This window comes from Manduca sexta, chromosome 8 (assembly GCF_014839805.1).
Source record: "Manduca sexta isolate Smith_Timp_Sample1 chromosome 8, JHU_Msex_v1.0, whole genome shotgun sequence".
Lineage (NCBI taxonomy): Eukaryota > Metazoa > Arthropoda > Insecta > Lepidoptera > Sphingidae > Manduca > Manduca sexta.
Window position 1 is genome coordinate 12,353,961 of NC_051122.1, and position 60,948 is coordinate 12,414,908.

Here is a 60,948-nt window from a genome sequence, read left to right on the forward strand (position 1 = left end):
CATCTTGACATATCCATTATTGATCTATTGAACCTCTCTGCTGTGCCATTTAATTCATGCACATATGGCGGACAAGATTTAATCATAATTCCCTTTGATCTTGCAAAGTCAAACACTCTTTTATTAATGTATTCCTTTCCATTATCACATCTCAATTCTTTAATATTTTTCCCAGTTAAATTTTGTATCTCATTAACATACTGCATTAAACAATTATATACTTTATCTTTTGACGGAATACAATAAACTTTTGCCAACTTACTATAGTCATCTATAAAACTTAAGAAATATTTTTCACCATTAAAACCTGTAGTTCTGTGTGGCCCATTTAAATCTGTGTGTACAATTTCTAATATATCCTGTGCTCGTTTTCTATTATTTTTAAATGGCAAGTTATGCATTTTATTTTCAATACATATAGCACATTTCATGTACTTACATTCAATCTCCTTTGGTAATCCTTTCAATAATTCACTTGTACACATAGTATTCAAATTGTTAAAGTTTATATGACCAAGCATCCTATGTAATTTCTCCTTCACTGTCATACTTGATTTCTTCACTAAATTAGCATGTAATGTACTTGCATTTATATAACCTTTTAATTTATACAGTCTATCTTCTTTCACTGCTATAGCTATAATAGTTCCATAGACGTTATATATTTTTGATTGTCGTCCCCTGGAAACAATTTTATGATTGTCTGTAATCTTTGAATAGCTCAATAAATTTGCTTTCATCTCTTTGACATAGAAAACATTGTTCAAAACAACTTCAGACTTTTTCCATAGACCATAAAATAAGTTTGTATTTTTCCGACCTTTGTAGCTTCTAATATTCTTCCATCACCAACTTTTACTTTAATAGGTTGTTGTAATATTTCACATGAATGATAGTACTCATCAGTATTAATTATATGATCTGTACAACCACTATCTAATAACCAAGTTAAGTGGCCAGACTGCTCAATATTATATATTTTACTTGAAGTTGAAACATTATTATTCTCAATAGTTGCAAGGAAATTATTACCACCACTCTCATTACTGGATTTATTATTATAAGTTCTTCCTCTAATATTTCTTGAATTATAATATGATCCACGTTGATGTCCACAATTATTATTAAATCTAATAAATCCATTTCCTCTACCACTGTTAACATTTCTGTGTCGACAATCTCTTTGCATGTGGCCAGGTTTTCCACAGGTAAAACATTTAAAGTTTTTATTAGGTGATGCAGAACTACTAGTGTGAGCTTTAAAAACATTTGAGTTGTCGCGTGATGGTTCATTACATTTTTCAGGTTCTTTATCCAATGATTTTAACATAATTTTACTTTTCAAATAATCTACAGTTCTGTCTTTTTCTGGTAAAACGTCTATTAGATCTCCAATATGACTGTAATTACGAGGTAAGGCCTTTAACATATAATTTAATTTTTCTTGTTCACTTACCGTCGCGCCGGCTTGTTTTAACTGATTTATTGATTTCTCAAAGTCGTCAAAAAATACACTTACTTGCGAATAGTTCGATAATTTTATTGCTTCTACATTGTTGCGACATATAATCTGTAGTGCCGATGATTTCTGCAGGTACATTTCATCAAATTTTGCCAATATTTTGCATGCGGAATCTAAGTCGCATATATATTCGAGTTGCTTGTTGCTTATTGCACTATAAATGTAGTTCGTTGCCTGGATATCCATCTCTTCCCACTTTGCAACATCATCCGAATCATTTTTGATTCGTATGGCAGCTTCTTTACATTTCTTAAACTCCAAAAACTTAAGTATACGTATTTTCCAGCTACTATAATCCGATCCGTCGAATATTGGAATAACTGCGTCATTGCATTTAGTAAACGCCATTTTTGCTTATTGCATATATAGCACGTTTCCACTTTATTTGCGAAAATATCTTCTTTTCTTCTTTGTATTTGCAGGCAACCACGCTCTGCTACCATGTTAATAAAACCACTATGACGGATCACTGTTATTTAATTTGATATCTTAAACATAAACTTAAAGAACTACATTATTGTGGCTGCTCGCCGGCAGCCCGTGACAGGAAGAAGGAAGTGGAGGCGTGTTGCCACAAAAACAAATTAAATTACATATAAACAAATGTTACCCTAAACAAATATAAATGTACCCATTCAACAGTGCCCATCCGTCTGTATTCGGCCTATATCTAAATCAGAGGTTACACGTGCCAAGTTACACAATTTCGTCCAATTTATACAAGCGATCTCGTCCCCACCACTGATTATCTGTATTCTGTACTCGTGACTTGTGCCGGTTGCTAAAATTAGGCAAGGAAACGAGCAAATGGGTCACCTGAGATAAGAATAAAATAAAGGATGTCGAGCGCGATGAAGTGTCATTGCAATTTGGTTCTGAATATTATTGCTCCTCTTTATTGCTGCTCGGAGTGTTTACCATCAGGCGAGCGGCTGACTCATTCGATTGCATAAAAATCACATACTTACTAACTATTTGCTTTAATAATAATAAAAATTATTTATTGAGTCATTACTGTGCCGAACGTCCGGGGATGTTTATCTTTTGCAGATCAACATTTTATGAGCTTCACTTTTTTCATATGTGCATATAAAGTGACTCCACTGCACATGATGGTAAGTAGAGTGGAGTCCAATACAAGGTCAACTCACGACAGATGATTGCCCCTTTGCAGTCGACACAATTATATCGACCTGTTGGAATTAGACATACACAGGCTGATCCCGGAACGCAACACTTACTTGGGCCACCATGTACTTCACTTATCACAGTGCAGTGAGATCACTTTGCTCTGGGGCCTTATTCTCTATCCCACACGTTATTTTAACAGTGCGTAACAAGCACGTAACACAACGCGTCATGTTTGGGACTATAGAAATTTGGCTTATAGAATACCATTCCACGCACATTCCTCGAAGATAACATGACAAGGCCGCGTTACACGTTTACACTATCATACAGAATAAGGGCCCAGGCAACGATAAAAATAATTCGTTCATCATAATCCAGACCATTAAGTAAATATTGTTTCATGTCCCGGGCCCGTCAAGGAGTGTAAGCAGCTGTCCAGATATAAAGACGCTATTAATCCATATAACTCACGGGTCGGCTTACAGGCTTAGGAAAGGCAGACGCTATGACAAATAGTACGATGTTTACATAAAAGTTTTCAAGCTTGTAGGTGCCTGTACTTACCGGCAGCGTATTTAAGCTTTGATATTTTAGATCTTGAGTGATATCCTGAGATTAAGATGTGTGCGTGTTGTTGGATTTAGTGTTTATTTTATCATAATGATTTCTTATGTTTACGCGAATGTTAGACGTTTAAAATTAAACTACTTTTCGGATTCTATCGTGGTTTTTTATATCTTATTTTTCTCCCGACGTTTCGAAGACTTTGCAGCCTTCATGGTCACGGGGGGGACTGAGGTATTGTTCATCCGCAAAGTCAAAGTTACAATATCTACCTACATTTTACAATTATACAACTTTTTAAAATTTTTAGCTGTTGGTGGTCCGATCTACGCAGAATGAGTTCATAGTGTCTTGAATATAATATTTTATCAATAGAAAACCTAGATCGACACTTACCATATGCCTTGTCGAGATTGTGACTAATTGTGACTGCCTCGGTGGCGTAGCTGTAATGCGTGCGCGGTACGAGTACGACTATGGCGCTGAGGTCCTCAGTTCGAATAATTGTAACTGGGTTTTTCCATCTTAATAATTATTCAGTCGCAGCTCGGAGTTATATATGATAAGCACGTGCCTCGGAAAGCACTTAAAGCTGTTGGTCCTGCGCCTGATCTCACTCTGATCATATCGCAAGATCGTCTGACCGGACTATGAAAGTGGAAGAACAGAGTGCACCTGTGTATTGTGCACACACGTGTGCACTATAATATCTCGTGCGTACCTGGCTGACCTCGGTGGAGACTGGCCGCCGTGATCGAAATTCGGCTAGTGGTGATTTACAACTAGGAGATGGGCCATACGTTTGCTTTATAGTGAGTACTAAATCTGTAGCCTGTGTTTGAAAGCCTAATGAAATTTGGTACACGCATAAACAACGACCTGAATTACCATATAGATTAGTTTTATTTCCATTATTTGGTCTCGTAGCAATTTTTTTTTTTACTTTTTTAAATAGACGACTATGGTCTATATCAGATGTCGCTTCAAATCAGTGCAGTTAAACACCTAGTTCAGTACTAGACGTATCTCATGGCATTATAATACTGAACGAATCACAACTCAACAATCTACTTTTTGCACCATATTCTTTGAAAACAAGAATACAATACCTGCACAAAGTATGTACTTGTATAAACAATAATATTTTGATGACGGGATTATAATATAATTGATGACGGTTCGGAGTGGAACGGATTGACGAGACGAATGTTCCTAGGGTCAAAACGCAAAAGCAAACACTTCCACATTTTCTGAAATTGTGTATGTATTATTTGTGGATTATCGCTTGCTTTTCCAGTGAAGGAAAACATTCTGAAGAAACCTGCATACTTAGTTTTCTATAAGAATTATGGGTACTTACATGTGAAGTTTGCCAATCCGCATTAGGCCAGCGTGGACTAAGGCCTAATTCCCTTTAGGAGAAGAGGCCCGTGCCCAGCAGGAACAGTATATACTTAATACAGAGCTGGTTGCTCCAACACCCCCTCCAATTATAGGCCTATTTCTATTTTACCAGCTTTAAGTAAAATATTCGAAAAGTTAATGCTTAATCAAATGCTGGTGTTCTTTAATAAAAATGAGATTCTACATGACAGGCAATTCGGTTTTACAAAGGGTAGGTCCACGCAAGATGCAGGACGTGCATTAGTTAAAGCTGTGTTGGATGCCTGGGAGGGATCGCAGGATGCTTTAGGGGTATTTTGTGATCTTTCCAAGGCGTTCGATTGCGTTGATCATGGAACCCTCATTTTAAAAGCTCCACTATTACGGCATCAGGGGGAGTGGGGCTTAAACTAATATCTTCATATTTATCGGGTCGGAAACAAAAAGTTTTTATCAACAACGTTTCCTCTGCAGGGTCCACAGTTGGGATTGGGGTCCCCCAGGGTTCAATTTTGGGACCATTTCTGTTTTTAGTTTATATTAATGATCTACCGTACATTATTAACAAAATGGCTGAAGTTGTATTATTCGCTGACGACACTTCACTAATATTTAAACTAAATAGAAGGGAAGGAAATTTTGTAGAGCCAAATAAAGTATTTAAATTGATTTCTGACTGGTTTTCTGCCAATAATCTTCTATTAAATGCAGCAAAAACTAAATGTGTTCGATTCTCGTTACTGAACAAGATTAATGGAACTGATATTGATTTAGACGGGAATAAACTAGAATTAGTACCCTCTACAGTCTTCCTTGGGGTTTCTATCGATAGGAAATTACAATGGGGACCCCACATTCAAAGAATTTCGAGTAAATTGAGTTCTGCAGTCTTTGCTATTAGGAAGATCAGATATTTAACTGATGTGGCTACGGCAAGGTTAGTATATTTCGCTTACTTCCACAGCATTATGTCTTATTGCATTCTTCTGTGGGGTACTGCAGTAGATCTGCAGACCATTTTTATTTTACAGAAAAGAGCGATTCGTGCAATTTATAACCTTCGGTCTCGCGATTCCCTTAGAGAACTGTTTAAGGAGGTGAATATACTGACTTTGCCAGCTGAATACATTTTTCAAAAATATTATGTATGTCCGTAAGAACCTAGGTACTTTTATGAAAAACAGTGACTTGCACTGTTTGAACACTAGAAATAAGAATAAACTAGTTGTTCCAAATTTCCGGCTCTGTAAAACAAATAAATCTTATCTAGCGAATTGTATCAAATTCTATAATAAAATCCCTCTTGAAATAACCAATCTGCCCGGCTACAAATTTAAGTGTCATGTTAAGCGCGAATTAATGTCAAAGGGGTATTATAATGTAAAGGATTACCTCGATGATCAGACGGTTTGGAAAAACAGTCCTGCACACCCTGTCCAACCCTATGTTAACGCCAATATTATAAATTAACTACATAAACGTCTCATGTGTACCTTTCTACAATTTTGACATTATACTGGGTAACAGTTTTAAATTTATGTGACATATTTTATTTTATATTGACTCATTGAATTATCAATGTATAATAGACGACCGACCGATCATTTTGTTGCACCAGCCTTAAAATTTATAATCTTAATTATATTGACCAAGATCTGCGACAAAATATGAAATGAAAATATTATGTTTGTAAATGTAGGCGTATGCACGCTGTACACTGACTGTTTCATAGTGTTTATAATTTTTTTAGTCTTATTGTTTTTTCGTTAGTTTTTAGTTATTGCTAAATACTTTTATGTGGATTTTCTCCGCAATTTTACGGTGATGTGCGTGTATTAGCTTATATAATTAATCAGACTTTGAATAGAAAAGACTTATTAAAAAATATATATATATTTAATAACAATATTATAAATGAATAGACAATTGATGACAAAAAATAAAGCCCGGAGTTTCTTTCTGCCTTTCTTCTTCGGGTAGTCATCGCTTAGGTAGTTAGTGAAAGGCTGGTAGGTTAGCTAGGTTAGGGCTTTTATTGTCCTCACCGGTGAGGATCGCGACGCGTTTCTCCCTTATTGCTTATTTAAAAATACATACATACATAATTTTATTTCTTCTTCCCTGCCAGCCCGAGCTGGCTTCTTTGTTTACTAAGTATATTTTTCATTTATTTTATTGTCTTTGTTTATATAAGCTGATCTAATTAAGTAATAATTGAATATTCTCATGTACCTTGACTTATCATAAGTGCAACTATGTTCGCCTACGTGATGAATAAAGCATTTTTATTTTATTTTATTTATTTATTTTAGAGCTGATATAATTATTATATTACATTATTAGGCATCTAACAAGAACGACTACCACTGCTGCGATTAATAAAGAAACTCACCTATCTACCCCCTTCTAATATTATATTCATCCTGATTTGTACAGTAAGCAAATTACAAAGTAAGTATATATAAAAAAGTCATGACCTCTGTTTATTATTAGGGTAAAAATAGGACACCATATTTGGTTTTGCATAGAATTCAAATAAAAATCCCACATTCATAAGACATTAACTTACCATTGGTACATGTGGGCAGGAGATAGACTCCTTTGAATCGTCGACTCGGGGTCGTGAATTATTTATTTTGTAGATAGATGTGTGAGGAATGTGTGAAACCTGATTTTTTATTGCTATATCTCCAATAAAATTTAATTCATATCATCAATTATTTATTGTTGGAATACACACGTTGTTTATCCAATAATCTTTTATTTAATTTTGTGTCAATAACCTAGTAGATATCGTTCCCCAGAAAAGACGTAGGTTTATGTATCTGTAAGGTAATTTTTTTGTAATATGGGATTTTTATTTGTGTGACCTTTATAAATAATGAGGTTCGCTGACATCTGTTGAAACTATTAAATCTCATGATTGATGAATGGCTGAAATTATGTAAAACTCAATTTTATGTTCACGCATCAATAATAAAATAACATGCCTAAAAATGCCTATTTTTCGTAAATATTTTGCAGAATATAAGTACTTACCTACTTTGTCCTGTGGTCTTGTGCACGGCGGAGTTACTTTCTGTTACCTACGATACTGTGTATAAAATCAAAATTAATATCAGTCAATAATCCTTCAAAACCAAGTATTTTATATCGTTTACATTTTGACCTCTGTGTTCGTAATTTGATTTTACGATATTATGAATAAAAAAAACATGTCGATTCTTTATCGAATATCGTTATAATATTATGTTACAATAAAACTCTTTTTCAGTTATAACGCGTTTTTCCTAGTTATAATAGTTTTTACTGTTTTATATATTTAAATATTAGATAAAATTAATTCTAACTTTTCTCAAAATTAAAAAAAATAAGCATTACATAATATTATACAAATTATTATAATACAGTGTAATTACACCTACGACACCTAGTGCACATTTTGTACAACTTTTAAAGTCTTAAAGTTCAAACTATATTTTGGTCACCTAAATTTTTTATATAAGAATCACTATATTTATTAAGCAGATATAAGTTAAAAGTTGATAAAGAAATATTTTTTTTCTTTTTATCATAATTTCACAGTAAACGGAAACAAAACGTAAATTTGACGTTTGCTGTTTTGTTGTCCAACGTCAACACATAGAGTGTTTAAGAAATGAGAATGCGATAATTTAAATAAATTTCTAAATAAAAAGGTGGTTTATTGTATTGTGAAGTGAGAATTCGTGCAAAATGTCTAACACAACTTCATATAATAATGATAAAGTGGTAACCGGCGAGGTGGAGTATGCAGCCAGCGATCCCGCATCGGGGGCGTTCTTCCAACCTGATTATAAAAAGTAAGAAGAAATTTACATTTAGCCTAATTTAATATGTATCTATACTTGCTTAAATTAGAATTAGATTTGATTCTGCGCGTAATAGTATCTTAAAACTATCCAAAATATGATGTACTACTGAATGAAGTGAAAGTGTAATCATCGTAAAACATTTATATTTGTTTAACGCCTACATCTGAATGTTATGAAGAACACAATTAGAGATCTGTAATTATTAATTTACTTTTATTTTACGTATGTGTACATAAAACTTTGTCATAAAAATAATTACTTAGACGATATATACCCTTGCATAGACGTCAGATTAAGCACAAGGAGTCAAACTACTTCATTACAGTCCTTCTTTGTGGATAAATTCTATTTATAATGATATATATTTTTTTAATTATATTTTCATTTTGTACCTTTTTCAATTTATCTCTGCACCACCCAAAGTTTGATTAGAAAAGAATGTCTTTGGAAATAAGTCTCTGTTTATCATGTGTTTACAAAGTGTAAAATAAATAAATCATTAGTGTTACAATTTTCTACCAATGTCAAATTTTTCAACTGACACCTACTACTTGTTCTCAGGAATGATGACCTAAAGCTGATGCTGGATGGTTCGAAAGACACCCTCAAGTTGGAGGCTATGAAAAGGATCATTGGCATGATAGCGAAAGGAAGAGATGCTTCAGATTTGTGAGTAGATATTTACTATGGAATGGAAAAGTAATTATAAAATTTTTATAGCAAAAACATGGCAATTTGCAGAAGTTATATTTTGATGGTACAAGATTGTTGGACATAATGTTATAATTAAGATATTTTCCTTGTATTATTTGCGTAACTGAAAATAGTTGGATAGTGTATATATGTGATGTGTCTGAGAGGACCACTAGTTAGTTTTATAAGTTGGTAGGTACTATGAGGTACAGTAGAAAGATCCCTGATTAAGGAAGGAATTATGTTAATTCTTAATCAAAATATTGTCGGGCTGGTAAAAAAATAATTAACTAAAATAGACTTATTTTATGCCCATTAAAGATGCTCTTAAAGGGCTGCTTTTAGCTTTTTATCAGCTAACAGTCAAAGGGTGAGGTAAAACATAAGGTCCCTCTCTTATCAACATTGTTTAACTTCACTAAACTTATCTTTATCAGGTGAACTTGTATGAGTTCATGAAAAAATTTACTTTACTACTTAAAATGTATTATAAAATTGTATTTTTTAATATTTAATAATTTTATCATTGTTTATCTCTGTACCATCTTAAGGATGATGAACAGAATGACTACAGCATTCAGTCAGTCTGTATATACAGTGCATAAAATAAGATAATTGTATAATACTTGTTGTGTAAAAATTATACACATAACTTTAGGTTTCCAGCTGTAGTAAAGAATGTGGTGTCAAAGAACATAGAAGTCAAGAAGCTTGTGTATGTATACCTTGTGAGATATGCAGAGGAGCAGCAGGACCTTGCGTTGCTCTCCATCAGTACTTTCCAGAGGGCTCTAAAGGTACCATCATATTGCATATAATGTTTTTGTACACATTTTTATTTCATGACAACTTAAAAGAAATCATTTTCAATATGAAGTGTAGGCTACAACAATGGAAATTTCATTCAGTAAAAAAATAACTTTCCATACCATAATGGCTACAGAAATATCTATTACACATTGTCAGTTTTGTTGACTACCATTCATCCAGATTACCCTAGAATTGTAGTTTTTAATAAATTTTTACAGTATATTCAAAATATTATAGTACATTTTCGTTTAGAGTTTTATAATTTTGAGGATTTTCAAATATATAGATTTTTTTACTCATCCCTTAAACTTTTGTTCCCAGGACCCTAATCAGCTCATCAGAGCGAGCGCTCTCCGCGTTCTCTCGTCAATTCGCGTGCCCATGATAGTGCCCATCGTGATGCTCGCCATCAGGGACTCCGCCAGTGACATGAGTCCGTACGTCAGGAAGACTGCTGCACATGCTATACCTAAACTGTACAGGTCAGTTAATCCTTATGTTTTTTTTGTATTTTTACTACTGTAGATACTTGTCTATTGAGGTTATATTTTTCCTTTCTCATCCCTTTTAGTAAATATGGTGGAATTTAATTTACCATTTTACTGTACACTTCTTATATATAATTTACTGAACATACACCATCAGTTAATTATATATAACAAGTCCTAAGCGTTTAGAAAACAGCAATTACTTTTTTCTATATTGTGAAATTTACGTTATTATGACAGTTATTAGTTTTATGTGTTTTCATATTTTGCACTTTTTAATTTATTGTCATTGATTGATATACATTTAGAGAAAACATTGAATTAAATTTTAACTTGTATAGCAATGTAATAATATTTTTTTTTCATTCATAAAACGTTTAATATGTTTACGCGAATGAGAGCCATTGAAATAAAACTATTTTACAGATTTTACCATGAAGGTTGCAAAGTCTTCAAAATGTTGAGAGAAAATTATAATACACTAGCTTTTGCTCGCGGCTCCGCCCGCGTTATAAAGTTTTTCAGGCTAAAGTTTTCCGTTATAAAAATAGTAGTTTCCCGGGAGCCTATGTTCTTCCCAGGGTCTCAAACTGTCTCCATACCAAATTTCATCTTAATTTTTAAGTGAAACAATCCCGTCATACATCATTGTTGCATAACTTTAACCGTTTACGCAGCGCAGGCAACGGAAGCTCTCAAAACTCATAATTTTCCCCGTTTTTGCAACATGTTTCATTACTGCTCCGCTCCTATTGGTCATAGCATGATGATATATAGCCTATATATAGCACTCCAGGAACAAAGGGCTATCCAACACAAAAAGATTTTTTCAGTTCAAACCGGTAGTTCCTGAGATTAGCCATTACTGCTCCGCTCCTATTGGTCATAGCGTGATGATATATAGCTTATAGCGGTCCACAAATAAAGGGCTATCCAACACAAAACGAATTTTTCAGTTGAAACCGGTAGTTCCTGAGATTAGCCATTACTGCTCCGCTCCTATTGGTCATAGCGTGATGATATATAACTTTGAGCACTCCACAAACAAAGGACTATTCAACACAAAAATATTTTTTCAGTTCGAATCGGTAGTTCCTGAAATTAGCCATTACTGCTCCGCTCCTATTGAATATAGCGTGATGATATATAGCCTATAGCTCTACACGAACAAAGGGCTATCCAACGCAAAAATAATTTTTCAGTTTGGACCGGTAGTTCCTGAGATTAGCCATTACTGCTCCGCTCCTATTGGTCATAGCGTGATGATATATAGCTTATAGCGGTCCACAAATAAAGGGCTATCCAACACAAAACGAAATTTTCAGTTGAAACCGGTAGTTCCTGAGATTAGCCATTACTGCTCCGCTCCTATTCGGTATAGCGTGATGATATATAGCCTATAGCACTCCACGAATAAAGGGCTATCCAACGCAAAAAGAATTTTTCAGTTTGGACCGGTAGTTCCTGAGATTAGCCATTACTGCCCCGCTCCTATTGGGTATAGCGTGATGATATATAGCCTATAGCACTCCACGAACAAAGGGCTATCCAACGCAAAAATAATTTTTCAGTTTGGACCGGTAGTTCCTGAGATTAGCCATTACTGCCCCGCTCCTATTGGTCATAGCGTGATGATATATAGCCTATAGCACTCCACGAACAAAGGGCTATCCAACGCAAAAAGAATTTTTCAGTTTGGACCGGTAGTTCCTGAGATTAGCGCGTTCAAACAAACAAACAAACAAACAAACAAACAAACTCTTCAGCTTTATATAATAGTATAGATAGATATAATAAACTTATTCAATTTATTTCAATAGGTACAGATATTTTTAATATCAAAAATAATTTTTTTTCTTATTTTCACCAACATAACACCATAAAATTGTACATGTTAAAAAAATACATACTGTATGTATGTTTCTTTCTCCTAATAGCCTAGACCCTGACCAGAAGGAGGAGTTGGTGTCAATACTGGACAAGCTTCTATCGGACAAGGCGCCGCTGGTTGTGGGCTCTGCCGCGATGGCCTTCACCGAAGTGTGCGGAGACCGTATGAGCCTCATTCACAGGAGTTACAGGTATTTACATGGAAATATACAAATAAATTGCAAGTTGTATTTTGACTACAACTATCTATTTTGCAATTTAACTTAAGAAGAATATATTCTTATTGTATTTATGTAACAATTATAGTGTATTCATGTAGTAACCTTCAGGCAAGAAATATGATTATTTTTTTATAGTGGTATATTCTATAACGCCTGCCTATGTAGCAGTGGCGAAGGGTGAAATTTTTCAAAAGGTAACCCGGTGTAAAAAAAATTGGCGTCAGTTAAGATATCGGGGCAATTTATCGGCAAACAAAAACTAAGACAACGGATTAGTCTTGATTCGAAATCAACAAACGTTGACATACATACTAAATTACCTATTATGCGTAAATAATTGAAACATTCATAAAATCGAACAATAAACGAAGATAATTCTCGATCCATTAATCAAAATATAAGAACTTACCTATTAATTAGTTATAACAGCAACAAAAGTAAGTATTAAAATTATAACCACACTACACTAAAAGTATCTGTTTATTTTCAAATTAAAACTATAAATGTAATAGAAATAGGTATCACGATCGCCAAACAGACCAACAGTTTAAGTCTACCTACATGATAAACTTATATAATTATCAATTTCAATTATAATCAAGAAAGGTTATTCGTTAACTTTTGATTGTATCGTGGTGCTACTTTTAATTCAGTATAATATCATATTTATTTTCTTCTAACAAACATTTTGTGTCTAAAATCAAAAACTTTCAGATCTTCTTCAAATATTTTACCATCTAAATACTAATATGTGAAATCACCGACTAATAATATACTTACGTAAAGGTAGACATTAAACTGATCACAGGTAGTTATTTCCATTATAATACACTTTTATTTGTAGTTTCTAAATAAACAAAGCGCTGGTAACTAAATATCACATAACTATCAAAAATAAAATGAATATGACAATTTACAAACACCGCAACTTGGTAGCATAATAAATTATGACGTTTGAAGGACGTAAAAAAAAGCGACAACTATACAAAGTCGGTTAACGTGAAGCCGAACTAGCTCGGGTTACCTTTGCCCATATCTTCCGCGCGATTTCGACAAACACTGGCATAGAAAGTCATAGAAAGTGCTGCCATCTATATTAAAAACATACTACGACATTAAGCCGCTTGACAGCGGGTTACCTTTGCCTGTGGCGTCACAATTTCACTTAGGTAACGGAATTTCTGGGGAACTAAATACAAGGTGCGCCATCTAACGTCATTTAAAATAAGTAATTGATATCGATTAAATTAACAAACAAGGGGCTAATGGCCGATAGATGTCATTATTAAGTTATCAATTATAATTATTAAGTTAAGCTATTATAATTATTGTCCATTGTCTGATATGTTGTAAATTTATATTTGCCTATTAAATATATTGTTTAGTATCACCGAAAACCTAAAAGGGAAGCCGGTGGGAATCGGCTTGTATGGACGCTTCGCCACTGCTATGTAGTAAGGCTTTCTTGGAGGTTCTTAAATCATTTCATAAAAGGAAGTGATGTATTCCGCGTCGTATTTTTAGACCATTGTAGGGTATCTTTCAAAACAATAAAAATTAGCTTAGAAAACTCCTCATGTTCAATATTATGATAATAAAATTTCCCCAGGAAGCTATGTTCGCTGCTGGCCGATGTCGACGAGTGGGGTCAGTTGGCGTTACTGAATGTGCTCACTGTGTACGCAAAGACCTGCTTCCCGGACCCTAATAGTGAGGTTAGTCAGTTTGTTATATTATTATATAACCAGCGTTGGCTCGAGGCATCGCCCGCGTGAAGGAGTTTTCCGGGGTGAAAGTTCTGCTATATATTTTCCCATGGTTTTAAACTATCTCCATATCAAATTTCATAAAAATCAGCTCAGTAGATTTTGAGAAAATCTATAGCATACAAATTGACTGTAAAGGGGATTTTGTTTTATAATATGTATAGATTTAGCTTATGCTTGTGATATAATATAGTAGAAAATTTTACTAGAAACTTGATTGATTTTTTTTTATATTTTTTTATGAGTGATCTTCTATCATAGGACCATTATATTGCATTCAATCTTTCTTATAAAGCATATCCACCGTCTTCAGAGTGAACGACAGATTCAATATTTAGTCTCATATTGTTGTCATCTAAGATACCTTTCAGTACACGAGAGCATCACAGCCCCTTATCTCTCGGAGATGTGCAACATACAAGTATCTTGGCCAATAAAAAAGGACTTTTCAAAAATTAACTGAACTGCTCTATAGACCTACTCGAGTGACAGCGACACGGACAAGCCGTTCTACGAGTCGGAGGATTCGTCAGGCGGTCGCGGCGGTGGTGGGCGCGGCGGGGGGTCGACCCCAAGCCTGGACCCCGACCACCGGCTGCTGCTGCGCGCCGCCAAGCCGCTGCTCCAGAGCCGCAACTCCGGCGTCGTGATGGCTGTTGCGCAACTCTTCTATCATTGCGGACCTGGTGAGTGATCATGTTTTTACAATGAGAAGGAGTTGACTAGATTGAAATATGGACTACTAGATGTTGCTCGCGGCTTAGCTCGCGTTAAAAGCTTTTCTCGCTACAAAAGTTCCTAAAACATTGTAGCGGTCCAAAGCGTCATCAGTACCACGTCAGCGCCATCCATTTAAAGAATTTGATTAAAAAGTCCCTTAATTTCTCATGAAAGGAAATTATCTGCGAGTTAAAGGACTTTAAAGTTTTGACTGGCCGGCTGGTATACGCCAATTCGAATCCCATTATTAAGTTTTTAAATGTTACAATAAAATAAATCGGCAATGGTTGATGAATTTAAAATAATAAAACCATTTTGCCAGTTTACTTATTTTATGGTAAATGAATGTTCGTAAAATGGATTGTTTCCAGTTCAAGAACTTCCTCCAGTGGCGAAGGCGATGGTGCGACTCCTCCGGGCGCCCATCGAGGTGCAGAGCGTCGTGCTCAACTCTATAGCTTCGCTCACAGTCACTAAACGAGTAAGATTGCAGATTTTTTTTACTCCACAGTAAATTTTGAGGCATATGCGTACGTAAATATGCGTGTGAGCGTCTGTGAGTACATACGTGTGCATGTATACATAATGGATGCGTACGCGCACCCATTCATATAAAATAAGTGCGTGCATAAAATCATAGAATTCCATCGTCGGCAGTCTCTCTTCGAGCCGTTCCTGAAGTCGTTCTTCGTGCGAAACTCAGACCCGACCCACATCAAGTTGCTGAAACTGGAAATCCTGACGAACCTCGCGACGGAGGCGAGCGCCGGCGTGGTGCTGCGCGAGTTCCAGACGTACGTGGGCAGCTCGGACCGGGCCTTCGCCGCCGCCACCATACACGCCATAGGGCGCCTGGCCGTCAACACGCCGCACGAGACCGAGACCTGCCTCAACGGACTGCTGCATCTGCTCTCCAGCAAGGATGGTGAGATGGAATGTCATTAAATCAAATATTTCGAATATTAGGGCTAGAGTAATGGATCTCCTTACAGTAAGCCAATATTCATGAATCCTTTAATAAGATAGTACCTGTGTACTAGTCGTTGCTGGAGGTTAGTAAGAAAAAGGAATTAGGGGAAGTTATTTAGTAAACTATAGCTGATTTTATGAGTAATTTGCAATTGTCGTGAAAATGGTTGTACTATGGTAGATGTATGTCATCTTGTTTTTTTTTAAATTCATTTGTTTAGGTATTTATAATTTTTGTATGAAGCTAGAAACATATCAGTGTTCCCTGGGACTCGGCGAGCTTCATCGCTCGGTGTCTTGTGTGCCACTGTTGATTCTGATTTACAGGAGTTGTAGTGGTGGATGTGAGGACGGGAAAGTCTCTAACTCGTATACGAAGTAATGAACATGATCATATTGTTTTGTGACAGAGTGGGTGGTGTGCGAGGCGGTGGTGGTGGTGAAGCGTGTGGTGGGGGGCGGCGCCGCCTCCGCCAGGGCTGCTGTCGCCAGGGCCGCCAAGCTGCTCCGAGCTGACAGGTGACATGCGCTGTTTATGCATGTGCTAGTGTAGTTCAGATATAATGCAGACCAATGAAGTATGGGATTTCACTTTTTAATTCTTAAGTAATTTGTATTATAATTTAATCTAAATTTAAAAATCAGTTTTTTTTTATTTCTTTAAGTGACGAGACGAGCTTATCGTTCGCCTAATAGTAAGCGATACAATCGCTCATAAGCAGTACGAACATCATTCGACACCTTGAATTACAAAGTATTGTTTGGTATTCCACTGCGCTCGCCGTCTTAAGACTAGATTTTCAGTCTTAGTATGTCCAGTAGTTACACTGGCTACACCCTGCTGCTTGTCGGCCTTAATAGACATTGCGGTGGTAATTACCCAGGCGGACTCTCACATATGAGAGACCTGGTGTGATTATCCGAGACGTGAGTGAGTGTAGAGTGTGGTGAGTCTCGTTGTGTTGTGCAGACTGGCGACGCAGGCGCGCGCGGCGGCGGTGTGGCTGGTGGCGGAGCACGGCGCGGCGCACCCGCGCGCCGCCGCCATCCTCGCGCACATGGCCATGCACTTCGCCGACCAGGTAGCACGGGCACCATGCAACCTTTCAGGAGCTAGAGATACTCTTGGTGATAGCGGAATACTATAAATGCATAGAAAAGTGTTTTCGTCAAACATACTTTTTACTTTAAAAAAAAAAAACATTGATGATTTATTTTTTCTCGACAGTTTAGTTGCACTTAATTTTATCCCCTCACCCTAATTTTATACTCATCTTGTCATACTTTCCCTGGACTAATTGTTATTTTCAATAAAGGATCTCCATCGCTATTTTGGATCTAAATACAAAAATGGATTAATCAGTACAAATATTTTTGTCATGTTTACATATGGCTTATTTTAATTGGTCTATTGCGAAATTGGATTGAAGATCGAGATCAGGATTGTTTATTGAAGCCCCAGTGTTGTCGCAGGAGGAGCTGGTGAAGTTGCAAGTGGTGTCGCTGGCGGTGAAGCTGTCGGTGACGCAGCCCGCCACGCTGCCGGTGTGCCGCTACGTGCTTTCGCTGGCGCGCTACGACGTGAGTTACGACGTACGCGACCGCGCGCGGCTGCTACGCCGGTTCGTAGAGCCCGCGCCGGGCAAGCAGCTGCCCGCCTACGCCGCGCAGATATTCTGTCCCGACAAGCCGAAGCCGACCGTCGAGAGTAGCTTTAAGGGTGAGTTTCGCATTATTAAAATATGGCTCGTTTACAATAATTATTATGAGTAGGAATACAATATTAGTCAACAGTATTTCTAAAATCGAGGTTTTATGAAAATGGTTTGTAATTCTTAAATTGCGAAATAATAAAAAAATACATATCAGTTATTTTAAAAAAAATATTTATAAAAAAATATTATGTGATTTACCGCCGTGTTCAATAAACGATCCCAATCGGTTTTTTTGATCCATCTCAGAATCGAACCAATCAGAATAAAGTGTTTTTGACGTGCTTACAAATGAGTTTTAATTGGAATCAGATTGAAGATTGAGATTGTATTCGTTTAGTGAAAATGGCTGTTTCTAATCAATATGTTTATCTTCGATTTTATTCCGATTATCTAACGTGGTTTACCATGTTTTCATAATAAGTTTAAATAAGTTGAAGTGTTAAAGATATTAGTTACAAGTGAGTGAGGTACCTATGTGTCGGTGCAGAGCGCGGCCAGTACACAGTGGGCACGCTGTCGCAGTACCTGGGGCTGACGGCGGCGGGATACCGCGCGCTGCCGCCCGCGCCGCGCACGCCCGCCGCCGCGCACCTGCGCACCCCGCCCGACGAGCACGCGCCCGACGCGCACGCAGAGCGAGGGCGCGCCGACCAGACGGTATGTGATGTGTCGGTACCGCGCACGCCGCCCGACGAGCACGCGCCCGACGCGCACGCAGAGCGAGGGCGCGCCGACCAGACGGTATGTGATGTGTCGGTACCGCGCACGCCGCCCGACGAGCACGCGCCCGACGCGCACGCAGAGCGAGGGCGCGCCGACCAGACGGTATGTGATGTGTCGGTACCGCGCACGCCGCCCGACGAGCACGCGCCCGACGCGCACGCAGAGCGAGGGCGCGCCGACCAGACGGTATGTGATGTGTCGGTACCGCGCACGCCGCCCGACGAGCACGCGCCCGACGCGCACGCAGAGCGAGGGCGCGCCGACCAGACGGTATGTGATGTGTCGGTACCGCGCACGCCGCCCGACGAGCACGCGCCCGACGCGCACGCAGAGCGAGGGCGCGCCGACCAGACGGTATGTGATGTGTCGGTACCGCGCACGCCGCCCGACGAGCACGCGCCCGACGCGCACGCAGAGCGAGGGCGCGCCGACCAGACGGTATGTGATGTGTCGGTACCGCGCACGCCGCCCGACGAGCACGCGCCCGACGCGCACGCAGAGCGAGGGCGCGCCGACCAGACGGTATGTGATGTGTCGGTACCGCGCACGCCGCCCGACGAGCACGCGCCCGACGCGCACGCAGAGCGAGGGCGCGCCGACCAGACGGTATGTGATGTGTCGGTACCGCGCACGCCGCCCGACGAGCACGCGCCCGACGCGCACGCAGAGCGAGGGCGCGCCGACCAGACGGTATGTGATGTGTCGGTACCGCGCACGCCGCCCGACGAGCACGCGCCCGACGCGCACGCAGAGCGAGGGCGCGCCGACCAGACGGTATGTGATGTGTCGGTACCGCGCACGCCGCCCGACGAGCACGCGCCCGACGCGCACGCAGAGCGAGGGCGCGCCGACCAGACGGTATGTGATGTGTCGGTACCGCGCACGCCGCCCGACGAGCACGCGCCCGACGCGCACGCAGAGCGAGGGCGCGCCGACCAGACGGTATGTGATGTGTCGGTACCGCGCACGCCGCCCGACGAGCACGCGCCCGACGCGCACGCAGAGCGAGGGCGCGCCGACCAGACGGTATGTGATGTGTCGGTACCGCGCACGCCGCCCGACGAGCACGCGCCCGACGCGCACGCAGAGCGAGGGCGCGCCGACCAGACGGTATGTGATGTGTCGGTACCGCGCACGCCGCCCGACGAGCACGCGCCCGACGCGCACGCAGAGCGAGGGCGCGCCGACCAGACGGTATGTGATGTGTCGGTACCGCGCACGCCGCCCGACGAGCACGCGCCCGACGCGCACGCAGAGCGAGGGCGCGCCGACCAGACGGTATGTGATGTGTCGGTACCGCGCACGCCGCCCGACGAGCACGCGCCCGACGCGCACGCAGAGCGAGGGCGCGCCGACCAGACGGTATGTGATGTGTCGGTACCGCGCACGCCGCCCGACGAGCACGCGCCCGACGCGCACGCAGAGCGAGGGCGCGCCGACCAGACGGTATGTGATGTGTCGGTACAGTTCTGCCAGACCTCAAGACACCGTGAGCCTTTTCTGCGTGAATTGGGACATCAACATTTTTTTTTATTATTATAAAATGGCTACATTTTAACATGCTAAAAAATATATTATGAAAAGTTTGATGACTCTTGCATATAAAACGCTACCTACAAATTTAAACATATATTTACAGAAAGACAAGAGTTTCTACTCTGAACCGGAGAGCAGCGGCTCAGGATCTAGTTCATCTTCCTCGTCAGGATCTAGCAGCTCCGGAGAATCCTCTGAAGGGTGAGATGTTTTTACTTTTTTAAACACCTAGCAAATTAATCTAAGGGCTAAAGAACTAATATAAGAATTATACACTCTATATTTTTTATAGGTAATATGAAAGTGAAATAGAAATGGGATAGAGTACATCCTGTTATTTTTTTGTTATAGAGAAGAAAGTCCAGACGAGAAGAAGAAAGAAGAGAAACCAGTTGCGGAAACTAATAATTACAGGTAAGAACAACCGCCAGAATACTACATGTAATGTCTATACTAACACCAAATACCAGTGCGCATACGCAGGTGTGATAAGGTCTTAAGGACATTATAACCGGCGTAATTACTGTCTGAGAAAACCGAGGCCCAAAAACCTGCCCTTGCTGGTGGTACAATATTTGTGTCCGCCCGGATAGCGACTTACAAAAGGTGTAAAAGCCATATAGTGGCCCACGTAGGTGTGGCGTTTCAGAATCAGCCAGTGTGTATCAAATTTGAAACTGGCCGCCATAACTGTATCGACTAGCGATGGGTTATCATCTCTAGTCAGCCGATACTGGAACTCTGATTATCATCAGGTACTGAAGGATCGTTTTGCCATGCTAATGTATAAAACAAAAAACAGTAAAATGATTTTTATGTCTACAACATATAATATATTTTTGTTATGCCAGCAGGTCGTCCCACTCCGGAACATCGGACAGTGAGTCGGACAGCGCTTCGTCGTCGAGTTCCGCCACCGAGTCAGACGAAGGATCCGACGAGAGTGCTGAGGAAACGCCGCCCAAGAACAGTGCTGATAAGAAGGTATATAGATTAATTAGTCTAAATGTAATATCGATTAAATGTGCAGTATCGATTTGAAATCAGAAAAATATACATGTCAATTTCGTATACAAATATTATTTATTAAGTGTACATAATCGATTTAAGAATCATAAAATGTCCAGCACCCTCAGAGTGTTCCATAAAACGCGATTCATAAGTCTATGTAGTTTATTATTGATGTTTGTAATTAATTGAGAGACCAATGTGCCAGTCACGTTTTAGTATCAACCAATCACAATAAAACGACAGTCGTTTAGTGTTAGGTTTGGCAACTTTAGCCGGCATAATTATGGCGACGGTCGAGAGATGCAACGACGCTCTTTGGTGGGTTTTATTTGGAAGGGTACTGAATATTTTATCATAATGTCTCCGATACGATACAGTATTTTTGGACCTTTTATATTTGAAAGTTACGTCTTTATTTTAGGTAATTAACGAAAAATCCAAACCTAAGCAAGAAGTACAACAGAAGAAAAACGAGAAATCTAATCTAGAGTTGCTTCTGGAGTTGGACGAAGTTGCGAGCACGCTGCCCACGATGACGCCCACCTGTGGGGGCTTCCTGTCGCCGCCAGCCGCGCCGCCCAGCGTTGGGATTGGGGATGGTAAGTGGCGTAGCTACACATAGATAGACTGAAGTCGTTTGATGTGATATACCACTAGACTATCGTCATGTGTGCCATAATTTCCAATCCAGATGTATTTTCATTTTCTTAATTGATTTTATTATTGCCTGTTACCTGATAGTCTTTCGATTCTAATATTTTATATCTGGGATATAATGCCGAGACAAAAAAACACCGTCTTCATACAAATCACAGTCTTTAATTAAATGAAAATTGATTAAAACTACGTCTATATAAAATTACGTCTTACTCCCCTGACTATGCACACGCCATCTTATTTCCCTACCCCTTTCTCCCTCTTTCCCATACATCCCTCTCACTTCCACAAATCACGTTCCGTTTCCCACATATATATTTTTATTTTTTAATACCCAATCTCAAGCACAACCCAAGGATACTATACCTGTTTGTAACATTTCCAGTGGACAGCATCACCCCAGTGGGTCCGTCGCTGTGCCCCGGTGTGTCGGCGGAGCTGTTCCCGCGGGTGGTGAGCGGCGGGCTGGCGGCCACGCGGCGCTGGAGCCGCGCGCCACACCTCTACTCGCACCGCATGTGCGCCATAGAGATCACCTTCACCAACCACAGCGCTCAGGATGTGCAGCACATCAGGGTTAATAAGAAGGTATATTGGTGATATCTTGTGAGTAATATAGATTATGGCGCGTAGGTCATTCACATGGTGGTAGCCATCGATATATATGTACTACGTACTAGATCTGGCGTTCCGCACACTCATTGTGTTCGACTCAACTGTACTGCAATCCGTACACCTGACGTTAGTATGATTTCACCATTTACTGCGTGTGGTTATGTACGGAACGGCGCTCATAATATAAAAATTCGAGTCTCAGTGTAAACTTTGATGTGAATAAAATATTAGTCAAATAAGTCAAATTATTTGTTGTTCAAGTGAATAAATAGGTTATGGCAGTGACATTTTAGTTCAGATTTGAACAAATAGTTTATATGGACGTTTGTGTCTATAGAATATACGGCAATGGTGGTAGCCAAAATTATATTATAGTATAGAATCAAGACTATAAGTAAAAAAATGTTAAGTATTGTAAAATCCTGATTATATTTCGAGAAATTTTAGGTGTTCTTTGCCTTCATTGTCACACGCAATTTTGTTTTTTTAGACGCTGACGGGCTCCCGCGCTATTCATGACTTCAGTCCGGTGCCGGGGTTGGCCCCGGGGGCCAGCGCAAGCGCCACGCTGGGCGTTGACTTCGCGGACTCTATACAGCCTATAGAATTTACCATTATCAGCTCACTGGGTGAGTTTTTGTGTCCTTTGATTTTTTTATTACAATTTTGTGTAGTGACAGAGAATTTTCCAAGTACCAGGGAATGGCATTGTGAGCTTTTTAAATAGCTATGTTGGTGTTTACCAGGCGAAGTGGCGGTGTCGGTGACTCCACCGGTGGGCGAGCTGATGCGCGCCGTCACCATGTCGGAGACGCGCTGGGACCTCGAGCACAAGAAGCTGAGGGGAATGACTGAGGTACAGATAAACATTATTATTATTTTATTATAAGTATAATGCGGGGTAGGCCGGGTTGCAACTGGTCCACCCACTTTCCGCAGTGTATTGCGTTCCATGACGTGATATGAGGCGAAATTATCGACATATCGTGCACAAATTCCAGACTCCAGGCTGATGCTTTGTAGAAAAACCCAATATTACTTTGCCCTGCCTGGAATAAACTAGAAAAGTATAAAAATCTAAATAAAATTTTGTTAACGTATTTTTTTATAGGCGGTTATTTTATTGTAGAATATACAAGTAAAGACAAAAAACTTTATAATGTTCTTTACAAGTAAGAGAAAAATATTTAATATATGTTTTTATCAACAGTGCGATAAGAAAGCCACCAAACTGGATGACGAGCAGACTATATGCAAGCGAGTGTTCGAAACTGCTAATGTCGCCGCGATCACCGCCACTGGAGACTTCCTCAGGTAAATAATGGATCCATATAGTTGTATTTCTATTAAACTTCTGTAAGCAAGGCTTGGCAATGCCTCTAACTTAGCAAAGGCGATGGGCGGCGGATGCTGCTTACGATCAGGCGGACCGCTTCCACGTTTGCTTACTAAGGCAATAAAAAAAAATACGGATTCGTTCTCCGGATAAATAACATACAGCACAAAATAACGCTAATAATAAAATCTTATAGAACAGCATGCAGAACAAAGTTTTGACTGAAAACTTATTACAGATTCGCCGGACGCATGATGTCGTCCCAAGACCTGGTCCTCATATCAGTGAAGATAGAGTCGGAGTGCAGTCGCGTGGTGGCCAACTGTTCCAACATGGCGATCGCCTCCCTCCTAGCCAACGAAGTGGCCCAAGCGTTCGCCAGGTCTTAGATGTAGTCTAAATTACAAATGTGTTTTATTTACTTACCTACTTTGTTTTACTTTGTTTTGTACTTGGTTAAAATATGAATTGATACGACACTCCGCATTCTTTTGTCCCAATAACTTGCCTTAAAACACATATGATAAAAAAATGTAACACGCCCAATATTTTAGCACGCCCTCTATTTATATATTTTACAATATTCTTAAATGTATTTTTAAAATACGTTCGCGGTTATGAGTCACCGGTGATACACCATAAAGGCCTATAGGCTTGTTATATACGTTTTTATAAGAGTCTTACAAATAATATCAGCGTATGTAATTCCATTAACCATCATAAATAAATTCCATAATGTAAGTATCACCGGTGATACATGGAGTAACACAGCAAGTACTTACTTACTAAGTTAAGTTATGTATTCAATTTAGAGGGGACAATTCATTCAATATTTAGGTACCTTTATCTATTTGTAAGCATTGTTTGTATGTGATCTAAAAGAATATGTAAGAATCTGCAAATGTAATGAATATTAGATGTTAGTTTTTCCATAAATTTAAAATATTTTATTTTTAAGTATATTAAAATATCTCTTTTTATATTGTCTATAAACAAGTAGCCTATATTAAGTAGAAAAAGACGTATATTAAATTTTATGTAAAAAATTGAACCAGTAAAAAAAACGCTGCAAGTCAGAACTTGTGTGGTATGTATACAAAATTATCGAAAGTAGCCAAATTATACTATAAATTTCATTCGAAATAAAACATATTCTCATATTTTCCTACTTCTAGTCAAAACTGCCCTTAATTTATATCATCTAGAAGTAAAACCAAGTTAATTCATCAATAATTTTATTATCATTCTGTACATAACATAAACTACGTGTCAATGTAAAATCTTATATCTACAACTGTATCGATAAATCAACGGATTTAAAAATGAATAAAAAATGTTATATGTACAATATAGAAAACCTTTCATTTCCCTATTCTGGCGGCCAATTATTTCATTTTTATCAGATAGGATAATTACATTCAAATACTTATAGCTTTAGGCGTCCCGCGCCCATAGAATACCCTTTTATTTCTAAAAATCATATTATTTATTAATGTATGGGTCACCGGTGACTCATTCAATTAAATATTAAATTTAAATGTTTCAGTGATTGCATAGAATTTGTAGTTGGTTCTAACATATTTTCTAAAGTATATTTTTCTAAAAGAATACGTTGCAAGTACTTAAAATACCTACTCTTACCAACAGTACTATACTCTTGCCTAGATGTAACATTTATGGAAGTAACAGCAACACTATTTTGTTTATTTTCATCACTTAATACTTTATACATATTTCTGCACATGTTGGAACCATCATGTTGGTGAATCCTGTTTTTTGCTGTGGTCAGCATTTCGTTATATCATATTTTATCTAAATTATCAGTTGCTTTTATGTGCAGGCATTATGTCGTGTATTGTTATTCCGTCACGGATTTTAAACGTGACTACGTCAATAAAAGGCTCAGTCAATAGTATTTTATATATACAGTCAGCGCCATTAAACTTCAAAGAATTTACTTTATTTTAGATAAAGAAAAAATATTTTAACTGAAGTGAGTGTATGCACTTTGAAGTTTTTAATTTGTTCAGATACTTTAGTGGCCGACTGTACATAATGCAATTGCATTATTATTAGGGCATAAACAAAACTTAACCTGCCTTTATTCCTGAAGCCGTAGTCAAAATCAGCTAGTATGACCACTTTTCACCTAGCTAATATTTACCATTTTATGTGATAAGATGTCCCATAACAAATATCATTTCCAAGCAACTCACGTTAACACAAAATTTAGTTGCCTAGTATAACATTTTGCCGGAACTTCTCGTTCATAACAAGTAAGCTGCCGCTGGACCAATAGACCACAATTTTACAAGGTGAAAAAAAACTGGAGTACTTGTTTGAGAATCGACTTAATCATCTAACATAATCCTAGCATATATCGTAACTAAGCCAGTTTAATGTGCGAACAAAATTATATATTTTAAGGTAAGTCTGCTATTCCACACATAATTAATTATTCTGTAGAAAGAGATCGAGCTAATATGCCAATACATGTATCTGTTTACCTCTGTAGTGTAAAAGAACAAAGCTCACCTCATCTTCTAGTGGTTGATGATAAAATGCCATGCTAAACCACTTATAGAACAATAAGGGCAGGTTTTATCTTTCCTTAAAATTATAGCAAAGCAATAAACAGCATACTTAAAAGTAAATAGATTCCACAATTCAAGTACCCTTTTTGGGTCAAAGATAGGGTTATAAAATCATACCACAATGTTACTAATAAAAATATAAGTTGCAAATAATTGCTCACAATACGAGATTCATAACACAATAACGCCCTTAACGCTGGAACACTTAAACATAACTTCTATGAAAACATCTAGATACGATCGTTGTGTCAAGCGTCATACATCCAACTGCCAACGCCGTATTGGAAGCGTCAGTGTTAGTCATACTCGAATAGACTAACAAACAAAAAGCCGCCACAAAATTACTTTGTAGAAAGAGACAAAGCGACTGTGCGGTCTACACTCGTATGGTTTGCGTGCGCTCTTTACGTACGCACTTTTTATGTCTGGGCGAATGATCACTTATCTTTTTCACATTTATGTGTCCGATGGCTTGACAGTTGTGTAGGAACGTGTATTAATTCTCTATGTTCAAGGTGACGTCACAATATGTCCAGCGGTGATTGGTTGTGACGCTAACATTGACCGGAAGACTGCCATAAACCTGTCGTATTATTGACATCTCTATCCATGAGATTTCTTTCACGAGGTTTAATACTTAGGAGACTGGTTGTTTATGATCTGAGACAAACAAATATATACCAAGTATTGTATACTTTTTTTTATCCCTAATTTAGATACTTGTGGAGTACAGACGAATAGCCATGAACACAAGTATGTAAATAGCTTAATCGTATGTATTCGTTACTATAATTTCATAGTCATATCTATTAGCCAAGTTATTCGTCGAATCGCCAATAGTTTATGAGGCATTCAATTTGAATTCACATCCAACAGTTAGTACAACTAAAGTAATAGAATAGCGCACGAAACGCGTGAAAGAAATCTCATTTTATCTCAGTCTTATTTTAATGCTGAGGATAGTGTCCCCACACTGGTGGTACATTGAGCCCATAAGTGGGGGTAGTCATGGTTAAAATCCTGGGCCTTTTACTCGCGTCGTCATGCATCGAAGGGTGCTCCAACACGTGTGGATGAGCTACCAACGGGATCTGCACATGGCTGGGCTGGGCTTGGGTCATCACCGGCTGCTGTTGGGGTTGATGGTTCTCCACTATCCTGTCCTTCTTCGCCATGCGTTTCTTAGGTCCAGTTGTATCTGGAAGCACTCGCCTCTCGTTCCACAGTCTTTCTACTAGTCTAGCTCGGAACTGGATTCCATTCTGGTCTTCCACTTGCTTCCTAGGAATGGGACCATTAGCCACTTTTTGCTTCATGGCTTCGAGGCGTTCTTCTGTCTGTGTCATAGGAATTACTGGCAAACCATGCCTGTTGCAGATGTTGTGGAGCACACAACAGGCCACAATCATCATGGTGACTGTTGGGGGGTCGAACTGTTTGTTGCAAGTCGCTTGGAGACATTTCCACCTGCTTTTCAACTGTTTTATAGTCTCTGTCGCCGCGGTTAGTGTTTGCGCGTGAACATTCGTGTAATACTTTTCTGGTGAGACCGGGGATTTCTTTGTTATTTTCGGGATTGGTGTCATTATGTAGGTTTTCTGTGTGTAGTGGGGTCCCCCTAGAAAAGATGCAATATAATTTTTAAGTAGTCTATTGCCAAAACGTTAAAAAGCAGGCATCGCGGGGTGTCGTTTCAAGTCGAACAATCCGACATAATATGTTGAAGTGTTTTCAGATGTTATTGACAGCATCAACTTTGCACACACATAAATACACTACCACCATTTCGAATCTCACTTACACCATTATAGTATTAATCCCTTGTATTCATTGACTAAACTCCTTCAACCCTTCAACATACACAAAAAATCTAATCGAATCCCTCCTCACCAATAAGCCAGCACTGTTCCCCGGAGTTGTTGAGGCTGTCGAGGTCCACTTTGACCGCATGCCGCTTTAGGATCGCGTCGTGTGACATCGACCCGCCCGGCGTCGCGTCCACACTCGTTATTATTAGGTCGCTGTTGCTGATCTGTTAATACAGAACAGTTGTAAATCAGAAGATTCGACGAAACGAGAATAAATAAAGAAATGTCACTTTTATTTGTACTTGCTTTTGCTCGCGGTTTGGCAGACATGTAAGTTTTCCGGAATAAAAGTCCTGCTATATATTTCATCAGGATAGAAAGATTTTGTCCTTCCCAAGATCTCAAACTATCTTCATACCAAATTTCTTAACAACTTTTCAGGATCTAGGACAGCCTACATGTAAATCCATTATTTAGTCTAGCAATGTGTCTAATTTCATTGATTATTGATTGATTTACATGTATGCCTCTACAAATTTCACATATAGTGATATGAAAGGATAGACAACTCACAATCTGCACTTTCTTGGAGTGGTAGGACTTATTGAAGTGGCTCTTCTGGTCGTCGTCCGGCCGCGCTATAGGCACGTGTGTGCACTCCACACACCCCACCACATTGGGGATACCGTATTTCATGTAGAACCTGTAATAAAACAAGACTCACTTGAAGGAATGAGCATTATACTTTTTAACCTTTTTGTTTTAAAGTTACAGAGAATTCAAAAGTTATTACACACACAATTGCCCTTACATTTAGTATTAGATAAATTTAAATTTCTTTCTTTATCATAAATATACACATTAACTCACTGTGGAGTTACATTTTGGGATAAGCCTTGGTTTTGTACACATTGTACTCTTTTTCTTTCTTAAACACTTTGTGTTTTTTTATAAAAAAAATAGAATAATGTTTGACTCATACTAAAAATATTAATAATATACATAACAAATTACCTAGCCTTTATATTGTCCCTCTCATTCCTCAAATGTGGGAAATGTATATATTTCTTGACAATGGTGGGGTGGTTCATGGCCTCCGTGACCTGCATCACTGCAGTGGACACAAAGTACTGGGTGATATTAGGGTCGGTCTTACCACCTATTGACTTCTGGTACTTTCCTGTGGCGTAGAAGGATAAGGCGGCCATTACCTGAAATTATTGGTAATTAGTTTAGTGATTACTATGTTTCTTATGGTGTTAAGCATTTGTGGGGTAGTGAATAGAATTGTTTGAATTTACAATTTATTCTATCTATATGTAATATACATTGTAGCTAGTGCAACTACTGGACATAATGAGACTTATGTCTCAGGATGGCGAGCGCAGTAAAATACCAAACAATACTTTGTAAGTTAAGGTGTTGGATGGTGTTTCTATTGTTAATGGGCGGTCGTATCTCGTACCATCAGACGAACGGCAAGCTCGTCGCGTCATTCAAAGCAATAAAAAATATAACAAAGACTGTGTAAGTAGATTTCATTTTGTTATAAATGCTTGTAATAATACAGTTTCACAAATGCTTCATAATCAATCACTTATGGAATTTGAAATAAAAAATATATGTTAATTCTTAAATAATCGCGCTTTAACAATCACCTTACTCTCCACTGAGAACTCTATGGACTTGGTAGAGTCCGGCATCACAGGCTTGAGTTCCTCGCAGAGACACCGCGCCAGCTCCTTTGACAACCTATACGACTCTATAAACGCACTGTCGCTTAACTCGAAAGGATCCGACTCTTGACTCTTCATTACTTTTTTTTCGGGGCTTTTAGGTTTCTCTACGGGTCTCGGCTCTTGCGGCTTTTGAGTGTGCGAAGAGTCCCATTTTAACAACTCAAATATTTCTGGCTCTTCGTCTACGACCGATATGTAGCCCTCTTCTGGCGGCTTCTCAGCCATTTTCACATAAAATTTATGTTAGTTTATTTTGAAAATAAAATACACACAGCTTGCGTTGTTGCGTTGACATTTGACAAGCAATGACATTTAGAAATAATGTTGCCAAAATAAAAACTGAGATTATTACTATTTACTAGGATATATAAGTATTTTTTTTTTATAGGATAGATTTTAAAAACAATTCTTATCCCACATAACTCTATCTTAGTCAAAAGCAAATTAATTCAATAGCAAGCAGTCATTTTACATTGGTCCTCTGTGTTTGACTTGGTTTGACCACGTCTTTTGTTGTTGATGGTGCAGTTGTGACACTTGGCTGCAGTCGTGTTGTTTTGGTTGGGGTAGTCGTTAGCTTTGTGGCTTTCAAAGGCGCAGTAGCGGTACGGTGTATTTGTAAATGTGCATTTGTTTTGAGGGTATCCAAATTGTAGGCACGCAAAGCATTGCGTGAATGGCCTGAAGTTCTGAGCGTGTACTCGTTGGTAGTCTATGTTAATCCGCTATAGTGCGATAAATGCTTGCCATGCGCTGGGTGTTGTTGCAAGGGTGGCGTTATAGAGTTTCTGATTGCGGTTGTCTCGTATGAATCTGATGGTCATATCGTCTTTATTTTTGTAAGCGTTCGCTATTGTTGGGTTTTGGCTGAGGATGATTTCGATCAGTTCGGTTTCTTTGGTGTCTTTGGTGATGTCCTTTAGGAGCACCATCGGCTTGAGCTTTTTCGCGGGTTCTTGCTGGCTTTTATATTCTTTAGGGTTTAATCGCGTTGTTCCTGGGTGTCCAATTCGATCCTGACTTTGTTTCCAGCGATAGGTTTGACTTTGGTTGGGGCGTAGCCGGTGCCGCGGAACGTCACTTCCTTTCTCACATTTGTGAGGACGTCTTTGGAGGTAATCTCGGAGTTGGTGGGGGCAATAATGAGCGCCGGTTTGTTGGCAAGGGTGTCCTTCGTTGCGGAGGTGTTTTTGCTGCCCTTGGTGTTGGAGTTGGTTACGGCGGGTGCATATGTTTGTGTGGGTGCGCTGGTAGTAGGAGTATACCTGGCCATTTCTTCTTGTATTGCTTGTTTTACCGTTGTTGTTATGATATCCTTGGTGTCTTGCCTCAGGGCTTGGTTGATGCTGGTTGTCTTTCATCTTGGTTTGGTTTGTTAGTTCCTATATTATGGTGGAGATGTTTTTGGCGCGTGCTATGATACCTTTTTTTCTTTCCGCAGTGACGCTTTTTCCCCCATTTGCGAGGATGTCGATTATTTGAGCTGTTCCATCCTCGATGCTTTTGAGGTTATCTGCCAGATTTTTGTAGTCGTCGTCGGTCTTTTCTTCGCTGTTATTAGGTTTAACCGGGGCATTGTCTTGTTTTTCGCTAGTGGGTTTGTTGTTTCTGCTTTTAGCTGTTATTTGTGCTTGTGCTGCAGCCATGAATGGGAAAATATTGTCTGGTATTTCTTCGTCGCCGGTTGTGTAGTAATCTGCTTCGTCGTAGTCGCTGCTCATGGGTTCGGTTTGGTATGGTTAGTGAGTTGTCAATTAGGCAACCCAGTCCAGCCATGGTGTTTGCAAGATTTCCCTATTTCCATTCACTGCAAATCGAGTGTGTTTGTTGCACTGTCACATTCACTGTCACGTGATCACTTCACTCACGACGCATCTGCACGGGGTCGGTGCAGATAAATCTGCATGCAGAAAAGTCTGCATGCAGAATAGTCTGCATGCAGGTTAGCGTGCAGATTAGCTCCTATGCAGTTTGATGCAGTTTCGTGCCATTTTGTGCAGGTTGGCTAATGTGCAGTTTCGTGCAATTTGCCTTCAAGCAGTTTGGTGCAGTTTCATGCGGTTTGATGCAGTTTGATGCAGTTTCATGCAGTTTCGTGCAATTTCGTGCAGTTTGATGCAGTTTCGTGTAAGTGCAGTTTGGTGCAGTTTCATGCAGTTTGATGTAGTTTCGTGCAGATTTGTCTTCATGCAGTTTGGTGCAGATACGGTTAATCTGCATGCAATTTGGTGCAGATAAGGTTAATCTGCATGCAGTTTGGTGCCGTTTGGTGCAGATTAGGTCAAACTGCCTGCCGTTTCATACAGTTTAGGTGGTTCTACATGCAGCTTCATGATGTTCCGTGCAGATTGGTGCAGATTTGGTTATTCTGCATGCAGTTTCGTGCAGACGGCACATTTTCTATTGTTCACTGCGGAGCGACAGTAAAACGCTGTCGCTTCCTCGGTATTCGCGGCGCGACCCTCCACCGTCGGTTAGACTGGCCTATCATGTCAATTGTCAACTCTACAAAGTAGCTCTACAAAGTAACTCTACCACTTAAAACAACTTCTTTTAAAGTGATGGTTAACCTATAGATATATCTGCATTGGGTATTTTATCTCCGTATACCTATTTATTATATTATGTTTTTTTGCGTTTTTGATAAAATGCATTATTATTATTTCATTGATCTTTCAATACTCATTCACAAGTTTTTATGTACAATATACTTTAGTGTTTATTGATTCGCTAATGATAAACTTTAGATTTTTATTGGAGACTACTGTAGGTGACTAGGTAAATACTTATGGTAAAGTTTTCTTTGAGAATTTGATAGCTAAGATACAATAATTACCAACTTTAGAAACCGGCATAATACTGAATTCCTACTTTAGGGGTAATTTATGGGTTAGACGGCACACGAAATTACTTTGCAGTATTCATTTGTATGAGACCGATTCCTTCATACGACTGCAACTGCTGTCACGGCATACGCCGTCGCCCTGTGTTGCTGCCGTCTGCCGTCTACCGCGTCCCGCAAAACTGCACCTTTACGTGTAAATTGTTTACTGAGAGTGTGCTTGGAGTATTCATGATGGGATATGGTACTCTCATAAATCATTAAAGAATCACATTCAGATTTTTATCTTAGTACTCAGTAAGCGTTGTTTCGTTCAAAACTATTTCATATAAAACGTATTAGTAGCCTAAGCACCAAATAACATTCCTCTGTTAGTCACCTCAGCGGCAAAAATAGTGGTTCTCGGGCTATGTACCACAGTTTGAAGCCTAGATTAACCAAATATGTAGATGTCTTTTTCACGTCGCCTAATCTAAGCGTAGCTTTTCATAGAGGGGTCCTTTATCTATATTTTTGGCGGCTCTTCGAGCAGTGCGAACTTTTGGGCACGCGCTTAGTTTAATGTCGGTATGGGCCAAGAGGGACCCCAGAGCTCAGGGGCCCCGTATCACTGATATGGCCGATACAGCGGTAGCTACGCCCCTGCTCCTAATCCTACTTTAGCGTGGATTCAACTCGACTTATTTTTTAAATCTGTCGCGGAAAAGTCTTGGTGTAGTTTAAATGGAAGATGGCTTAAATCTCCTCTGGAAGAAATTTTCTTCCTCGTGTGTCAATTATCTTAAAATCTATGTGAGTGGAACTCTACACCAGTGCCCACGTTTTATTTGCATTGACTAAGAAACATTATTACTTTTCGGAGCTGTGAAAATAACAAAGTGCTTAGTAAATATGTAAGTAGTTAACCTTTCCTAACCAGCACAAACTTATTTAGTATGACGTCACTCGGCGCCGGATAGGCCAGACAACGCGCAGTAAAGTGTTTTCAGTAGATATATACGTACCAATAAGTTCCCGATTAAAATTGATTATTATCGGACAAAAAAAATATTCAGCGTTTTAATACAATCGAACACGCGTTATAATAGGTACCATTCATTCATCTCCTATGTCCTATGCAACTCTACAAGTATAATGTAATGATATTCATAGTGGGTACCTACAAACTAGATAGTAATCTTTTTCAACTTCTTTTAATAATCATTTAATTTATCTAAAGAGATAGATTACGTTATCACATTTATGTAGTTGAATCTCTTTGATAAAGTTCACACTGAAGGAGTTTTGAGTTCTATGAACAGGATAGAAATAAACTAAAAAGCATTCACTTATTCTGTTAATTTGGTAACTTACTCTACGTTATCGTAAACCCCGTCATTCAATTGTATGTAAATAATTCCTCCTTTTACATATAAACTAACAAAGGGGAGTGGAAACCAATTCATTACTGTCTAGTGACGAGAAGTCCACTCATCGCTCAGCCATGTCGCGGACATTTTACCAATTTAATGGCGTGTCTTTATTTGGAGTATTACGGAATTATCATTTATATAATTAACTAGTTTATTCCCCAGTTCCGCCTTAAAAAGTGATCAATTCTTCATTTTAATAAGTAGGTACTAATTTTGTAAATGTGATGATTCATGAACATAATTGGATAATTGTTAGAAGTGAGTTCAAAAACTAACTGGATTAGGATAAAAATTGGTACGCGGAGGGATAAAAATGTTGGACTCACAATTATAATGATATCCTATTTCGTATTCCCTTAAAGTCCAGTAGAATTCTTATTACGAAAAAGGACTTTAAGCCAGGGAAGCTGCAAGAAAAAGCTAGATCAAACGAAATATAGACCTGTAAAGCATAAAGGTAATGTAATTAGGGCTAGAGATACTACAATGGATGCAGTAGATCTAGAAATAATCACGTACGTACAAATGCATAATTACTGCTGCGATGATTAACCCGTATGCACAAACTAAGCTCGTTCATTACAGAAAGTACTCTTATTTAGTGTTAATCAATGTTATTATAGAATTAGGTACGTCTTTGTACTTAATAAAGTCAAAAACACACGATATAATTATCACAAAAATCTACAACTATTATAATTAATTATAAACTATTATTATAAATATAATTATAATCATTTTAACTCTAAATTCTTGATCTACAAGAACATTTATCGATGGAACGGGTAAATGGGGAAATTATCTTTCTAATATCTTTTTATTTGGCAAATGATTTTACATAATATGGATAGTGTATTCACTCCTTTGAATTCGGTATTACGCAGACGCTAATAACTTAATAATTAATACTACAATATTAAGAAGGTAAGGTCTGTTTGAATTAAGATATTTAGACTGTGAAAAATGAAAACATGTTTGCCTTTTTGTAAATTTTTTTCTTGTAGATTATAGTTATTTTTGATAAAGGGAGGCATATTTTATAGATTTAGAGACATAATAACCAAAAACAAAAAATACGTAATCTACATGCACCGTTCACTGCTTACTACAGTCTACAACCGACTACGACGTGAAGAGTGAGCTCTCTTCCCAATGATGACACAATTCCGTGCGACTGAAGTTGGGCGGGCACATGTAATGATTAAAATCCATGGTATATTAGGAATAGATATATTCTGTGATTAGTTTAACTAATACAGTAACAATTTTTGTTGACAGAACTCAATTCGGTCATACGAGCTCTACATAAAATTCTTTATTAGTTGCTGGTGAGTTTGAATGTGTGTGTTCACGGCTGAGTGATTAAGGGTGGAGTGAAGTCACTAGTGTGACCGTGATCGTGACGTCATCATTCAGACAGTAAATTAAGATATACGGTTGATTTTTTACAATTATCGGCTAACGTTGGTATTTATAAATTAGCTGATCAATAAGTTCGGATGGAAAATAATACACCCGTAGACAATCAAGGATTATTATATAGCCAAGTGCTAGTTTGATTATGGACAAACGTTTATTTATAGGTACAGTGTACACAATGGTAGAAGGCTGATGTTAGACTCTGAGAAGGTTATAGGTTATTTTCTATCCCGGAAAACTCCTTCGCGCGGGCGAAGCCGCGAGCAAATGCTAGTATTATAGTAGTAAAACAAAGAGGACTTTGTAGTTTTTGAGTTTCACGCGCTCAGACAGGCAGACAGATGTGGGGAGGACCCCACATCTGTCTGCCTGTCTGAGCGCGTGAAACTCAAAAACTACCGAAAGGATTTAGATGAAATTTGGTAAGGCTTAGTTTGAGACCTTGGGAAGGCAACGGCTACTTTCTATACCGGGAAAATATAAAGCGCGACTGTAATAACGGAAAACTTTATCCCGTAAAAAATATATAACGCGGGCGGAGCCGCGGGCAAAACCTAGCCTTTTATAGAATGAAAGCTCTATATATCGATATATTGTATAAGTATATCGATATCTACTTCGTGAAATTATCAATCGCGACCCACGTGTCAGCGTGTTGCAATCGGCCATTTTTAATCTAGGAATAATAATACTATTTCGTGCGAAGGCGACAGACGCGATTCACTACTCGTTTAGTATTTAGAAGGCGCGTGCGGGGCACGCCGGGCGTCTGTGTTCGCTTTTATATTATTAACTAACTTAGTGAGAGAAAACTGTTACAAAGTTATGTGTTTTTGTGTTTATAAGTTTGTTCTAACGGATTTAACTCAATCATTTTATTATAGGTAAGATATTAAAGTTTTTACAACAGTTTTAATTAATATTGCAAACATAAGTTAAACCTGAAGCTGTTACTTACCTATTTCGTTTTTATTTAAGCGGGATTGCTAACTAATAGGAACTTATAAGGAGGCAAGAATAAATCTCTTTCTTTTATCTTTAGATTTGATTTTTATAAGACAAATTATTGCATAATGAATGAAATTTAAAAAATATAACATATTTGATACCTTTTGTAGATACACAATAATAAAATAAGTCTTGCTTGATGATATCACTTACAAAGATCGATGATTAAATTATGATCGTGATAATTAACGAATTAAATATTTATTTATATTAAAATACGACAAGATGACCCCAATAAATGTTGTAAAATATAGTGCAATGGAACTAAGAAGAAAAAACGTGGACTAATAAATAATGTAACATCTACTTAAGTATAATATTTTGGGTGGACTTGTCAATTTTGCCGACGCGGCGTGCTTTACAGCCTAATTCATAATTTTCTCTTCACGTTTCGATATCCCTAAGATGAAATATTATAATTATGTCGAAAAATATTTGCCGGCAAACCGTTCCACATCTTTAAACCCCAAAGATAAGAGCGTCGTTAGTTACACATGAATACATTTAATTTAATAATAATATGGCTATCAGTTATTCTGAACTCCGAGCTAATCTTTGAAAAAAATGAACTGATTTAAATGACATTTATAATGATAGAGAATTTTAATAAGATAGATTTTTATATGATAGAGATAAATTTATGGTCTTCTTCCCTGGGAAAAGATTTTCACATAGCCGGCGCCGTGACTAAAACTAATATTAAAAAGTAGGTATTTGTACTTTTGCAAATTTTAGGGTGTAAGCCATAAACATAACCGACCCATGGATTTGTTAGTGTTAACTAGAGCAAGGCAAGGCTGCCCAAATAATGCCGTTATGTTAATGATGCTGCTCGTCTTGTGAATGTAAAAATAATATTATATTGTTCAAGATGGGATGTTCGCAATAAAATAAATTTTCTTGCGACTTCGTTTAAGTTTTATTAACAAATGAAAAAATAATTATCGAAATCTATTCACCCAGTCTAAAGTTCTGAGGTAACAAACATAAAAAAGTCGAAGTCGAATTGAGAACCCCCTCCTTTTTTAAAGTCGGTTAAAAAAATAACTACGCATCTTTGCCCCACCGACTTTGTAAGCATATTCCTGAAATTATTTAGGTCCACCTTTATGACGAGCCGCCTGCTGACATCAGGTCTGACGTCTGACCTCGGGAAGAATCCGCGATTGTACAAGTCATAAAAGGACCCGAAATCGAATTTACTATTCTTTCCCACTTGGGTAAACTGAGCGAACATAGGTTATGATTTAGACTGATTGATTAGCTGAATGCTCCGACTCTATAATCTCTATCAAGACTGGCCATTCAGGCCCTCAGGCCAAATGAACCGGCTTAAATAAATTCTAAATGTAAAATTAATTTAACGATAGTGGTCTACCCAAAAGTTTTAAATCGTGGAATGCTAAACAGGTCCGACAGCCTAGCTCTACCTAACCTAACTACGAATAATAACAGCCGCCACACATTATTCTTTATGAGTGTAGTTATAGGGAATTGACCATATTACGTTAGACTAAATAATATACACATCATATTACTTATTTTATTAAACTAAATAATATAAAGACTTGTTGGTCGCGGAAAATCTTGCCGAGAAAAATCTTCTTATGTGGTCTTTTTATGTGACAATTTTTATGCAAATCTGTTCTGCTGTTTTTACGTTTACTTTTAACAAACATCTAAATATCTTCACAATGCTTCTTATTTATGATATTAGTAAGATAGTCACTTCTCACTAGGGCTAAGAGCACTAAACACTTAATGGTCATGCTGTAATATAGTTTTATCATATTTAGAATGGTCAATATTGACTAGAGTAAATTACCAGTACTTTCTTTAGTATGCAACGAGTGATTTTGGTGCGGCGTTTGATATCGTTTGTGAGATTTTCTGAGGTCCACCAGCCCTTAAATGTCAGCACGCAGTCTCTGAAGTACTAAGAGCGATAATTATGAATTAACAGATTACTCTTCTGGTTACTTGTCTTATTGGCTATAAAAATATCATGTATTGCTATTATTCAAACAATTATGTCACCTATATTTTTAGCAGAACATAGATGTCGCTAAAATAAATATGTTCTGCTAAAAATGTAGGTGATTTTTATTGCACAACGATTTTTAATTGCTTTTTAACTGTATCTTAGCTATTTTCCCCAATACTTATTAATTCCTAAATATAATTGATACGAATGTTTGTATTGCAAATATTTGTAATCAGAAAAGTTACATAAAGGTTATTGAATTATATCAGAGATCTTGCAATTAGCAAATTCGTTTATAATTAATTAGTAACAAATTTTATTTATTATTTCCTGTTTCGGACGTCGTTATTGCTATAATTTTAAATTTGTATCTTATCTGTGTACTAATTAGTGCAATTTTAGAAGCGGTCGCAATATTTAACACAATGTGTTATTAGCCTATTTTTATCGTACATTTTGAGACAATAAGGAGTTATTGTCACCAGCTACGTAGGTGTGACTAATCTGAAAAATGTAATTAAAAACTCGTAATTTTAATGTTGATTTAACTGAAAACAGGTAATGAAAGAATCACATTATGTATAACGTGTAAATAGATGAATAAACAAAAGAAGTAGAGCTCTGAAATAGAACTAAAGCTGTTAAAACTTGAAAATAAACGGGCAGAAACTATTGATGCCTTTTAATCAGACACGATTTTAGAAAATACTTATGATATTTCAAACATGCAACGATATTATATGCTATAAATATTCAGACAGTAAGTCAAAAACCTGGACCAGTAGAAGCCAAGTTATTGCAATTGTTTGAGACCACACGGCGTCCCACCTACCTCTACTGCATAGCAATAAACTAAATAAAAGGCGACCACAGTCGCTACTTAACAAGATATATTATGTTGGCATTTAGGCGCCGCAGGGTCACGGTCAAAATGTTGCTATAAACATATATTTTGAATCTATCGCGAAGTCATTAGTAATTAGTTTGAGTATTTGACATGAACACAGTAAAATCTAAACGAAAATTTAGAGTTTACTTCATTTGTATTAGAATAGATCTACCTGTCTACTTTAAATATTCATTTTGATCCATAAACTTGATCTTGATTTGATCCATAACAAAAATTCTCAACGGGTTTTTCCTGCTTCAAATACAAAAGAAAGTAATATTTAAAACAATTTAATTCTCAGAAATCATCGGGTACTGATCAGTAAATCCAAAAATATCTAACGTTACTACAATTCAAATGCAATTCAATCGTTGCCAAGCCATTACGTATAAGAATTTTTTACTGCTTTAAAATATGTGATAGCTGGCAAAACCCAAATATTTTGCGATCTACAAGCAAATGTCCCTGTATTTTATATATAACTAGTTTTTCCTCGCGACTTCCCCCGCGTGAATGAGTTTTTCGGGATTAACAGTTCCGCTATATATTTTCCCGGGACATAAAGTAGCCTACAATCTTCCCAGGCTCAACTATCTCCATACCTAATTTCATAAATATTTTAAGAAAATCTATAACATACTACTTAGTCTGGCCATAAATACTGTTACACTTAATTATAAAAAAATATTACATTTGAATTTCGAATCTGTCATTTTTATACGATTGTTCATTGTGTTTTCTCATTTTGGCGCCAATACATTGTAAAATATTTTGCGATATTAAAATGGTGTGGGGTGATAAAGAGAACCGAATCGCTGTGATAGCATTACACAAAGTAGGTATGGAGCCAAATGCAATTTTTAAAACTCTCCATACACTTGGTATTAGTAAAATGTTTGTGTACCGGGCTATTAATAGGTACAATGAGACCTCCTCTGTTTGTGACAGAAAAAGATCTGGCCGTCCACGTAGTGTTCGTACGAAAAAGGTGGTCAAAGCAGTAAGGGAAAGAATTCGAAGAAATCCTGTCCGAAAGCAAAAGATTTTATCTCGGGAAATGAAGATAGCACCTAGAACCATGTCGCGTATTTTAAAAGATGACTTAGGACTTGCAGCCTATAAGAGACGCACTGGCCATTTCTTAACTGATAATTTAAAGAAGAATAGGGTGGTAAAATCGAAACAACTACTGAAGCGGTACGCAAAGGGAGGTCACAGAAAAATTTTGTTTACGGATGAGAAAATTTTTACAATTGAGCAACATTTTAACAAACAAAATGACCGTATTTATGCTCAAAGCTCTAAGGAAGCTTCCCAATTAGTCGACAGAGTGCAACGTGGACATTATCCGACTTCAGTGATGGTTTGGTGGGGTGTTAGCTATGAAGGAGTGACTGAGCCATATTTTTGTGAAAAAGGTATCAAAACATCGGCACAAGTGTATCAAGATACCATTCTTGAGAAGGTAGTTAAGCCCCTTAACATCACCATGTTCAATAACCAAGTATGGTCCTTCCAGCAAGACTCGGCGCCGGGTCATAAAGCTCGGTCCACGCAGTCTTGGTTGGAATCGAACGTTTCGGACTTCATCAGAGCTGAAGACTGGCCGTCGTCTAGTCCCGATCTTAATCCGCTGGATTATGATTTGTGGTCAGTTTTAGAGAGTACAGCTTGCTCTAAACGCCATGATAATTTGGAGTCCCTAAAACAATCTATACGATTGGCAGTGAAGAATTTTCCCATGGAAAGAGTGCGTGCTTCTATTGATAACTGGCCTCATCGTTTAAAGGACTGTATTGCAGCCAATGGAGACCACTTCGAATAAGCTTTTTATATTTTTAATTGTTTTATATTTATGTATTAAACTGACACACTGTAAAAGTAATAAATGTTATTTGCAGTTAACAATTTTCTTTTTTCTTTATTACAATATTTATGGCAAGACTAGGTATATTTTTATAATATGTATAGATTAAATTATCGTGATGAAGCCAAAATCCATAAAATGCCATGAGTTTCAAAACGCCGCCATATTTACGATAATGATTTAATTACACACGGCCTTGGTGATCAGCTGTTTATCTACACACAGTACATCAATCAACGTAACCTGTGCTAAAATATATTATTGTGTACTGCAAGGCCAGTCATATTGTCTACTATTATCGCATACGCTATGCATGCTATTGTATTTAAACAATTCATTTAGACATGCTCGGTAGTGACAAGGTATATGAAAAATAAGTAAACATTGCCAAGGTCGTTGCCACGAGAACAATACGGACAGTATTACGATAACATATAATCTTATTCATCAGGAGTTCGATTAAACTTCGTTTTAGTTTGATTCAAAGTAAGATACAATGGTATCTAATAAGACATCTTTTTTTACGCGGTAAAGTGTCCTCACTGCACCGGATGGTAAGTGGAGTGAGGTCTAATAGAATGTCGACTGACGAGAGATGATTACCCCTCGACAGTCGACACAATTATGCCGGCCCGTTGGAACCGGATATACACAAGCTGGTCCCGGAACGCGACACACTTACATGGGCCGTTATGGCGGGTTTTAACACCCTGTATACACTGGTCGCTATCCGAGTGGAAATAAAGTATATTCTACCACCAGTAATGATCTTTTATCTTATCTTCAATAAGTTACTAAGATTTTTCTTACATCATTCATTGGTCAAGATGTTTATTTCACTAGCTGCTGATTCTTCTCCATTAATCTGCACCTCATCTGTGATTAGTCATATCGGTGAATTCCTTGAGTTCACTTGTTATAAAATAATCACAAATTATTCTTTGTTAAATTTTCTGTAAACGTATATACATATAAGAAGGTGCTGTTGGATATTTAGAATATTATTATGCTTTTTTTAAAATATGTTGTTAGGTTAAGCAGAATTTAAATCCATTAAAATAATTAACCATTGTTTATGCCTTGCAACATTGTGAAAATATTACCTGTTTACGTAATCAGCTGCGCGGAAAAAAATATGACTATTCGTAGGCAGGTACATTTAATTTATACAAACGAATATTGAATAAACTGGAACAATCCAAAAAATCAATTAATGGATATTTCTTTTATTTTCAGATCTCAATCCTAAGTCGGTATGTAAGTGGCTTTAAGCGACTATCTGAAAATGGTTGAAACGAGTATTAAAAAGACTGAAGAAACACCTGTAAACAATGTAGACAAGGATTCCATCAAACAAGATCTAAATACATTGACTGATGCAAAATCATTATCGAATAACGAAATCGTTGCTCATTACACCAAAGATGATCGTGATTCGCCGATAGAACGAGTTAAATTTGAAGGAGTAGACGATAATGACAGCATATGCTCCGAATCCTCCATAGCAGAGAAGCTACCACCGATCCCCGATGGCGGGTGGGGATGGGTTGTGGTGGTCTCCGCGTTTCTAGTCTCAGCCTGCGCCGACGGCCTGGCTTTCTCATACGGTCTCCTCCAAAATGAATTCACCAAATATTTTGAAACCACGCAGTCAAAAACATCATTAATAGGCAGTTTGTTTATCGCAACACCATTAGTTGCCGGGCCGATCATGAGCGCGTTAGTAGACAGATACGGCTGCAGAACTATGACAATCATTGCCGGACTGATATCTACAATCGGATTCCTACTAGCAGCAATAAGTAATTCAATTCCAATGTTATGTCTGACGTACGGATTCATAAGTGGTCTTGCGATGGGCATTCTGTACGTCACAGCAGTTGTGTCGGTCGCGTTCTGGTTTGATAAGAGGAGGAATTTGGCAGTGTCTCTCGCTTCGTGCGGGATCGGTTTTGGTACTTTATTATACTCGCCGATGACGCATTACTTCTTGGAGGTTTACGATTGGCGAAACACGATAGTATTACTTGCTGGAACTTTATTAAATATGTGTGTTTGTGGCGCGCTAATGAGGAATCCTGAGTGGTTGGAAATTAAACAGAAGAGGCAGAGGAGATTATCAAAGGCGAGGTCAAGGAAGTCTTCAAGCGCAGGCTCGATATCATCGAGGTCTCTTGGTGGAGAGTCTGAATATCTCGATGCGGAGGAACTGAAGAGTTTGCTCCAGAGTGGTAAAAGCCCTGAGTATATCCTAGCGACCCTGGCGTCTACTATAGCGGAAGCAGAAAAATTAGAAGCCACCACACAAATGAACGCAGATCAAGCTTACAAAAGGATGCATTCGGCGATACATCTGCCGACGTTTATACAGCAAAACGAAAAGGTATCACTTATATCATGTTTTATTTTGATTGGCTCCCAAATATTGTAAACATAATATCTTAATAATTTTTGTTATCGTGTGCAGAAGTTTATAGATCGATTATAGAAAATTGGCGCCTATGACACCTTCACAATCTGCACGTGTTTAGGTTCTATGAATTAAAAATATGTTAGTCGCCATGTCGACGCATTGCACGAGCATCACCGAAGTCAAAAAATATTGCGTGTTGTTTTATTGACTATATATCTGTTCGATTAATTCAAAGAGTTCTAAGATGATAAAGAGTGGACAATAGGATGATTGTAATAAAAAACATTTGGGCCCATGAGTTGGTTATTCAATCTACCGTGAAATAGCAAAACATCAATGTAAAATACTTCATATCTTTTCCATATCGTGATTTGCACGTTTTATTAGCATATTTTCTGTAAATATGTATTTTTTGTATTAATATCTAAGAACGATGCGACATCTTGTCACACGGTATGTAGTAAGAAAAAATTTAAAAAGTTAAAATTTGGTCTTGATGTTCGGTCTAACAATACTTTTGAATATCTTAGTTTAATTATAAGAATATGAAACATCTTTAACATCTGTGTAAACTTCTATTGATGTACTGTGAGCGTGCCAGCTCTCAGTAATCGCCCTAGAAAATTAATTGCAGTCTAAAATCTTATTGGTGGTATGTCTCTCATATGTGAAAGTCCGCCTGGGTAGTTACCACTGCAACGCCACTGTCTCTGTTTCTACTATTTATGGCCGGTCGTATCGCTTACCATCAGGCGAACGGCAAGCTCGTCATTCAAAGCCATAACAAAAAAAACAGTATAGTCTTATCAGGGGCCTTATTCTCTATACCACACGTTATTTGGACAGTAAGTAACACAATACGTCGCGTTCAAGACTATAGAAATTCGCATACAAAATACCATCCCACGATAATTTCACGAAGATAACGTGACGCGGCTCCGTTACGCGTTTACATTGACATAGCGAATAAGGCCTCAGGTGCTATCTCTGTAATATCGTTTACTTGAAAGTTGAACGGCAACAACACAAAATTCGGTTTCAAGTATGTCGTGTCAGGTTATTGACCTTGTAGAGTGTCTTACAGGCGCATCGAACAAGGAGTGTGACAGATAAATTTGACTGACCCTTCATGGATACATATAAACATGGTTTTTTATATTTCTTTCTACACATATATAGTAGAGGTAATTAAATTTAAATCTTAATTATTAAAAGTCAAGTAAGTGATATATAGAAATTTGCGAATATTCGGCAATTTGATGATTTTTATGTGACACTATTTAATATTGCCAGTTGTAATAGTTTTCTGTCAAACAGTGGCACCTTTCCAGGCCGGCCACGTAATGTAAACAGGCTACCTAGTGGCTCTACCCATACTACGCTATGTAGTCATAGCGTAGGAATAGTTTCCTAGTCGTTTCCAATGTAATGCATTTCAAATTCACTGAACGTATAGGAAATCGTGTAGCCAAAAAGTAGTTATGTCAAAAGGGACCAACTCATAAATTGGAATAATTGTGTCTCGGGTATCGGTTTCAAATACAATATTTTGGTTACGCTAAAAGTTTCGAGTTCATTGGATTATTAAATTTAAGATACTTTAAATTTGTGGTACTTAACACTTAACTTTATAAAGATAAAAACTCAGTTATCTCGAAATTTTTATCCTTTGGTTCTTTACGATATACTACGTCCAATCAGCTCTACAATTAGCACAACGAACCGATGAGCTGTCTATTTTGGCGCTGACGCAAGTTCGGCATCAAACTGACATGTTGATTTCCCGACAAATTAATTACACCGAACCATACAATTACACATACTTCGCGCAACTACGTATCTAACATAGTAATTATGTAGTCAACCAATGAGAGTTGCTGTCCTCTTCATGTCACCAGAATAGGGTACCGGACTCAGTTTTGTTCTTTACTATTATCAAATATTTACGCTGTATAAATTATAACACAGAAAGAATTATTAAAATCCGGTAAAAAATCACCAAGTTATAAGTCTTTAAATGTCAGTGGAAGGGGTAATTAACAAGAAACAAAAAAGAGACGAAATACCTACATTTGACGTCATCAGGAATTACGACGCGTGCGAAAGAAAGAGATGAAGCGATATCCCCACATCGCGCCCACTTCTGCACGTTACAATATTTTAAATATGAATTACTGGCCTATTTTTTAACCAATTTTTATGTAGTTTTCGCAGAAGTGCTTCTTTTTCGTATTATTAACCATTACATATAGAATAATGAACATAATCAAACATAGGCCGGTTCCCTATTAGACCCGACTGATATGAAGAAGAGAGGGCTCAACAGTGGCGATGGGTCTATATAACCTGGACCCTGCCGGGTTCCCTTTACGTAAATTTATGTGATTTTAATGATCATTATAACAATTTGCGATATTCATGAGTATTAGTACATCGATTCTTGGGATCCCTTTCAGGGAATATCACCTTTCGCCACTGGGACTCAAAGAAGTCTGTTTAAAATTAATTAACTTTAAGAAGCTCTACTGAAGTTTAAAAGAAAATTAATTTTTAAATGAAATATAGTTCGATCAAGTCACTCATCTGACAGTGCTTCATAAACGGTAGCAACATAACGTGAATTACTTTATGAAATAGCATTGGACTGCTCTCGTTCTAGTTAGATGTGTAATGTCAAGCGGTAATTCTATTATTTATAAAGTTTAATTATCCGCGTTCCGTGAGTGAATCATTTGACGGTAAACAAAGATACTGTATATGATGCAATTAGATGTATAAGGAAGTTTTGCTTCACTCACATTCCGATTATATTCTAAAACAGTAATATACAACATCATTTAAGGCGTAGCGTGAATGTTGTTTACTTGTTAGAAACACTAGAGAACAAGGGCGCCGCTAAGATTCGTTTTAGGGAGGTCCATCTACACCTGCACTATACTATATAAAGTTTTTTCAAATTCAAATCGCGCGGGCTTTAAAATGCTTTATCATAATAAAACCTCTGTGGTTGATAGTTCCCATTGTTACAGATTTATTCATTGACTTATATTTTTTGGGGTTTTTTTTTTGAGGATGGTGCACGTGCACTTATTTGCACCCCCGTTTCGGAGCCCAAGCTAGAGAAGATATTAATTGACAATTGTTGATCAACTTTAGTGTTTTATTGTATTGTAGAGGTCCTCTGCAACTAGTTGAGAGTGTCGCGTGTGTGTATCGCGTAGGTTTGATCTGAAACCTAAATACTAATCCAATTTTGGAACTTCTTTCTAGAATGGGAAGCAGTATGGCCCCGCGAGTCATAGTATTCCAATATTTTTTGCTCAGGGACTACGCAGGTGGATCAACAAACAAAACCTAATGGAATGTAAAATATTAATATTGAACATTTAAATATATGATTAATAATATTGGGTTATAATTTGAAATAAATTAGGAGTGAGTAAAGTTTCTATGGATTTTATTATTGGAGTACAGTCAATAGGTCCGTTACATGGTATTACACGGAGAGAACAACTCAAAACCGATTTTAGTGAAAAAGTCAAGAACACTTAAATCTTTAAAAATTCTGAACGCAGAGACATTAACATTAAAACCTGTTTTATACAATTGACTATAATCAATATTTTGTCTTTTAACTTTCACAATATGTGACATGAGAAAACAATAACTCAATTACTCAATAATGATTAATTAGACACTGAACAATAACGTTTAATAATAATTGATGAATTATCGATGACTGAAGTATGACTTATATATTTTAGCAGTGGTTAGGCACAATGCATAATATCTCTTTGAATGATCATCACTGAGCATTCATTGAAATTCCAAGCCGATGAGAATGATTGTCTCTAATTTCTTAGATATTATCCAAAGCATACTAAATAAATGATGAATCAACACGCCACGTTTTGACAATTGTATCGTAAACATATGGTTTATATCGAGTGAAGGCACTGTAAAAAAATGCAAACATTTTTGAATCTTTAAGCCTATTATGCAACCCCCACTGTTTGATTCTATGTCGAAGTATTTATAATTTAAATTAAAATCGTATAGGTTGACGTAGTCATTCTTAGTACCATTTTCACATCACCTCCCTTATCTACATTTTGCCAGCTACGTAAAGTCCTATATGTGATTGGGCGTGAGCTCATTGTCGTAAGTCTGCCCACCGCTGAAAAAACAATATGATACTATAATGCTGAGTTCGTAGATTTATACTGGTTTTAATTACTCACCAGTTTCTTAATAATAAAATAGAAGTATCTATCAATAAAAGTTCTGGATGTTTGATAAAATAAATAAGTTATATATTTCTTAAACACTTTCCTTTAATATGTACCGCATTTCACAGGTCCCGTCTGAAGTCATAGAGAAACTAATGGAAAACAAACGACTCTACAACATTATATTACAAAACTACCCCGATCTAATAGCAAAATCTAGGTCAGAAATCAACATCAACACGGAACACCCTGAAGGGACAACAAATCCAGCACAACTGCCAGTCGAAATAAAAGTTAAGAAAACTAAAACAACTTCTGAATCGGAGCACAATAAAGAAAAAAAGGAGAAAAAAGAAAAACCATCAGAACCTACATCGAATTCACATGGAAACCCACAACATAAAGATAAAGTGCCCCCAAAACCACCGCAACAAACTAATTGGTTGCGGCAGATATCGACAGACCATCATTACTTAAGAGACATGCCCTTGTACAGGAATACGATGATGCATCGAGGTGCTATGATGACGATTCCTAGGTACAAGTTGCGAGCTTCATCTTTGCCTGATATGTATAGGAATTCCATGTGGTCTCTGGAATCGGAATCTGATGATGAATTTGTAAGTATATTACAACCTTCTATCAAGTTATAAGTAGGATATTTTTCTTTTGGTGCAGTTGTTATGGCATATCTAATCTAGTTTATTTTTGATTATCTATTCATAAATTTATTTGTTTATAGTATTAGTGTAATTTTCAATTCATAGTGATATTTTATTTTTAATTTTTCTTGCCATAAAGCTGCTCGATAGCTTTTTACCACAAATTCAAAACATACCTTTACCTAGAAACGCTATAAACGAATGCATGAAATAATTATTTTATTTCTTACTTTCTTTCCTAGTTATAATGTGAAAGATATCAAACTATAACGTAATTAGATTAATTTTAAAATGTTTATTAGTAGGTATTATTAATTTAGTTGCACAAATTACTACATTAAGTCCTTTAATCCGTAGAGATGGTACGAACGTCTGTGGATGACTTTCAAGGCTACCTTCGACTTCAAGATGTTCACTGAGTTCCACTTCTTGATGTTCAACTTGTCTTCCCTCATCCTCTCTGTGTGGTTCATCGTGCCTTACTTCTTCCTCATGTCCTACATGACTGAGAGACATGTTGATGGAGGCGCCATGATGATCAGTATTATTGGAATCGCCAGCAGCATTGGAATTGTAAGTATTTATCTTATTTTCTGGTAACCACTAACATCAAACAATATGCGTAGTCTAAACAAAATTAAACTTCACTGAGGCCAGGGAAGTTATTGACAAAGTTTAATCGGTTTATTAGTTTTATTGATACTCCAAGAAATTCACAAACTTAAAGACTCTACTTCTATATAATTTCAATTTATTTATAATATATTTCCAACATTTGATACGAGGTACTTTAATTTCTAGGATCGAACCTTAGACTAAAGTAAAATGCTTTAAATTTCAACCAGGATTTTTAGTGTGAATTAATTTCAGATAAAAACAATGTATCTGTTTTATAATCGTTATCTCTTGATAGTTGAAGTATTCCGCATATTATATTTTAATCCCTAGAGATTATTTTTCAAGGCATTTCCTTATAATTATTTTTTATCAGCCACTTTTCACAATTTGATATTTTTACATTCTGAGTATGTTAATAAAAGATTGTAAATTGATTGCATTATCAGAAATAACATTATAATATTATCTCAAACTACAAGTGCACTGTTATGCATACAATGCTTTGGAAATTTAAATTCTCGGTGTACTCTTTCTAATCAGTGGGGCCTTTGGCGAGCGATCGAGCGAACTGCACACATACTTTTGAATAAAGGAATAAATTAAGAAATTTTAACAGCTAACTTGCCAATAACCCGTGAAATGTTTATTACGATGAGGATTTTTTCAGCATCAAATTAGATGGACTGGTAGGAAATTTCCATTAAATTACTATAATGTTCTCTTCGTTTGTCCTTTATTTATGCAGGTAGGCCTCGGCTGGACCGGAGACCAGCCCTGGATCAACGTAACCAAAACCTACGCGGTGTGCCTGATTATTTGCGGACTATCAGTCGCCGCGTACCCTCTCTTCATCACAAATTACTGGGCCCTGGCTGTCATCTCAACTGTCTTTGGGCTTTCTTTCGCCAGCTCATATGCCTACACGCCAGCTATACTCATGGAACTGATGCCCATTGACCATTTCACTATGGCGTACGGGATGATACTGCTCAGTCAGGGTATAGGGCATCTGGTGGGACCGCCTATTGGAGGTAATATATTATTCAAAAATATTTAATAATTCATAAGCATTGTTTGCTTTAAAACTTACCTCAATAATGTCTATTTATTCGCCATTGTTTGTTTTTACCATGTTGAATAGCATTCAAGGTCAACGGAAGCAAGATAAAATTTATTTAACTTTGTCAGACTTATGTTATAGCATTTTTCAGTAAATTGTATTTGATAGGTTGTAGATTAGTAAATTGTACAATTCTCTATTACATTACTTTATGTTTGTTCTTCCTTAATTGATGGGTATTTAGGTACTGAGCAACACTGATTGCAATTAAGATTCAAATGAGCATGATGTAGGACAGCCCACGTAAAGCTATGTTCGTCTGATGACACGCTTATATCATAGATCCATTTGCCATTGTTTTATACAATTATATGAGTGGAGCAGATAAATCGCTTGGTGTTATGAGAAGTCTACTATCCATTCAGTTTAGAGCGTTCTTTTGTACTTGACTGTACAGTGACCATCAAACCTACACCCATTTCTATTGTCTACATGGGAAAACTCGCCATAATAGCTCATTTAGATTAGTTTCCGCGGTCAACATATGTGACAAAGTACAGTAAAAAAGTGGATGGGTTACATCAGGTTACCCAATATTGGAATTTACACCGTATTTAGCATATTATTACATCTTTCCATACTTATAATAATGGACTTAGATTAAAAGATAGTATCAACAATCGTTCCTTCCAGGTTTGCTGTACGATTTGACGGGGACCTGGGACCTCACGTTCTATGTGGGAGGCTTGTGGCTGGTGGTGTCTGGACTCTGTGTGGGCATCATCGCTTACACTAAGGACGTGCGGCTCTGTGGCAGCGCGCCCCTGCTGAAGGAGGCAGAAGAAGCCAAGTCTGAAGCTGCAGTTGATGTTTAGATTTTAAATTTAGAATACCAACCGCCATTAATAATTTGAAATATTACCAACCGCCATTTTGAAACTACTGGAAATGTTTGATAGCATGAATAGATCGGCTAGATTGAACAGTAACGATATCTAAAGGTGTCATATTTACAATAGTTACTTGATAAACAGATACATATTTGTGTACGATTCGGTCGCAAGGCTATTGACGGAACTATAGTTTATCTGTTCCAAACGAACTCTATCGCAATGTTAGCGACCACCGTACACAAGGTGTTACCCGCCATAGTGGCTCACGTTAGTGTCTCGCGTTTTGGGATCAGCCTGTGTAAATTTGGTTCTAACAAGCCGGCATAATTGTGTCGACTGCCGAGGTGTAATCATCTCTCGTCTGTCGACATTCTATTGGACCCCACTCCACTTACCATCAGGTGTAGTGAAGTCAGTTTACCATAGCCGTATCAAGAAATATATTGTTATACAGAACACGTCATTTCAAAACTCTTCGATCCATTAGGATTGTTATTGCTACAGAAGAACAGGGGCCTTATTCTCTATCCCGCACGTTATTTTGACAGTGTGTAACAAGCACGTAACACAACGCATCATGTTTAGGACTATAGAAATTTGGCTTACAGAATACCATTCCACGCACATTTCTCGAAGATGACACGGCCGCGTTACGCGTTTACACTATCATACAGAATAAGGGCCCAGCGTCAAATATGACCGCGGTCCGACAGAATAGACAGATAGGACATATTAGAGAATTTTGTATGAGATTTTATTTTTCTAAATATGATACTAATACGAACTACCTCAGGGTGCTTGGTAATGTTGTTTTGTTGTAAATATTTATTAAGATAAATGAAAATTTGTACATACATTTGTAATTTGTATGCCTTTTTAATTAATTAATACGTTTTAAATGAAAAGTTTGTTTTATTTTAATAAAATATAAAATACAACTTCGTTAATTAATGTAGAAAAAGGGTATCAATACGATATATTGGAAGAGTGTAAACTGTCAGAAATTCCACTAGTTGTTAATGAATTAGGTTGACGTAAGCTTAACCTCAATTATGAGACATAGACACAGACTCTGGTGCTAATACATTAGCTAAATCTCGCATAATGTGCTATGGAAAGAGTTTTGTTCGAAGTCTCTCTGAAGGATAAAATTCTGCATGAAGTGATCCGTCAGAGAACTAATGTGACCGACATAGCTCTGAATGTTAGTAGGTGAACGTGGCAATGGGCTGGTCACACATGTCGCAGAACAGATAACTGCTGAAGTAAGCGTGTTCTGGAGTGGAGATCGCGTCTTGTCAAATGTAGCTTGGGACGCCCTCTAGCCAGATAGCGGAACAACTTACACAAGAGGGCCGGTAGTGACTGGACGCATAAGCAACAGACCAGGCTCTGTGGCTCTATGGGAGAGCCCTATGTCCAACAGTAACAGCAACAATTGATATCATTTTTAGAGCAACATTAGAGACTTAGTCATCTAAGAACGCTTACTACAGACAAAACATTAATCTCTGTAGTCAACTTTACTGTGAAGTCGACTATGATTGAAGCAACTCTAGACTGAACACTTTTATGATAAAACGACCGGTTATTTTGTAAAATTTTATACCCATTTTTAACTTATTGCATGTATGGTTATATTATACATGCGTACAAAATGTTAGGGTGAAAAAGTATACAACTACGATTAAATAATATATGAAAAACCCGTACAGAATTATCAAATTTGTAATTTTGCAAATAGGTATTATTATAAGTCAAATAAGACATCCATTTCTTATGTATTAGCTGCTAAATGTATTTTACGTCAACTAAGAACAAAAATATGTATTTTAATGAGTTACTGTGTTATTTCATCCAGCTGGAAGCTAGGACCAATTTTTATATCTATACTAATATTATAAATAGTAAAAGTTTATGAGTTTGTTTGTAGGTTTGTAAGCGCTTTTCTCTGGAGCTATTGAACTGATTTCTAAAAATCTTTCCTTAATAGGAGGCTACATTACTCCTGAGTGCAATAGACTTTTATCCCTGCAAAATATTCATCCCGGAAAAACTATTGCACATGGACGGAACCGCAGGCAAAAGCTAGTCTAGAATAAAACAGATATGAACAGGGATATAGCTTAATTTTCCTGTTACATTCAATAATTTATAAATATTGTGTGTAGACGTGTATTTACGTGAACAAACATTATATAAAAACTTTGTTAAAAACTTGTGTGTGAGAATATGTGCACGAATTTACATCCAAATAATTATCGTATGTAAAATTTTAATTCCTTATTTGATGCAGTATACATAAACAAAACATAAAGTAAATATGGGTGGGGCGACGTATGAAGTCCAGCCCCCCCGACCTAGAAAGGAGGTAATGTTCCAAACAGTGGGAGACGCTTCTAAACCAGAAATTAACTCATTTAAACCAAAACGGAGTGATTCTGAAATATCATTTGAACATATAAATAATTCTAAAGAAGATGATGAGTCTTCTGGATTTGAAGAAGTTCCAGGCATCCGTGTATTTAAACCTGAAGATTATGTAGCACAGAAACCCCAAACGGATCTTCAAGACAAATGGCGATGGATTGTGTTAGCAGCCGCTTCAATGATCATGGTGATTGTAGATGGTGTTGGATTTTCTTTCGGTCATTTAAGTGGCGAACTCGCACATAAATTTAACGCTTCGCAACTAAAAATCTCTTTAATAGGAAGTCTGTTTATTGCCATTCCACTTCTCGCTGGGCCTGTTATGAGTGCTTTAGTGGATCGATGTGGATGCAGAGTTTTAACTATCGTCGCAGGAGTTTCATTATCAGGTGCTTACCTGTTAGCATCAGTAAGTAATTCGGTCACCGTTATATGTTTAACGTATGGTTTCATTGGTGGCTTAGCTGTAGGAATTCTATATGTAACGACTGCCGTTTCTGTGTCATTTTGGTTTGACGTGAGAAGAACTCTAGCTATGAATATAGTTTCTTGTAGTTTCGGAATTGGTCCTTTAATTTTTACACCCTTAATACAATACTTATTGAGTTATTACTATTGCCTGGACGTGATATTTATTCTTGCTGCTGTATTACTGAACATCTGTGTATGCGGCACAATAATGAGGAACCCTTATCATTGGTCGAAAAGGGAAGAGAAAAACAAAAAAATACAATCACTAGATTCGACAAATAGTTTAGCAAATTCAACCTCACTGCCTTCAAGATGTAGCAGCGGTGAGTCGAGTTCAAGTATACCGCTAAGGGTCATCATGAACATGGAACGTGAAGAAGAAAACCGTAAAACTGATCCAGCAATGTCACCAGCTCAAGGCAAACTTACGGAATCACCCTCAGATGCTAACTATGGGATAGACAGCAAAGATAAAACAGATAATAAAGAAAATACAAAAAAAGGAAAAAGCATGGCGGCGAAACAAATACAGCTAAGAAATTGGTGCAAGGCCATGTTGATCGACCAACATTATCTGAAAAGAATAGCATTATTTAGGAACAGTATAGTGCACCGCAGTGCAATGACTTCTATCCCAAAGTATAGACTGAGGAGTTCGCTTCGGCCTGATGTTTACAGCAATTCTAGCTGGTCATTGAGCTCGGAGGTTGAACACGAAATGGTAAATATTTTTAACATAATTTAACAATTTTAATTTACATCAATTCCATATTAGGTCATATATCATTTTTATATTAGGTCTCATGTATACGAACGTAGTTCTGATTTAGTACTATTGTTTATCCATTTTTGCCGACAAACAATATTAAGCAAGCATTATTGGGTTCCGACTTGACAAACATTCAATGACCCAGAATGCCCGAAAAGAAATCGAAAGATTGACATGCAGTGCCTTATAATTCAAAGATTTATATGATAATTGTTTTTTGTCTACTTGCTATGACTTGAATACATATTTTTGTATATATTTTTTTGCAGAAATGGTACCTACGTTTCTGGGTAACGCCGGAGATAATGTCGGACTCCGTCACAGCGTTTAAAAACACAGGCTACATTTTGTTTAACGTGTGCCTGTTCAACCTCTACGCTTGGTCTATTTTTCCGTACTTCTTCATTAAGTCTTTCATGGATTCTAAGTATGCTGCTGGTGCAACTTCAATCATTTGTGTTGTTTCTATCTTCAGCGTCACCGGTAGTGTAAGTAAAATAGTTACCTAAGTTAAAATTTTAAAAAATAAAATTTTATACAAGCCCACAAGGGTTATCACTGTCCATTGACACGCACGATATGAGATAAATGGAAAGGTATATTGGCCACACGAAAAGTTGCGAATTGGTGGAATTCCTTAATAATTAAATAAAGACATTTAGCAAAATATAATTCACTTCTGTTTTTTGGGAGACTGTGATATTATTTCAGAAAACTGTTTCATGTACTAGGTGTATTGCATTGTTGTAGTTAAACTTGCTGCCTCTACGATATTCCAATCTCGTCTTCTTTTGAAATTGCCGTATTGTCATTTAGTTAAAATTATAGATGTTATTATGCTATTTTTCTTTTCTAAGCATGAATCGACACCACTTTATGTTTCGATAATACAGAGTATACGCTTCCCGATGCAGTATGGTTAAAATTTAAATGTATTAATTTTTCTGTTCTCAGGTTCTCTGCAGCTGGGTTAGGGAGAAGCCGTGGATGAACGTAATGGTATTTTACAGGAGTTGTATCATCCTCTGTGGCCTCTCGCTCGCAGCTTGCCCCCTCTTTATCACGTATTATTGGGTCATGGTGTTTATATCCGTAGTTTATGGCTTCACCCTTGCCAGCTGTTACGTCTTGTCACCAGTGATATTGATGGAATTGGTGCCTATGGAACAATTTACTGTGACGTATTGTGTTGCCCTTCTGGTGCAAGGTTTTGGATATTTGGTCGGCCCGCTTGTTGGAGGTGAGTTATCATTACTAGTCTAGTGGCAGTATATGGGTCTTGGGTTGGATCCGAATTACTGCCCGATATGGGACGATTTTTATCGAAATACGGTTTACGGATCCCGAATGCAATTGTACATATTACACTATACTACTTTAATGTCTTGTTATCTTTTATTTTTATTATAGCAAGCACTTTCAAAGACATGTAGGAAAGTCGATACATCCTCTGACCTTTCTATGTCTTATTACACCTGGCTAGTTGAATATAATATACTGAAGAGTTAGACCAACTTCTTGTCAAAACAAGTTGCCATGATGACGGCATTTTTACCATAAACTTATTACATTGAAATCTCAGAATAAGATCAAGCAACTTCTATGCTTGTCATTGTTCTGAGATTGAAATAAATGCCAAATTTATAAACGTTTAAAGTGTAAAATAACATATATTTTTGCAGGTTTATTATTCGATGTGACTGGCGCATGGGACGGTACGTTTTGGATGGGCGGTTGCGGTTTGTTATTATCAGGAGTTTTGGCGTGCTGCATCAGATTATCACGAACTTGTAATGTTGAAGTTTAATTGTTTTATGAAACAAGGTGCACAATTATATTTAGTAATATTATATTAATATATATATTAGTTAAAAGTGAGCTGTTTTTTTTTTACTTCGTATTAGTTTATTTGCGACTATTTTTCACTCTCGACTCTGTCTAAGTAAAAATATTTCTACAATTTTTTAGATAAAATTAAATATTCTTTGATAAACTAAAGAAGCCTAAATAAAAATACTTCTCTCTTGTGAAGAGATACGTCTTTACATTGCGGGCAGAAGACACCAGATGGCTTAAAATTTTGCTGAGATTGATAGACGTTATAAGAATGAAAGTGTAGGTGCAAAAAGTCTATAATTATGGCGATATCTCAGTATCTCGGTCACTGTTTGCACTTCCAATCCAAATATTTGTTGTTGCCGAGCGGAGTAATAACTGGACGTTATCTTATTTTATACGTCAAATATCACTCATTGAATAAATATATACTGAAATGGCCTCATTGGATAGTGGCAATTGGCAACGTACTTGGACTGTGAGGTTATATTCAATTCTATTTGAGATAAAACATTTGTTTTCCATCCGTAAACTGATGAGTTGCTCTGCCGTGGTTTATACTTCATATTGATGGGGTCTAAGCCTGTAGAGATAGCATAATGTGTCAGATATATGACCCGCGAACATAAGCACTAGTTGTATTAATAGTGCCTTCCCCTGTACATTATAGATATGCGTGAACACTTGTTAATTCCCTCTTATTGCGATATATTCAAACAGTTATGATTTAGGGGTTTTCCTACCATTGTTTATATTCATAAATGTGCCGATAATCCGGCAAACAAGGAATTTATTTATGTACAAATGTTCTTAACAATAACAGATAGAATTAAACATATAACTTGTAAATTGGTATTTCACACAAAACTAGGACGTAATTCATAATTTAATTTAATTTCAATTATCGATGATTCCGTTAATACTAAGAGTTTGTGGATGGTGTTATAAACAAGTTAAATATCGATGAATAAATTGCAACAAATTAAAATTAGTTTGTCGTTTGGAACAAACTGTACAGCTAATACCTAAATACAAAGAGGATTATATTGTATTAAATAAAGTGACATTATTTGAATACTAGTAATATATTAGGTATGTTAACAGGAAAAGGCAATCAGTAAGGAAAATGAAAAGCCATCAGTAAACTTTACAATAACAATTTTATTGTGAAGGGAACAACGATAGGTGACAGGTCATCATGATCGCCCGTCTCTCGCATTACTAAAGTCACGCAGACGATATCATTTCCTTCTGAGACAACTGTAAATGTCATAGTATTTTTTTTTATGTTCCGCGGCATTTTGCCAACGCGTGTGTGTATTATTGTTTTAATTATAGCAAGTTTGACTTATCAAATTAAATATGCCATTTCACTTAATTAGCTTGTAGCTATTCAGTCCATCGCAGTAGCAACCATTGATTTGTTTCTACCACAAAGCTGCACTGATATATTTAAGTTTGAAGGGCATTATAGTCAGTGTTATTAGCGGAAATTATCTATGGTACTTCATGTCTCAGAATAATCAGTTCAATGTAAGAGTTTATTATAGTGTAAATGTTACAATATAGGTGACATATTGTAACATTTATGCTATAAGGTAAGATTTATTAATTAAATTTCGTATATAATGATAAGAAAATTATTTACTTTGCCTTTTTGAACGATATTTCTTAAAACTTAAAGCACAATATTGAGTTTTTTGAGAGTATAATATACTTTTTGAAATCCTTTTTATATGCGAGAGACGAGTTCACAGCACATGATTACAAATTGTGAGCGATAGAACATAAATATTTACAAATATGAAAGAGAAACAATTTCGATTACAATTTATAAAGCGATAGAACATATGAAAACAATTAATTATAAATACAAAATATATTACGAATACCAAACAGTATAAAACCAATAACAAGAGATTTTTTTTATAACAAATATTTATGGAATATGACAATGATGTTAAAATTTTACGACTATCCTTAAAACTATAAAAGGATAAAATTATTAAAGTTACAGAATTATTTAAATTGTTAACCAAATAACTTCTGTTCAACCACAACCTAAATAATTAGTTTTAAACGTAGAATTATTATTATGTTGTGATATGGTCACGGGTCTAAAGGTTTTTTATGACATAAAATGCGAGTCTTATCGACATTTTGATCCTTTTATTTGAAAAGCATTTTCGTTCATCGACTTATTAATAAAGCCAGTAATGCATTACGCACAGCCGTTTGAAATTTTTTGTTCATAACTTACAATAATAAAATGAGTGAACCGGCATTTTCAACAATTTCTACAACCCACAAACTATGTCTTATTACTTCAACCATGAGGTATTAATTGCCTCGATAATATTTATAATATAAAAGTTATTGATTTTAAAGGTCTTATAAAACTTTCTCAGTAAAAGAATAAGTGGCACAGTGAGCTAGTACGCACTGGCCTAAAATTATATATCGCATCCTTAGAACTCAGGAGACCCAACACAAATGAGACGATTTTTAGGAAACAAATAAAAAAGATTTGAAAACAATATAAAAGGCAAATTGGGCAGTCGTGGCGAAAGTGAGAATCTATTTCTATTATTTAATTTTGTCGCTTTTTCGTCATAGGGTTATAGAGCATGTTTTGGAAGGTCGATTAACAAAATCAGAATATTTATATTTATTGAGTTAGGTGACTTTAGATCTAAGGGTGCGATATTTAGCTATTATAAAAGATATCATAGAGTGAATCGTTGGCCTCTGTTTATAAACTGAGAGTAATTATCGTTGATGACAACTATTATAACACTGGCGGATGTATTTATAAAAACTAAATTGGATTGTCGCGGCACGCTCAACGCTACAGTCCAGCCAGATGGCAATTAATTGCTCTTCAACGATTTTATCTGTAGATCTAATATGGATCTAATGTAAAATTGGTAGATAAAGACAATTAACCACGTAAAAACTTGTACAATATTATAAAACATTGTGTTAACAAAACTATCTTGATAAAAAAAAATTGTAGAGTTTAGAAATCGAAGTCACGCCGATGCACTCATTTACTATATTATAATAAAACAATGACACTGAGTGTTGACCCTTACTTAATTAATCAAGTTTAAAGTTATAAACTACGTCAAATAAATTCAGATAGATTAAAAATTAGAAAAAATAAGGCCGAACATCACAAGACTTATACCAATGACAAGAGAGGAGTACAACAATCTCTATATCCAAAAATAATCTCTTCGACACACGCATTATCTCCTAACATGCCTTAAATTAATATTTTACTGATATTGAAAACACGAAGGCAGCTTTAAAGTATCCCTAACGGCGAGTAAAACTATCAACTCAATAACTACATATATATGGAACATTGTCACAATTCCTGTACAAACATAAGAAATGATTTAAGAGAAATATACTATTGGATAATACAACTAATAAAAATCTTTATATACTTTAACATTATAGAAACAATACAACGTTATTTAATTTATAGTTATAATCAAGCATCTACACGGTTGATTTGCCCATTCAACATCCGATATATTATTGATTTTACATAATTATACAATATTAATTATAATACGAATGAGGGAAACAATTAAAATTTATCAGAATAATAGACAACGATCAACAATCGATATATTTGTTTATTATCTACATTTAGAACATGTAGTGACAGAGGTAGTTTCATAGACAATATTATTTTTATAAATCCATTTAATTTACGTATGCATAAAAATCCTTAATGGATATCATAAGAGACATTGGAATCGTAAAGCGTAGACAGTTAATTATTTCATAAGTGATCTCATAATACTTCGTGATTGTACACTTAATGATTATTTAACAAAGGTCATGTACACACTATACGTTACACTTAAATTATCGAAGAGGTACAAGATAAAACAATTTAGGTACAAAGGGAAGACAATTTTTGAAACAAGTGATATTATACACAAACAATAATATCTTAACAATACATTTCTATACATATAGATAACTCGACAGCCTTCCAAAGAGAATACTTCTTAAAAATTGTGCAAATTTGTGAAGGTAAGTGGGGAAATCACCAAAATACTTTTTTTTATAATTTTCATGTTTTCAAACAGCCATCTTAATTTATAACAGCCATATTTTTCTTAAAATTACATCTAAAGCCGTTGATTTGGAGAGACGTGAAATAATGAAGAACAGTAGTTTCAACATATTTAAAATTAAAATCTATTGAATGCATTTCATTCACGCATACGCACAAGCGAAGAAAATGCTTGCCCAGTATAATATTTTTATCCCTAACGTAATCTGACTAAAGGACAATATCTTTTTATTTATTTTTACAGCCTCCGCTCCTCTCCAAACCAACAGAGAGACAGCCCACACAGATCTGTCTACAAACAC

At 37.0% G+C, this 60,948-nt stretch overlaps 4 protein-coding genes across 5 annotated transcripts; 3 read left to right on the plus strand and 1 right to left on the minus strand.

The window, feature by feature from the left end:
* The first annotated feature begins 8,208 nt into the window (after positions 1-8,208).
* LOC115444778 (AP-3 complex subunit beta-2) lies at positions 8,209-24,952 on the plus strand. Of its 2 annotated transcripts, none has more exons than XM_037436413.1 (22): positions 8,209-8,442; positions 9,016-9,123; positions 9,806-9,944; positions 10,279-10,439; positions 12,383-12,526; positions 14,166-14,271; positions 14,798-15,008; positions 15,414-15,523; positions 15,700-15,967; positions 16,422-16,530; positions 16,982-17,093; positions 17,485-17,731; positions 18,214-19,895; positions 20,089-20,186; positions 20,337-20,399; positions 20,837-20,969; positions 21,418-21,595; positions 22,039-22,241; positions 22,759-22,897; positions 23,015-23,124; positions 23,479-23,582; positions 23,843-24,952. In XM_037436413.1, exons 1-22 carry the CDS (start codon positions 8,336-8,338, stop codon positions 23,991-23,993), a joined length of 4,683 nt encoding a protein of 1,560 aa, XP_037292310.1. In that variant the 5' UTR covers positions 8,209-8,335; the 3' UTR covers positions 23,994-24,952. The 2 variants fall into 2 exon arrangements, with proteins under 2 accessions (XP_037292310.1, XP_037292311.1); XM_037436414.1 differs by having other exon boundaries at positions 20,840-20,969.
* LOC115444779 (putative nuclease HARBI1) lies at positions 24,830-30,064 on the minus strand. The gene is made up of 5 exons (XM_030170690.2): positions 29,665-30,064; positions 29,021-29,217; positions 28,580-28,709; positions 28,089-28,230; positions 24,830-27,816 (listed from the first exon to the last, which is right to left on the minus strand). The coding sequence occupies exons 1-5, from the start codon at positions 29,968-29,970 to the stop codon at positions 27,146-27,148; spliced, it is 1,446 nt and encodes a 481-aa protein (XP_030026550.2). The 5' UTR covers positions 29,971-30,064; the 3' UTR covers positions 24,830-27,145.
* A 6,026-nt stretch (positions 30,065-36,090) lies between these two features.
* Positions 36,091-51,946, plus strand: LOC115444786 (monocarboxylate transporter 14). The gene is made up of 6 exons (XM_030170698.2): positions 36,091-36,302; positions 42,403-43,549; positions 47,937-48,428; positions 48,828-49,043; positions 49,834-50,119; positions 50,842-51,946. The coding sequence occupies exons 2-6, from the start codon at positions 42,452-42,454 to the stop codon at positions 51,021-51,023; spliced, it is 2,274 nt and encodes a 757-aa protein (XP_030026558.2). The 5' UTR covers positions 36,091-36,302; positions 42,403-42,451; the 3' UTR covers positions 51,024-51,946.
* Positions 51,947-53,183: 1,237 nt separating this feature from the next.
* LOC115444789 lies at positions 53,184-56,585 on the plus strand. Its single transcript, XM_030170701.2, has 4 exons — positions 53,184-54,663; positions 54,981-55,199; positions 55,666-55,951; positions 56,394-56,585. The coding sequence occupies exons 1-4, from the start codon at positions 53,365-53,367 to the stop codon at positions 56,516-56,518; spliced, it is 1,929 nt and encodes a 642-aa protein (XP_030026561.2). The 5' UTR covers positions 53,184-53,364; the 3' UTR covers positions 56,519-56,585.
* The last annotated feature ends 4,363 nt before the right edge of the window (positions 56,586-60,948 follow it).

Coding starts and splice junctions, on each gene's coding strand:
- LOC115444778 (XM_037436413.1), top strand. CDS start 8,336: ATGTCTAACACAACTTCATATAATAATGATAAAGTGGTAACCGGCGAG. Junction 9,124..9,805: donor GGAAGAGATGCTTCAGATTT/GTGAGTAGATAT, acceptor ACATAACTTTAG/GTTTCCAGCTGTAGTAAAGA. Junction 10,440..12,382: donor GCTATACCTAAACTGTACAG/GTCAGTTAATCC, acceptor TTCTCCTAATAG/CCTAGACCCTGACCAGAAGG.
- LOC115444779 (XM_030170690.2), bottom strand. CDS start 29,970: ATGGCTGAGAAGCCGCCAGAAGAGGGCTACATATCGGTCGTAGACGAA. Junction 28,710..29,020: donor AGGGACAATATAAAGGCTAG/GTAATTTGTTAT, acceptor GTTTTATTACAG/GTTCTACATGAAATACGGTA. Junction 27,817..28,088: donor GGAACAGTGCTGGCTTATTG/GTGAGGAGGGAT, acceptor CATCTTTTCTAG/GGGGACCCCACTACACACAG.
- LOC115444786 (XM_030170698.2), top strand. CDS start 42,452: ATGGTTGAAACGAGTATTAAAAAGACTGAAGAAACACCTGTAAACAAT. Junction 43,550..47,936: donor TTATACAGCAAAACGAAAAG/GTATCACTTATA, acceptor CGCATTTCACAG/GTCCCGTCTGAAGTCATAGA. Junction 49,044..49,833: donor TCGCCAGCAGCATTGGAATT/GTAAGTATTTAT, acceptor TTATTTATGCAG/GTAGGCCTCGGCTGGACCGG.
- LOC115444789 (XM_030170701.2), top strand. CDS start 53,365: ATGGGTGGGGCGACGTATGAAGTCCAGCCCCCCCGACCTAGAAAGGAG. Junction 54,664..54,980: donor CGGAGGTTGAACACGAAATG/GTAAATATTTTT, acceptor ATTTTTTTGCAG/AAATGGTACCTACGTTTCTG. Junction 55,952..56,393: donor GGTCGGCCCGCTTGTTGGAG/GTGAGTTATCAT, acceptor ATATTTTTGCAG/GTTTATTATTCGATGTGACT.